Here is a 71,822-nt window from a genome sequence, read left to right as displayed (position 1 = left end):
TCTCCTCTGGAGATCTTCCTTCCACAGCTTCCAACCTCATAGTCTCCCAACCTCGGACGGCCCGCTTCTACCTCCTACCCAAAATCCACAAACAAGACTGTCCCGGCAGACCGATCGTGTCAGCCTGTTCCTGCCCCACGGAACTCATTTCTTGCTATCTTGACTCCATTCTCCCTCCCCTTGTCCAGTCCCTTCCCACCCACATCCGTGATTCCTCTCACACCCTCCATCATATCAACAATTTCCAGTTCCCTGGCCCCAACCGCCTCCTCTTCACCATGGAAGTCCGATCCCTCTACACCTCCATCCCCCACCAGGATGGTCTGAGGGCCCTTAGCTTCTTCCGTGAACAGAGGCCCGAACAATCCCCATCCACCACTACTCTCCTCCGTCTTCCTGAACTTTTCTCACTCTGAACAATTTCTGCTTAAAGTCCTCTCACTTCCTCCAAATAATAGGTGTGGCTATGGGTACCCGCATGGGCCCCAGTTATGCCTGTCTCTTTATGGGGTATGTGGAACATTCCTTGTTCCAGTCCTACTCCGGCCCCCTCCCACACATCTTTCTCCGGTACATCGATGATTACTTCGGTGCTGCTTCATGCTCTCGTCGGGACCTGGAAAAATAATGTATTAATTTTGCTTCCAATTTCCACCCCTCCATCATTTTCACATGGTCCATCTCTGACACTTCTCTTCCCTTCCTTGACCTCTCTGTCTCAATTTCTGGTGTTAGAATGTCCACCAATATCCATTACAAGCCTACCGACTCCCACAGCTACCTCGACTACAGCTCCTCACACCCCGCTTCCTGTAAGGACTCCATCCCATTCTCTCAGTTCCTTCTCCTCCATCGCATCTGTTCTGATGATGCCGCTTTCAAAAACCGTTCCTCTGACATGTCTTCCTTCTTCCTTAACCGAGGTTTTCCACCCACGGTGGTTGACAGGGCCCTCAACCGTGTCCGGCCCATCTCACAAGCATCCACCCTCACACCTTCCTCTCCCTCCCAGAAACATGATAGGGTCACCCTTGTACTCACTTATCACCCCACCAGCCTCCGCATTCAAAGGATCATCCTCCACTTTTTCCGTCAACTCCAACATGATGCCACCACCAAACACATCTTCCCTTCACCGCCCCCGGCAGCATTCCGCAGGGATCGTTCCTTCCGGGACACCCTGCTCCACTCCTCCATCACCCCCTACACCTCAACCCCCTCCCATGGCACCTTCTCATGCAAACGCAGAAGGTGCAACACCTGCCCCTTTACTACCCCTCACCTCATCGTCCAAGGCCCAAACCCTCCTTTCAATTGAAGCAGCATTTCACTTGCACGTCCCTCAATTTAGTCTACTGCATTCGTTGCTCCCAATGCGGTTTCCTCTACATTGGAGAGACCAAACGCAGACTGGGTGACTGCTTTGCAGAACACCTTCGGTCTGTCCGCAAGCATTAGCCAGACCTCCCTGTCGCTTGCCATTTCAACACTCCAACCTGCTCTCATGCCCACATGTCCGTCCTTGGCCTGCTGCATTGTTCCAGGGAAGATCAACACAAACTGGAGGAACAGCACCTCATCTTCCGACTCGGCACTTTACAGCCTTCCGGACTGAATATTGAGTTCAACAGTTTTAGATCATGAATTCTCTGCTCCATCCCCACCCCCTTTCTGATCCCCCTTTTTTCCAATAATTTATATAGATTTTTCTTTTCCCACCTATTTCCATTATTTTTACATGTATTTCCATCGATTGGTCTATCCCTAACTTTTAGTGTATTTCGATCCCTTCCCCCGACCCCACCCCCACTAGGGCTATCTGTACCTTGCTCGTCCTGCTTTCTACCCTTAATGTCACCTATTATCACATTCCTTAAATAATATCACCACCTTCAACACCTCTTTGGCCTTTTGTCTATGACATTTTTTGGTTATCTCCACCTATCACTGGCCCTCTATCCAGCTCTACCTGTCCCACCCCCCCTTAAACCAGCTTATATTTCACCTCTCTTCTATTTTTACTTAGTTCTGTTGAAGAGTCATATGGACTCGAAACGTTAACTGTTTTCCTCTCCGCAGATGCTGTCAGACCTGATGAGTATTTCCAGGTATTTGTGTTTTAGTTGAGGATTCATAGGTCTTGATAAAAACAAAGAACTGCGGATGCTGGAAATCCAAAACATAAACAGAAACAGAAATAGCTGGAAAAACTCAGCAGGTCTGGCAGATTTCATAGGTCTTGGGCTGTTTGACCAATCGAGAACATTCTCACTCATCAACCATCTCAGCAAATAAAGGTTTCAGATTCACATGAAACACTTACCTGGTAAGTGCGAAGGCTTTAAGCAGACCAGGCTGATGGGTCAGATTTCACTAACCTGCTCTATGTACTCAGTTTGTGATAATAATGATCTCCAATTGAATGTGAAGGTACAAAGGGAGGAACACCTAACCCCAGAAAGTGTGAAATAATCCTCCACTAGGCTTCTCAATCACAGAGAGTCAGGAACTGCTGTTCACAGAGAGCTTCATTCAACTTTAATCATCACTCTCCGTTAAGTACAATTCTCCAGAGTCCGCTCTCAGAGCAGGAAACACCAACACCCATATCAGATTGTGGACAAGGGTCATTAAATATTTTGAAAAGTTCCAGAGGGTGATACCCTCACCTCTGAGACAGTCGGGCATGTGAACGAATCACACTCCTGAAATGGACAAATATAATCCAGGTAAACATTGGCAGTGCAAGAACTGAGGGAGTGCTGCACTGTCAGAGGGTCAGTACTGAGGGAGTGCAGCACTGTCGGAGGGTCAGTACTGAGGGAGCGTTGCACTGTCGGAGGGTCAGTACTGAGGGAGTGCAGCACTGTCAGAGGGTCAGTACTGAGGGAGTGCTGCACTGTCGGAGGGTCAGTACTGAGGGATTGCTGCACTGTCAGAGGCTCAGTACTGAGGGAGTGCTGCACTGTCGGAGGGTCAGTACTGAGGGAGCGCTGCACTGTCGGAGAGTCAATATTGAGGGAGTGCTGCACTGTCGGAGGGTCAGTACTGAGGGAGTGCTGCACTGTCAGAGGGTCATTACTGAGGGAGCCCTGCACTGTCGGATGGTCAACACTGAGGAAGTGCTGCACTGTCGGAGGGTCAGCACTGAGGGAGCGCTGCACTGTCGGAGGGTCAGTATTCAGGGAGTGCTGCACTGTCGGAGGGTCAGTACTGAGGGAGTGCTGCACTGTCAGAGGGACAGTACTGAGGGAGCCCTGCACTGTCGGATGGTCAACACTGAGGGAGTGCTGCACTGTCGGAGGGTCAGCACTGAGGGAGCGCTGCACTGTCGGAGGGTCAGTAGTCAGGGAGTGCTGCATTGTCAGAGGGTCAGTACTGAGGAATCGCTGCACTATCAGAGGGAAGGCACTGATGGAGCGCTGCACTGTCAGAGGATCAGTACTGAGGGCGTGCAGCACTGTCGGAGGGGCAGTACTGAGGGAGTGCTGCACTGTCAGAGGGTCAGTACTGAGGGAGTGCTGCACTGTCAGAGGGTCAGTACTGAGGGAGTGCTGCACTGTCAGAGGGTCAGTACTGAGGGAGTGCTGCACTGTCAGAGGGTAAGTACTGAGGGAGTGCTGCACTGTCAGAGGGTTAGTACTGAGGGAGTGCTGCACTGTCAGAGGGTCAGTACTGAGGGAGTGCTGCACTGTCGGGTGGTCAGTACTGAGGGGATGCTGCATTGTCGGAGGGGCAGTACTGAGGGAGTGCTGCACTTTCAGAGGTTCAGTACTGAGGGAGTGCTGCACTGTCAGAGGGTTAGTACTGAGGGAGTGCTGCACTGTCGGAGGGTCAGTACTGAGGGAGTGCTGACCTGTCGGAGGGTCAGTATTGAGGTAGTGCTGACCTGTCGGAGGGTCAGTACTGAGGGAGTGCTGCACTGTCGGACGGTCAGTAGTGAGGTAGTAAAATAAACAGATGGTCCGTGTTATTATTACGATGCAGCTTGTGGGAGATTGCTGTGTGTAAATTGAATGCCACGGTTGCTACCTTGCAACAAGGGCTACACTTCAAAAGTGCTTCGTTGGGTGATCCTGAGGTGGGGAAAGGGGTTATGGAAATGGAAATTCTCTCTTTCTCAATCCACATTGGGTTTGCTTGTTTGGTAATTGCTTCAAGCAGAATCCTCAGATTGACCCAGGGTCGAGGTAATATTTCTGTAGTTAGCACAAGGCACAAGGGGCAGTATAACTACAGTCTGAGTTACATCTGCGCTGTGCTCTTTCTCTTCCTGAAGGGAGCACAAACAGTAAATGACCGGATAGGAGGAGGCTGATATTTCTTTTTTCCATATCACAGTTTGGTTACAACACAGAAGGAGGCCATTCGGTCCCTCGTTTTTGTGCTGACTCTCTGATGGGGCAATTTACCTAGTTCCTCTCTCCGGCTTTCTCCCCGTAACCCTGCACATTTTCCCTCTTCAGATAATGATCCAATTCCTTTGTGAAAGGCTCTATTGAACCTGCATCCCCCACACTCTCGGGCAGCGCCTTCCACATCCCAGTAACTCGCTGAGTGAAAAAGTTTCTCCTCATGTCGCCATTGCTTCTTCTGGCCAATCACCTTCAATCTGTGCCCCTCTCCCTCTCTGCCCTTCCACTCTGTCCGGACCCCTCATGATTTTGAACGTCTCTATCAAATCTCCTCTCAACCTTCCCTGCTCCAAGGGGAACAGTCCCACCTTCTCCAAACCATCAACAGAACTGAAATTCCTCATCTCTGGAAACATTCTCGTGCATCTTTTCTGCTCCCTCTCCAAAGCTTTCACATCCCCCCTAAAATGCGATGCCCAGAACCGGACACAATGCTCGAATCTAATTTGGAGATTCTGCACCTTTCGGAGTTTTGAACCAACACTGAATATAAAGAATACGCTGACAGAAAATGCAAGTGAAAGAAGTTTAATAATTCGCCTCCATCTTCTTCATGATACAAAGAGGCTGTTTGACAAAACACACTCAATCCGACAGTCAATCAACCAACGAAGCATCGCAGTGATTACAAATCTATAAACGCATCTGGGACACAGACTGAGATCAGGAATGCTGTTCCAAAAGCAGGGCTCATTTTGAAATGATTCACTGTAGCTCTTCAGGTCTAGAAAATACTGCTCAGCCGGTGAGCGATTTGCTTGTAGAAATGCCTGGAATTAAATATATTCATATCAGTCAGTTTACTTTCCATATGGATCAATATCGTGTTAGATTGTCCAATAGAGAGAGTCACAGGGAGAGCTGACCAGCTCCCAGGGGTGAGTAAGGCTCAAAGTTAAGGGGGTTCCGGGTACATTTTGGACAATGGATAACAAATTGGTTGGGAGCCGGACAATATATGTTGGGGTTGGAGGAGTTAGATCAGTGAAGTGGGAAGGAGTCACCCAGGAACAGGACGGGAATATTTGCCTTTTCAAAATGACATCAATTACTTGAATTTCCGGCATTCAACACAAGTTGATTAACTTATCGGTGGATAGTCGGGCCTCAAACTGCTCCCTCTACACTGTCCCCATCAAACACTCCCAGGACAGGTACAGCACGGGGTTAGATACAGAGTAAAGCTCACTCTACACTGTCCCCATCAAACACTCCCAGGACAGGTACAGCACGGGGTTAGATACAGAGTAAAGCTCCCTCTACACTATCCCCATCAAACGCTACCAGTACAGGTACAGCATGGGGTTTGATACAGAGTAAACCTCCCTCTACACTGTCCCCATCAAACACTCCCAGAACAGGTACAGCACGGGGTTAGATACACAGTAAAGCTCCCTCTACACCGTCCCCATCAAACACTCCCAGGACAGGTACAGCACGGGGTTAGATACAGAGTAAAGCACCCTCCACACCGTCCCCATCAAACACTCCCAGGGCAGGTACAGCACGGGGTTAGATACAGAGTAAAGCTCACTCTACACTGTCCCCATCAAACACTCCCAGGGCAGGTACAGCACGGGGTTAGATACAGAGTAAATCTCATTCTAGTCTGAGTGCAGTTTAGATTCACCAGAATGAGACCAGGACTCCGAGGGTTAAATTACGAGGAGAGGTTTCACAAACTCGGGTTTGTGTTCCCTGGAATTTAGAAGGTAAAGAGGGGATTTGATCAAAGTATTGAAGATATTAAGGGGAACAGATCGAGGTCGATAGAGAGAAACTATTTCCCCTGGTTGGGGTGGAGTCTGGGATTTGGGGGCAGATTCTGAAAATGAGAGGCTGACATTTCAGGAGTGAAATTAGGAAACATTTCTACACACAAAGGGTGGGGGAAGTTTGGAATTCTCTTCCCCAAATGGCAATAGATCAATTGTTAATTTTATATCTGAGAGATTGATGGATTTTTGTTATCCAAAGGGATTAAGGGATATGGGGTAAAGGTGGGTGTGTGGAGTTAGGTCACAGATCAGCCAGGATTTCACTGAACAGAGGAACAGACTCGTTGGGCTGAATGGCCTCCTCCTGTTCCTGTGTTCTGTGATTTGTAGAAAACTGGACTGATTTTTCTTGAACATACAATTCACAAAGAGAGCTTCGGACAAACTAAACAACAATCCTACATACTCCATATTCCTCTGGAAATTCGGATCATTCAGCATGGATCAAATGAGCCTCTTTATTCTGCTGAATGTGTCCTGAGCTCCACCTCGCAGAATATCCAGATTAAAATCAGCCGGAGCATTTTCCCGTTGGTAATAGGCCGATGCTTGTACTGGAGGGAGAAAATAACACTTAATTCAACTACAAAACACCCAACTGCTCAATGGCTCACAGAGCAATAATTTGAACTCATGTGGTCACCTGTACCATCCTTCCTCCTTCTCCATCTCTCACTCTCTCTCTCTCTCTCACTCCCGACCCTAACTCACGCTCGCTCTCCCTCTCCATCCTCCCTCTATCTCTCTCTCTTCATCCCTCTCACAATCCCTCTCCATCTCCCCTCACTCTCTGTCACTCTCCATCCCGCCTTACTCTCTCTCTCTCTCTCTCTCTCGATCCTACCTCAATCTCTCTCTCCATCCCCATCCTCCCACTATCTCTCTCTCTGTCTTCATCTCACCTCACACTCTCTCTCCCACTCCATCTCCATATTCTCTCTCTCTCTCCATCCCACCTCACTCTCTCTGTCCATAGTTCACCTCACTCTGTCTCTTCATCCCCCTCACACTCTCTCTGCCTCTTCATCCCTCTCACTGTCTCTCTCCATCCCCATCCTGCCTCACACTCCCTCTCCATCTCCCCTCACGCTTTCTCCTCTCTTCCTCTCCATCTACCCTTGCTATCCCGCCTCTCTCCCTCCCCATCGCCACTCACTCTACCCTCCCTCTCTCTCCATCCTTCCTCTCTCTCCATCCTCTCTCTCACTCCATCCTCACGCATCATGCTCAATGTTCTCCCTGCGATCTCTCTGTTTTCTCTATCCCTCTATTCCCTTCGCTCTGTCCCTCTCGATGTTTAGTTACTGCACAGCCTGAGGCCTGTGACCTTCACCACTTTCCCCTCCCATTGCAAAATGGATTCGAGACAACCTGAGGGACACAGCAATCGAACAGGCTCCAAATAATCTTCATCCCTTCCCCATCTTTCCAAAGACTTACCCACAAGGACAGCCAGGGATAGGCTGAGGATGGCTAGTGTCACCATGGAGACACGCATTTTCACCATGTAGATGAGCTTTTACCTGAAAGAATACAGACGAGAGTAACGCTCTGACACATTTCCGCCCATGTTCAATTCTTTTTAACACCCCACTCCCGCTCCCCCAGTCCGCACCCCAGGAAAAGCCAGCTGAGACCAGCGGGCAGCCTTTCTGAGGCAGGAGCTTGTGGGTGAGAGACACACTCCAGGGACTTGAGCCCACATTGGAAGCTGAGCTTCTAGTGCAGTTACTGAGGGGGTGCTGCACTGTCAGAGGTGCAGTAAGTCAGGGGACAGGGTCGCAACCTTAACTGAGGAAGACAGAGAATCTGATGCTGAGATTTCCGGGTTACAATCCCATGTTTTATAAACCAAATTATACAGACATCAAAAAGTGGGTTATTTTCAACCATTGTCCAAATAAATTCCATTCATTTATATAGCGCCTCTAACAGAATAAAACACCCCAAGATACTTCATATGGGTGATTATCACCTAAATGTGATAGCGAGACACATAAGGAGATATTAGGGAGAGGTGACCAAAAGCTTTGTCAGAGAGAGAGGTTTTAAAGGAACGTCTTAAAGGAGGAGAGAGAGAGAGAGCGAGAGAGCGAGAGAGAGAGAGAATGTCGGAAAGGTTTAGGGAGGGAATTCCAGAGCTTAGAGCCCCAGGCAGCTGAAAGCACGGTGGCAATGGTGGTGCGATGGGAATTGGGGCGTGTCCAAGAGGCTAGAATTGGAGGAGCGCAGAGACCTTAGATGCTTGTAGGGCCTGGAGGAGGTTACAGAGGTAGGGAGGGTTGTAGGAGCTGGAGGAGGTTACCGAGATAGGGAGGGTTGTAGGGCCTGGAGGAGGTTACAGAGATAGGTTGGGTTATAGGGGCTGGAGGAGGTTACAGAGATAGGGAGGGTTGTAGGGACTGGAGGAGGTTACAGAGATAGGGAGAGTTGTAGGGGCTGGAGGAGGTTACAGGGATAGGGAGGGTTGTAGGTGCCGGAGGAGGTTACAGAGATAGGGAGTGTTGTAGGGGCTGGAGGAGGTTACAGAGATAGGGAGGGTTGTAGGGGCTGGAGTAGGTTACAGAGATAGGGAGGGTTGTGGGGGCTGGAGGAGGTTACAGAGATAGGGAGAGTTATAGGGGCTGGAGGAGGTTACAGACGGGGATTAGAAGGTAAGAATGAACATTTTTAAATCTAGGTGTTGTTGGACCAGGAGACAATTGAGTTCAGTGAGTAACACGGGGTGAGGGATGATGGGTGATGGGTGAATGGTATTTGGAACAGGTGGGACACCTGCAGGGGGCAGAGTTTTGGATGATCCCCAGTTTACGGAGAGCGGAAGAGGGGAGCACGTTGTTAAGTGCCAATCCTTTCAAATTAGGAAAAATAGCTGGACAATTGGAATAACCTGTGGCCCCCTTAACACCGTCCAAAGGACACTTACCAGGAGCAGAGATGAACACTTTGAGGAATCCTGTCTTTACTGAGTGTCTATGAAGCAGTTCCCTCTTTTTATTCAGGTTTACGGTGCTCAGTGAATCACAGTCTGACGTAGTAATTGTTTCTTTAATTGGAGCGATTCCAATGCAGCTCGAGTCTGACTAAACGCCCTGTGGGTTTCCCCACACTACACAGCATCTGCTTGGCAGGAGGGAGGAGCGTGGAGTTCCAGTGTCTGGAGCTAAGGTCTCCAGGATCGAGCTGCCCTTCCACACAGAGACAACCTGAGCTCTGGGATTGGCCCAGCTTCCAGATTGGAAACCGCTGGAGCGGGTTTGGGGAAATCCGGCATCTTTCCCACAATTCCTGCAATCAAGACGGTGCCAAACCTTCCACTTCCTGTTCCTCTGGGCCCGGCCCGGAGCTCGAGGGGGAGACCCTGATGTTGAGGCAGCCCAGGGTCTCCATAAATTGGGCCTAGTCTTGCGCTCAGGGGAGGAGCCTCCAGTTTGGCTGAACACAGAGTTGACAAGGCGCAAACCATTGTCTCAAGGGGCAGATGGGCTGCCAGAGGCTCTTTTTGAGATATATTCATGGGCTCCTCCTGTGCTGTGGGGGTGGAAGGTCGCAGTTCACTCAGGGAGTCCCAGTTGCCGTGGTAATGTACACTCTTCCATGCATGTTGTATCCTGGAGCTATGGATAGTGATGGTGGAGGCTCCAATGTTCTTTCCATCAAGTGTCTGGCCAGGAATCTCCCCCGCACGGACTGTCTGCCATTGGTGTGTTCCCGAAGGATTTGCAGGCTGATATTCAACCTGTTTGGCCGCATGATGAACGCATCTCCCTTGGGCATCAAGTCCTGGGGTGGGTCTCGAACCTGGACCCTCTGGCTCAGAGGCAGGGAAGCTGCCCCCTTCACCCCCACGACCCCCTAGAATTAGGGACACAGGACACAATTTCAAAGTTTGCAGATGACATGAACCCCAGAAATGGAGCAGATAATGTGGGAGAGAGTGCGAGGAGGAGACAGATGCACTGGTGAGATGGGCAGGCACAGGGCGCATACAGTTTAATACAGGAGCAGAAAAGGAAGGAAGTTATCGATAAATCCTTGTAAATCACTGCTTAGACCTCAGCTGGAGGATCGAGTCCAATTCTGGGCCCCGCACTGTAGGAAGGAAGTCGAGGCCTTGGGGAGGGTGTGGGGGAGATTTACTCGAATGGTCCCAGGGATAAGGGACTTCAGTTCATGTGCACAGCAAACTCCAAGGAGCCAAATTATCTGGTTGTTTAGTGATGCTGGTAGAGGGATAAATATTGGACCCAGGGAACCAGGGAGAAACCCCCCTGCTCTTCTTCCAATGGGGGGAAATGTGATCATTTACACCCACCTGAGAAGGCACATGGAGCCTTAATTTAACATGTCCTCCCAAAAGACCACACCTCCGACAGTGCAGCACTCCCTCAGTACTGTCCCTCCGACAGTGCAGCACTCCCTCAGTACTGACCCTCCGACAGTGCAGCACTCCCTCAGTACTGACCCTCTGACAGTGCAGCACTCCCTCAGCACTGGCACGGCAGGAGTGGGTCTGGATGAGTTGTCCAGGATGTTGTTCTGGGACCTGAACCCAGGAATGTTGTGAATCAGCGGGTGTGCACTGCAGACAGGAGATGCCCTGTGGCAACATCGAGTGTTTTTATTAAACTGCTGGTGGGTTGGGTTAATGATGTTTAATTTAAAATGAAGAGGGGGTGTCATGGTGGATATGTTGCAATGGCTTTTTCACTGAGATTAACAGTGAGATATTTCTAAAGTGAGATTGGGAAATAACGTGGGGAAGACTGGGCTTGTATTCATTGGATTATCGAAGATTAACGGGTGATCTAATCGGGGAGTTTCAGATGGTTGAAGGATTCTATGGGGATGATGGAGAGAAACTATTTCCTGTGAGGGGTGGGGGTGGGTGGGGGGAGTGGGGGAGTCCAGAACAAGGGAGCAGAACCTTCAAATTGGAGCCAGGCCGTCCAGGGGGTGATGTCAGGAAGCACATTCTTCACACAAAGGGGGAGTAGGAAATCTGGAACTCTCTCCCCACTCCCACACTCCCCCCCACCCAAAATAAACTGTGGAGGCTGGAAGGGGTCAATTGGATATTTCAGAACTGAGAGTGATAGATTTATGTGAGGGATCAAGGGTTACAGATGGAGTTCAATGGAGTTAAGATGCTGATCATCCAGGATCGAATTGAATGGGACATCAGACTCAAGGGGCTGAATGGCCTCCTCCTCGTCCTATCACGAGGGGTGAAGTCAACTGAGTTGGTGTGAGTGTGAGTGCCCCCCTGTGGCAAACTGCTGTCATCTCAAGTGATGACCATGGAGATGATGGAACATTTCATCTTGAATAAATCATCAAACATTTAACCGTGTATTTCAATTTACCCTTGGCCGATAGGCAGAGGAATGTCGCCTTCTATCCATTCAGGAACAATTCGTCCACTTGCTCTCAGCTTTACTCTCCAGACATTACAAAATAGTCTCGACCAATGGTTCTCTCCCAAACCTCTTTCCATTCCTCCAGAATCCCCAAAGGATCTCTCCGGGGCCCCATCATCAACAACAACTTACATTTCAATAGCATCTTTCAAATTTAGTACAACAGCCAAAGAGGCTTCACATGGGTGATTGTCAAACAAAATCTGACCCCTGATATTCGGGTCAGGTGACGAAAATAACTGTCAAAAAGGTTGGTTTCTAATGGGGTATCTTAAAGGGGCAGAGAGAGAGACGGAGGGAGAGACGGAGAGAGAGACGGAGAGAGGGATGGAGAGAGAGAGACGGAGAGGTTAAGAGAAGGAATTCCAGAGCTAAGGGTCCGAGGCAGCTGGAGGCACGGCCGCCAATGGTGGAGCGATGGGAAACCGTGGGCGGGGGGAGCGTCATAGAGACAGAATTTGAGGAGCTAACAGAGATAGGGAGGGTTGTAGGGGCTGGAGGAGGTTACAGAGATAGGGAGGGTTGTAGGGGCTGGAGAAGGTTACAGAGATAGGGAGGGTTGTAGTAACTGGAGGAGGTTACAGAGATAGGGAGGCTGTAGGGACTCGAGGAGGTTGCAGAGATAGGGAGGGTTGCAGAGGCTGGAGGAGGTTATAGAGATAGGGAGGGTTGTAGGAGCCGGAGTAAGTTACAGAGATAGGAGGGTTGTAGGGGCTGGAGCAGGTTATAGAGATAGGGAAGTTTGTAGGGGCTGGAGGAGGTTACAGAGATAGGGAGGGTTGTAAGGGCTGGGGGGGTTTTACCGAGATAGGGAGAGTTGTAGGGACTGGAGGAGTTTACAGGGATAGGGAGGGTTGAAGATACTGGAGGAGGTTATAGAGATAGGGAAGTTTGTTGGGGCTGGAGAAGGTAAGAGAGATAGGGAGGGATGTAAGGACTGGAGGAGGTTATAGAGATAGGGAAGGTTGTAGGGGCTGGAGGAGGTTACAGAGATAGGGAGGGTTGTAAGGGCTGGGGGGGTTTTACCGAGATAGGGAGAGTTGTAGGGACTGGAGGAGTTTACAGGGATAGGGAGGGTTGAAGATACTGGAGGAGGTTATAGAGATAGGGAAGTTTGTGGGGGCTGGAGAAGGTAAGAGAGATAGGGACGGATGCAAGGACTGGAGGAGGTTATAGAGATAGGGAAGGTTGTAGGGGCTGGAGGAGGTTACAGAGATAGGGAGGCTTGTAGGGGCTGGAGGGGGTTACAGTGATAGGGAGGGTTGTAGGGGTTGGAGTACGTTACAGAGATATGGTGGCTTGTAGGGGCTGGAGGTTTTACAGTGATAGGGAGTTTTATAGGGTGTGGAGGAGTTTACAGAGATAGGGAGGGTTGTAGGGGCTGGAGGTGCTTACAGAGATAGGGAGGGTTGTCGGGGTTGGAGGAGGTTACAGAGATAGGGAGGGTTGTTGGAGGCGAGTGGAGGTTAGAGAGATAGGGAAGGTTGTCGGGGCTGGAGGAGGTTAAAGAGATAGGGAGGGTTTTTGGCGGCTTGAGGAGGTTACAGAGATAGGGAGGGTTGTTGGAGGCTGGAGGATGTTACAGAGATAGGGAGGACTGTTGGAGGCGGGAGGAGGTTCCTAACATGCCCTTCACCTACAAGTAAATTCAAGTCACAATGGTTTGAGTCAAATAGATTTTATTTAAAGATTCAGCCAATGAGTCACTGACACGTATTCAGAGCTGAATTTCAGACTGGTACAGATGAGAAGTAACACACCTTCTCCAGCACGTGAGGGATCAGGAAGCTACCATTCCATCTGTGTGTGGGGCGAGCTTACATTACAGAACAGAAGGGAGCCTAGAAGTTACAGGCCAACCAGAATAACATGTGGCCTCTTGCTGTGCGATGGGAGAGGACAAAACTCTTTGAAAGCTTTGAGGGTTAATAGCTCCTCATAAAAACTTCCTTTGTCCACCTGTAGTGTCCATTTCTTCTGTGTTTGATTTTGTGAGTCTGGTAACTGATCTCCGCTCACTGTGATTGTCTGATTAAGCTGGTGTGAACTCACAGGGAAGCAAACAGACATCACAGAAGCTACTAGAAGCTGAGCTGTAAGCACGAGTGGAGACATTCTGTGATTGCAGAGATATTTTCAAACTCTTGTCAGTAAGCTTGTTGATCACTGGGAAAGTGGTGTCATCTCTGCATATCTCTGAGTCAAATTAAACATATAAAATATATAACACCGCCATTTTGAACAGAGGTGTCAGTGCATTCACTTGGGATGTTGTGGTTGAAAGTCACATGGGTGGGTGTTCTAGCGCCTGGTGTAATTTTGTGGTTCCCTGCTAAACGTGATTATGCATTGCCAGGCTTTGAAGGGTCAAAGGTGAGGGGCTGGCAATTCTCAGGCAGGTCCTTGCACTGGTTCATTCCTCGAGCACATCTTTGAGGGTTTTTGCTGCTTTATTCCACAGGTCCCTGAATTAAAGGAACGAGAATCTGGTTAGCACATTGTTGCAAATCTCCCCTGTAAACTATTTTAGAGGTGTGTTTCAGGACACTACAGCCCCACCCAGAATGGAGATCATTGGTTAATTCGCCTGTCAATCACTCTTGGAATTTGTACTAATGCCAGTGACCAGCAAATTATTTTAAACACATTTTGTTTTGTGCAGCTATCCTCCACTGACTGTATATTCTAGAGGAATTGCCCTGCTTTTGTCAAGGGACTTTGTTGTAATTTCAACCATGAGTTCCTATTGCTGTAGTTCCTAAAAACTCATAATAAATAGACTGTGTAGAGGGAGGGTGAGAGTGTCAGTAAGAGAGGGAGAGAGAGACTTAGAGTGTGTGAGAAATGGAAGAGTGAGAGAGAGGGGAGAGAGAGAGAGAGACTGTGACAGGGAGAGGGAGTACTAGAGAAACAGTGAGTGGTAGTGTTGAGAGACATTAAAAGACAGGGAGATTGAGAGGAAGTGAAAGATGTTCTAAGGGGTTGTTCAGTATCTCACTAAGAGGTCTGGAGTCTTGTGTGATTGAACATTTAAGTGTTTATTCACAATTCAGAACTATGGACATCTCCAAGGTACAGCCCTGACTAGGTACTATCTCCATGCTGGCTTCTACTAGACTACTATGCTCAGTCCACTATCATGTGACTCTATACATCATACAGTGGGTGGTACTGTTCTCCTGTCCCACATTAACCCTTGGCCTGCCAAAAGCCCTTATACTACAAGAGAAAGCGGAAGTCAGAGAGACTTTGAGAGAAATAATGGCAGAGCCTAAGAGAGAGAGATAGAGAGAGAGACAGTAAAGAAAACAGTGAGAAGGAATTAGTGCGAGAGATGGACGGGAGAGTGACAGAGAGAGACAGTGTGTGAGTTTGTGTCAGCAGGAGAGACAGAGACAGAGCAGGGGAGAGAGGGAGTGTGTGAGAGAGGGGGAGGAAAAGGCAACTGGAAAACAATGAAAGCAGGAGAGAGAGAGAAAAAGAGACAGGGAGTGAGAGGAGGATAAATTAGAGAGACAGTAAGGGGGGAGAGAGGGAGAATGCGAAAGGGAGAGAGAGGGTTTGAGAGTGAGTGACAGTGGAAGAGAGAGTGTGAGACGGGGGGAGAGAGAGAAAGGGCCCATTTCCATTCTAAGCTCTCTGCTTGTCTACCTAAGATCTGTTGAGTCTGTGTGTCCCTCACACTCTCCCATCCACCTGTTAAAGGTGCTATATAAATGTAGGCTTCTGTTGGCCATTGTCCTTACTTGGCGGCGTGTTTAATCTTCTGCTTGTTGCTGTCGGTCAGTAACTCCAGTACTGTGCCCAGCGCCTGATCTGCTAATCTCTTCCCATTCTCTGCCATCTTCTCCAAGAAGATCAGTGTTGCATCATCCTCAGGAGAAGGGCCCTCACTCTCTGATTCTTGATGGTAGGAGACAGTTTCTGCAGGAACACACATACACACACACACACACAGTCAGTCAGCCTCTGTAACAGTCCAGCTAACTACACCATCAGCTTCCTGTAATCGTTCCATTTCACACTGTGAGATCCTGCAATTATCCCATTCCTGTAACAAGAGCCTGTTACACCCAACCCCTCAAACCTGCTCCACCATTCGATTAGATCGTGGCTGATCTGTAACTTAACTCCATCTACCCGGCTCAGCTCCCTAACCCTGAATCCCCCTCACCCAACAAAACTCCATCAATCTCAGTTTTGAAATGTTCAACTGACCCCCTCCCAGCCTCGACAGCTTTCGTGGAGGCGGGGAGTGAGTTCCAGGTTTCCCCTCCCCTTTGTGTGAAGAAGTGCGTCCTGACATCAGCCCATGAACGGCCTGGCTCCAATTTGAAGGCTCTGTCCCTTTGTTCAGGACTCACCCCCACCAGAGATTTCATTTTCTCTCTATCGATCCTATTGAATCCTTTAATCACCTTAAACCCCTTGATTAGGCCACCCCTTAATCTTATAGACTCAAGGCAATACAAGCCTAGGATGTGCGACCTGTCCTTGGAATTTAACTCTTTCAACCCCGGGTATCATTTTGGTGAATATGTGCTGCACCCCCTCTAAGGCCAGTCTTTCCTTCCTGAGGTGCGGTGCCCAAAACAGAACACAGTTACTCCAGATGGAGGTGTAACCAGAGCTTTGTCTATCCTTCTCTCTCTCTCTCTCTATCTGTCTAGCAGTCCCTCGGAGTGAGGAGGACATTTGTCACGGAGCCTGTGGCAAGAGATTGTGCGTGGAGTGCAAACCTCAATCCAATCAGGCAGAGTCAACATGGTTTAGTGAAAGGAAAATCATATTTGGCTAATTTATTAGAGTTCTTTGGGGACATAACTAGCAATGTGGATAAAGGGGAACCTGTGGCTGTGGTGTACTTAGATTCCCAGAAGCATTTGATAACGTGCCACATCAAAGGTTATTGCACAATGTAAGGGCTCATGGTGTAGGGGGGGTAATATATTAACATGGATAGAGGATTGGTTAGCTAACAGGAAACAGAGAGTAGGCATAAATGAGTCTTTTTTGGGTTGACAGGGTGTGAGGAGTGGAGTGTCTCAGGGATCAGTGCTGGGGCCTCAGCTACTTACAATTTATAACAATAATCTGGATGAAGGGACCAAATGTATCATTGCTAAATTTGCTGATGACACAAAGATTGTGAGGAATGTAAGTTTTGAAGAGGACCGAAGGAGTCTGCTAAGGGATATAGACAGGGTAAGTGGGTGGGAAAAAAATTTATCAGATGGAGGACAGCGTGGGAAAATGTGAAAGTGTCCACTTTGGCAGGAAGAATAGAAAAACAGCAAATTATTGAAATAGAGAGAGATTGCAGAACTCTGAGGTACAGAGGGATCTGGGTGTCCTGGTGTATGAATGACAGAATGTTAGTCTGCAGGTACAGCAGTTGATTGGGAAGGTAAATGAAATGTTGTTGTTTATTGCAAGGGGAATGGGATATAAAAGTCGGATGTTTTGTTCCAGTTCTACAGGGTGTTGGTGAGACCACGCCTCGAGTACTATTTACAGTTTTGGTCTCCTGATTTAAGGAAGGAGTCAAGGGGAGGCAGCCTCTCAGCATCCAGCCTGTCAGGTCCCCTCAGGATCTTATATGTTTCAATAAGATCACCTCTCATTCTTCTAAACTCCAATGGATACAGGCCCAGCCTGTCCAACCTTTCCTCATAGGATAACTCCCTCATCCCAGGAATCACTCAAGTGAACCTTCTCTGAATTCCTAATGCAATTATGTCCTTTCTTAAGCAGATCTCAATTCAGTCCTCCAATTGTGGTCTAACTAAGGCCCTGTCAAACTGTAGAAAAACCTCCCGACTTTAATACTTTATTCCCCGTGCAGTAAACACCATCGTTCCATCAGCTTCCTAATGACTTGCTGTCCCGGAATACTAACGTTTTGCTTCATGTACCAGGGCTCCCAGATCCCCCTGAGCCCATCACACTCTGTTACCCCCTGAACGACATTGGCTCCCACTCCTACAGCACCTCGATTTTAAAATTCTTAACATTCATATTTTCAAATCACCCTGTGGAGTCTGCCACTCCCCATCTCTGTAACCTCCTCCAGCCCCTACAACACTCCCTATCTCTGTAACCTCCTCCAGCCCCTACAAACCTCCCTATATCTGTAACCTCCTCCAGCCCCTACAACACTCCCTATCTCTGTAACCTCCTCCAGCCCCTACAACACTCCCTATCTCTGTAACCTCCTCCAGCCCCTACAACCCTCCCTATCTCTGCACATCATCCAGCCCCTACAACACTCCCCATCTCTGTAACCTCCTAAATCCCCTACAACCATCCCTATCTCTGTAACCTCCTCAAGCCCCTACAACCTTCCCTATCTCTGCACATCCTCCAGCCCCCACAACACTCCCCATCTCTGTAACCTCCTACATCCCCTACAACCATCCCTATCACTGTATCCTCCTCCAGCCCCTACAACCCTCCCTATCTCTGCACATCCTCCAGCCCCTACAACACTCCCCATCTCTGTAACCTCCTACAGCCCCTACAACCCTCCTTATCTCTGTAACCTCCTCCAGCCCCTACAACACTACCTATCTCTGTAACCTCCTCCAGCCCATACAACACTCCCTATCTCTGTAACCTCCTACAGCCCCTACTACCCTCCCTATCTCTGTAAAACCCTCCAGCCCCTACAACTCTCCCTATCTCTGTAAACTCCTCCAGTCCCTACAACAGTTCCTATCTCTGTAACCTCCTCCAGCACCTACAACCCTCCCTATCTCTGTAACCTCCTCCAGCCCCTACTACCCTCCCTATCTCTGTATCCTCCTCCAGCCCCTACAACAATCCCTTTCTCTGTAAACTCCTCCAGCCCCAACTACCCTCCCTATCTCTGTAACCTCATTCAGCCTCTACAACCCTTCCATTCTATATAACCTTCTCCAGCCCCTTGAACACTCCGAGATCTCTGCGCTCCTCCAATTCCGGCCTCATGACCATCCCCTGATTCCCATCGCTCCACCATTGACGGCCGTGCCTTCAGCTGCCTGGGGCACAAAGCTCTGGAATTCCCTCCCCTAACCTATCCACACCCCCTCTCTCTTTCTCAATCTGTCTCTCTCTCTCTCTCAGTCCTTCCTCAGTTATTCCCAGCAGTAATTTCTATCGCTTGATGGTCATTAATAATGAGGAACATTACGTGAAAGTTACTGATGGAGGTTCCCTGACTTTCGGTCTTTTACCTTTGGAGACTAACCTGTGACAACCAAGAGGGTGAGAAGGAGCATGGAGATTCCATAGACTCGGAATTTCATTACTGATGGTGTTCAGCTGCTATTGATCTGGACATTAAAGCATAAGAATATAAGAAATAGGAGCTGAAGGAGGCCATTCAGCCCCTCGTGCCTCCTCCCCCATTCAATACCAACATGGCTGATCTTCTACCTCATCTCCACTTTCCCGCCCTATCACTTTATGCCCAAAAATCTATCGACCTGAGTCTTGAGTAAACTCAATGACGGAGCGTCCACAGCTCTCTGGGGTAGAGAATTCCAAAGATTCACAACCCTCCGAGTGAAGACATTTCTCCTCATCTCAATCCAAAATGGCCGAACCCTTATCCTGAGACTGTGACCCCCGACCCCTCACCCTAGATTTGGACTCTCCGGCTGGGAAAACAGAAGTGGGAGGGGAAGGGGGAACAGACTCTCAGCGTCAAATCACTCCGAAAGAAAAACAAATTCACACAATACGGAGATGATTGAAGATGAAATGCTCCAGCACTTCTTTTCGCTTCAGTCAGGTCAGAGGCTGGGAATCCTGCGGGGAGTAACTCACCTCCTGACTCCCCAAAGCCTGTCCACCATCTACAAGGCACAAGTCAGGAGTGTGATGGGATACTCCCCACTTGCCTGCATCAGCGCAGCTCCCACAACAATCGCTGTGGGTCTGGAGTCACGTGTAGGCCAGAACGGGTAAGGAGGGCAGATTTCCTTCCCTAAAGGGGCATTAGTGAACCAGATGGGTTTTTACGACAATCGATGATAGTTTCAGGGTCACTGTCACTGAGACTGGTTTTCAATTCCTGATTTATTCATTGAATTTAAATTCCACCTGCTGCCCTGGTGGGATTTGAACCCCTGTCCCCAGAGCGTGAGCCTGGGCCTCTGGATTACTGGCCCAGTGACATCACCACTGCACCACTGTCACCCCCTCACCCAGAGGTTTCTGCAGAAAGAGGGAGATCCGCGAAGCAGAGGTGTCGGAAAGCAACCCCGCTTGTCCTAGTGTGTCACCCGCTTCGGACTGGGGGGGGCGGTACTGAGCGAGAGAAGGAAGGAGCTGATAGAGAGCGAAGAGAGAGGGAAAGGTAAAGAGAAAGGAAAGAATGAAAGGGCAAAAAGAGAGAAGGAAAATAAGAAAGGGAGTGAGTGGGAAATTTAGAGAGAAGAGGGAGAAAGAGAGATAGAAAGACAGAGACAGGAAGAGAAAGAGAGAAAGACAAAGGGAGAAAGGGACAAAGACAGGGAGAGGTATAGAAAAGGAGAGGGAGAGAGAAATAGAGGTAAAGAAGTAAAGAGGAAAAGAGAGGGATAGACAAAGAGAAAAAGCAAAAGAGATGGAAAGACAGTATAAGGTAAAGAGAGATAAAGAGAGAAAGGAGTGGGGAAGAGAGGAAGAGAAAGAGGAAGACAGAGAGGAAGAGAGACAAAGGAAGATAGAAAAATGGAATGAGAAAATGAAAGAGAAGTGGAGAGAGAAAACAAAGTGAATTCAGTCAGTGAGCGGTTACATGGACAACAATAAACCATGGCTGCCACCTACTGTCTGTAAATTAATGATCATTATCAACAAGTCTCAATTTCTCTGCTCCTCTCACCCGCTCTAACTTGTCTCTCTCTGAACTTGCTGCACTCCGTTCTCTCAGGTCCAACCCTGACATTGTCATCAAACCTGCTGACAAGGGTGGTGCTGTTGTTGTCTGGCGCACTGACCTCTACCTCGCAGAGGCTGAGCGTCAACTCGCAGACACTCCCTCCTACCTCCCCCTGGACCATGACCCCACCACTGAACATCAAGCCATTGTTTCCAGGACTGTTACTGACTTCATCTCCTCTGGAGATCTTCCTTCCACAGCTTCCAACCTCATAGTCTCCCAACCTCGGACGGCCCGCTTCTTCCTCCTACCCAAAATCCACAAACAGGACTGTCCCGGCAGACCGACCGTGTCAGCCTGTTCCTGACCCACGGAACTCAGTTCTTGCTATCTTGACTCCATTCTCCAGTCCCCATCCACCACTACTCTCCTCCGTCTGGCTGAACTTGTTCTCACACTGAACAATTTCTCCTTTACCTCCTCTCACTTCCTCCAAATAAAAGGTGAGGCTATGGGTACCCGCATGGGTCCCAGTTATGCCTGTCTCTTTATGGGGGTATGTGGAACATTTCTTGTTCCAGTCCTACTCCGGCCCCCTCCCACAACTCTTTCTCCGGTACATCGATGATTACTTCGGTGCTGCTTCATGCTCTCGTCGGGACCTGGAAAAATTTATTCATTTTGCTTCCAATTTCCACCCCTCCATCATTTTCACATGGTCCATCTCTGACACTTCCCTTCCCTTCCTTGACCTCTCTGTCTCAATTTGTGGTGATAGACTGTCCACCAATATCCATTACAAGCCTACCGACTCCCGCAGCTAACTCGACTACAGCTCCTCACAATCCGCTTCCTGTAGGGACTCCATCCCATTCTCTCAGTTCCCTCGCCTCCGTCGCATCTGTTCTGATGATGCCACTTTCAAAAACAGTTCCTCTGACATGTCCTCCTTCTTCCTTAACCGAGGATTTCCAGCCACGGTGGTTGACAGGGCCCTCAACCGTGTCAGGCCCATCTCCCACGCATCCGCCCTCACACCTTCCTCTCCCTCCCAGAAACATGATAGGGTCCCCCTAGTCCTCACTTATCACCCCACCAGCCTCCGCATTCAATGGATCATCCTCCGCCATTTCTGCCAACTCCAGCATGATGCCACCACCAAACACATCTTCCCTTTACCCACCTCTGGCAGCATTCCGCAGGGATCATTCCCTCCGGGACACCGTGGTCCACTCCTTCATCACCCCCTACAACTCAACCCCCTACCATTGCACCTTCCCATGCAACCACAGAAGGTGCATCACCTGCCCCTTTACTTCCCCTCTCCTCACTGTCCAAGGGCCCAATCACTCCTTTCAAGTGAAGCAGCATTTCACTTGCACTTCCCTCAATTTAGTCTACTGCATTCGTTGTTCCCAATGCGGTTTCCTCTACATTGGAGAGACCAAACGCAGACAGGGTGACCGCTTTGCGGAACACCTTCGGTCTTTTCGCAAGCATCACCCAGACCTCCCTGTCGCTTGCCATTTCAACACTCCACCCTGCTCTCATGCCCACATGTCCTTCCTTGGCTTGCTGCATTGTTCCAGGGAAGCTCAACACAAACTGGAGGAACAGCACCTCATCTTCCGGCTAGGCACTTTACAGCCTTCCGGACTGAATATTGAATTTAACAATTTTAGATCATGAACTCTCTCCTCCATCCCCACCCCCTTTCCGATCCCCCTTTTTCCAATAATTTATATAGATTTTTCTTTTCCCACCTATTTCCATTATTTTTAAATATATTTCCATCCATTGTTCTATCCCTACCTTTTAGCCTATTTCGATCCCTTCCCCCCACCCCACCCCCACTAGGGCTATCTGTACCTTGCTCGTCCTGCTTTCTACCCTTAATGTCACCTCTTATCACATTCCTTAGATAATATCACCACCTTCAACACCTCATTGTCCTTTTGTCTGTGACATCTTTTGGTTATCTCCACCTATCACTGGCCCTCTATCCAGCTCTACCTGTCCCAACCCCCTTAAACCACCTTATATTTCACCTCTTTTCTATTTTTCCTTAGTTCTGTTGAAGAGTCATACGGACTCGAAACGTAAACTGTTTTCCTCTCCGCAGATGCTGTCAGACCTGATGAGTATTTCCAGGTATTTTTGCTTAAGTTGAGGATTCATAGGTCTTGATAAAAACAAAGAACTGCGGATGCTGGAAATCCAAAACAAAAACAGAAACAGAAATAGCTGGAAAAACTCAGCAGGTCTGGCAGATTTCATAGGTCTTGGGCTGTTTGACCAATCGAGAACATTCTCACTCATCAACCATCTCAGCAAATAAAGGTTTCAGATTCTCATCAAACACTTACCTGGTAAGTGCGAAGGCTTTAAGCAGACCAGGCTGATGGGTCAGATTTCACTAACCTGCTCTATGTACTCAGTTTGTGATAATAATTATCTCCAATTCAATGCAGAGGTATAAAGGGAGGAACGCCTAACCCCGGAAAATGTGAAATAATCCTCCACTAGGCTTCTCAACCACAGAGAGTCAAGAACTGCTGTTCACAGAGAGCTTCATTCAACTTTAATCATCACTCTCCGTTAAGTGCAATTCTCCAGAGTCCACTCTAAGAGCAGGAAACACCAACACCCATGTCAGACTGTGGACAATGGTCATTAAACATTTTGAAAAGTTCCAGAGGGTGATACCCTCACCTCTGAGACAGTCGGGCATGTGAACGAATAACACTCCTGAAATGAACAACTATAATCCAATTAAACATTGGCAGTGCAAGGACTGAGGGGTTGCAGCACTGTCAGAGGGTCAGTACTGAGGCAGTGCTGCACTGTCGGGGGGTCAGCACTGAGGGAGGCTGTGCTGTTAGAGGCTCAGTACTGTGGGAGTGCAGCACTGTCAGAGGGTCAGTACTGAGGGAATGCTGCACTGTCAGAGGGTCAGTACTGAGGGAGTGCAGCACTGTCAGAGGGTCAGTACTGAGGGAGTGCTGCACTGTCGGAGAGTCAGTATTGAGGGAGTGCAGCACTGTCAGGGGGTCAGTACTGAGGGAGCGCTGCGCTGTCAGAGGGTCAGTACTGAGGGAGTGCTGCACTGTCAGAGGGTCAGTACTGAAGGAGTGCTGACCTGTCGGAGGGTCAGTACTGAGGTAGTTAAATAAACAGATGGTCCGTGTTATTATTACGATGCAGCTTGTGGGATCTTGCTGTGTGTAAATTGACTGCCACGGTTGCTACCTTACAACAGGGGCTACACTTCAAAAGTGCTTTCTTGGGTCATCCTGAGGTGGGGAAAGGGGTTATGGAAATGGAAATTCTCTCTTTCTCAATCCACATTGGGTTTTCTAATTTGGTAATTGCTTCAAGCAGAATCCTCAGATTGACCCAGGGTCGAGGTAATATTTCTGTAGTTAGCACAAGGCACAAGCGGCAGTATAACTCCAGCCTGAGTTACATCTGCGCTGTGCTCTTTCTCTTCCTGAAGGGAGCACAAACAGTAAATGACCGGACAGGAGGAGGCTGATATTTCTTTTTCCATATCACAGTTTGGTTACAACACAGAAGGAGGCCATTCGGTCCCTCGTTTTTGTGCTGAGTCCCTGAAGGAACAATTTACCTAGTTCCACTCGCCGGCTTTCTCCCCGTATCCCTGCACATTCTCCCTCTTCAGATAATAATCCAATTCATTTGTGAAAAGCTCTATTGAACCTGCCTCCCCCACACTCTCGGCCAGCGCCTTCCACATCCCAGTAACTCGCTGGGTGAAAAAGTTTCACCTCATGACGCCATTGCTTCTTCTGGCCAATCACCTTCAATCTGTGTCCCTCTCCCTCTCAGCCCTTCCACTCTGTCAGGACCCCTCGTGATTTTGAACGCCTCTATCAAATCTCCTCTCAACCTTCCCTGCTCCAAGGGGAACAGTCCCAGCTTCTCCAATCTATCAACAGAACTGAATTTCCTCATCCATGGAAACATTCTCATGCATCTTTTCTGCTCCCTCTCCAAAGCTTTCACATCCCCCCTAAAGTGCGATGCCCAGAACCGGACACAATACTCGAATCTAATTTGGAGATTCTGCACCTTTCGGAGTTTTGAACCAACACTGAATATAAAGAATACGCTGACAGAAAATGCAAGTGAAAGAAGTTTAATAATTCGCCTCCATCTTCTTCATGATACAAAGAGACTGTTTGACAAAACACACTCAATCCGACAGTCAATCAACCAACGAAGCATCACAGTGATTACAAATCTATAAAAGCGTCTGGGACACAGACTGAGATCAGGAAAGCTGTTCCAAAAGCAGGGCTCATTTTGAAATGATTCACTGTAGCTCTTCAGGACTAGAAAATACTGCTCAGCCGGTGAGTGATTTGCTTGTAGAAATGCCTGGAATTAAATATATTCATATCAGTCAGTTTACTTTCCATATGGATCCCTATCGTGTTAGATTGTCCAATAGAGAGAGTCACAGGGAGAGCTGACCAGCTCCCAGGGGTGAGTAAGGCTCAAAGTTAAGGGGGTTCTGGGGACATTTTGGACAATGGATAACAAATTGCTTGGAATCTGGACAATATATGTTGGGGTTGGAGGAGTTAGACCAGTGAAGTGGGAAGGAGTCACCCAGGAACAGGACTGGAATATTTGCCTTTTCTAAATGACATCAATTTCTTGAATTCCGGCATTCAACTTAAGTTGATTAACTTTTCGGTTGATAGTCGGGCCTCAAACTGCTACTTCTACACTGTCCCCATCAAACACTCCCAGGACAGGTACAGAACGGGGTTAGATACAGAGTAAAGCTCCCTTTATACTGTTCCCATCAAACACTCCCAGGACAGGTACAGCACGGTGTTAGATACCGTGTAAAGCTCCCTCTACACTGTCCCCATCAAACACTCCCAGGACAGGTACACCACGGGGTTAGATACAGTGTAAAGCTCCCTCTACACTGTCTCCATCAAACACTCCCAGGACAGGTACAGCACGGGGTTAGATACAGAGTAAAGCTCCCTCTACACTGTCCCCATCAAACTCTCACAGGACAGTTACAGCACGGGGTTAGATACAGAGTAAAGCTGCCTCTACACTGTCCCCATCAAACACTCCCAGGACAGGTACAGCACGGGGTTAAATACAGAGTATAGCTCCCTCTACACTGTCCCCATCAAACACTCCCTGGACAGGTACAGCACGGAGTTAGATGCAGGGTAATGCTCCCTCTACACTGTCCCCATCAAACACTCCCAGGACAGGTACAGCATGGGGTTATATACAGAGTAAAGCTCCCTCTACACTGTCCCCATCAAACACTCCCAGGACAGGTACAGCACGGGGTTAGATACAGAGTAAAGCTCCCTCTAGTCTCAGTGCAGTATAGATTCACCAGAATGAGACCATGACTCCCAGGGTTAAATTACAAGGAGAATTTACACAAACTCGGGATTGTGTTCCCTGGAATTTTGAAGGTTGAGAGGGGATTTGATCAAAGCTTTGAAGATATTAAGGGGAACAGATCGAGGTCGATAGAGAGAAACTATTTCCCCTGGTTGGGGTGGAGTCTGGGATTTGGGGGCAGATTCTGAAAATGAGAGGCTGACATTTCAGGAGTGAAATTAGGAAACATTTCTACACACAAAGGGTGGGGGAAGTTTGGAATTCTCTTCCCCAAATGACAATAGATCAATTGTTCATTTTATATCTGAGAGATTGATAGATTTTTGTTATCCAAAGGGATTAAGTGATACAGGGTAAAGGTGGGTGTGTGGAGTTAGGTCACAGATCAGCCAGGATTTCACTGAACAGAGGAACAGACTCGAGGGGCTGAATGGCCTCCTCCTGTACCTGTGTTCTGTGATTTGTAGAAAACTGGACTGATTTTTCTTGAACATACAATTCACAAAGAGAGCTTCGGACAAACTAAACAACAATCCTACATACTCCATATTCCTCTGGAAATTCGGATCATTCAGCATGGATGAAATGAGCCTCTTTATTCTGCTGAATATGTCCTGAGCTCCACCTCGCAGAATATCCAGATTAAATTCATCCGGAGCATTTTCCCCTTGGTAATAGGCTGATGCTTCTACTGGAGGGAGAAAATAACACTTAATTCAACTACAAAACACCCAACTGCTCAATGGGTCACATAGCAATAATTTGAATTCACGTGGTCACCAGTACCATCGTTCCCCCTTCTCCATCTCTCACTCTCTCTCTCTCTCACTCCCCATCCTGCCTTTCCCTCTCCATTCACCTCACAATCTCTCTCTCCCTCTCCATCTCCCCCCTCACCCTCTCTCCTTCTCCATCCCACTCATTTTCTTGCTCCTTCCCCAACCTACCTCAGTCTCACCCATTCCACCTCCCCTACTCTCTGTCACTCTCCATCCCACCTTACTCTCTCTCTCTCTCCCCCGATCCTACCTCATGCTCTCTCTCCCTCTCCATCCTCCCACTATCTCTCTCTCTGTCTCCAACAAACCTCACTCTCTCTCTCCCACTACATCTCTCCATTCTCTCACTCTCTCTCCCTCTCCAACCCGCCTCACTCTCTCTGTCCTCATGTTGCCTCACTCTCTCTCTCCCCCTCCCTTTTCAATACCTTCACTCACTCTCTCTCTGTCCCCATTTCACATCACTCTCTCTCTCCATCCCCCTCACACTCTCTCTCCCTCTCCATCCCACCTCACTCTCTCTGTCCTCATCTCGCCTCACTCTCTCTCTCTCCCTCCCTTTTCAATCACCTCACTCTCTCTCACAATCCCACTTCATCTCCGCATTATCTCTCTCTCTCCATCCCCATCCTGCCTCACATTCTCTCCCTCTAAATCCTGCCTCACACTCCCTCTCCACCTCCCCTCACTCTTTCTCCTCTCTTCCTCTCCATCTACCCTCACTATCCCGCCTCTCTCCCTCCCCATCGCCACTCAGTCTACCCTCCCTCTCTCTCCATCCTTCCTCTCTCTCCATCCACTCTCTCACTCCATCCTCACGCACCATGCTCAATGTTCTCCCTGTGATCTCTCTGTTTTCTCTATCCCTCTATTCCCTTCGCTCGGTCCCTCTTGATGTTTAGTTACTGCACAGCCTGAGGCATGTGACCTTCACCACTTTCCCCTCCCATTGCAAAATGGATTCCAGACAACCTGAGGAACACAGCAATCGAACAGGCTCCAAATAATCTTCATCCCTTCCCCATCTTTCCAAAGACTTACCCACAAGGACAGCCATGGATAGGCTGAGGATGGCTAGTGTCACCATGGAGACACGCATTTTCACCGTGTAGATGAGCTTTTGCCTGAAAGAATACAGATGAGAGTAACGCTCTGACACATTTCCGCCCATGTTCAATTCTTTTTAACACCACACTCCCGCTCCCCCAGTCCGCTCCTCAGGAAACGCCAGCTGAGACCAGCGGGCAGCCTTTCTGAGGCAAGAGCTTGTGGGTGAGAGACACACTCCAGGGACTTGAGCCCACATTCGAAGCTGAGCTTCCAGTGCAGTTACTGAGGGGGTGCTGCACTGTCAGAGGTGCAGTAAGTCAGGGGACAGGTTCGCAACCTTAACTGAGGAAGACAGAGAATCTGATGCTGAGATTTCCGGGTTACAATCCCATGTTTTATAAACTAAATTATACAGACATCAAAAAGAGGGTTATTTTTAACCATTGACCCAATAAATTCCATTCATTTATATAGCGCCTCTAACAGAATAAAACAGCCCAAGATGCTTCATATGGGTGATTATCACCTAAATGTGATAGCGAGACACATATGGAGATATTAGGGACAGGTGAACAAAGGCTCTGTCAGCGAGAGAGGTTTTAAAGGAATGTCTCAAAGGAGGAGAGAGAGAGGGAGAGAGAGAGCGAGAGAGAGTGTCGGAAAGGTTTAGGGAGGGAATTCCAGTGCTTAGAGTCCCAGGCAGCTGAAAGCACGGCGGCAATGGTGGTGCAATGGGATTTGGGGCATGTCCAAGACGCTAGAATTGGAGGAGCGCAGAGACCTTAGATGCTTGTAGGAGCTGGAGGAGGTTACAGAGATAGGGAGGGTTATAGGAGCTGGAGGAGGTTACAGAGATAGGAAGGGTTGTAGGAGCTGGAGGAGGTTACAGAGATAGGGAGGGTTGTAGGGGCTGGAGGAGGTTCAGAGATAGGTAGGGTTATAGGAGCTGTAGGAGGTTACAGAGATAGGAAGGGTTGTAGGGACTGGAGGAGGTTACAGAGATAGGTAGGGTTATAGAGGCTGGAGGAGGTTACAGAGATAGGGAGGTTTGTAGGGGCTGGAGGATGTTACAGAGATAGGGAGTGTTATAGGGGCTGGAGGAGGTTACAGAGATAGGGAGGGTTATAGGGGCTGGAGGAGGTTACAGAGATAGGGAGGGCTGTAGGGGCTGGAGGAAGTTACAGAGATAGGGAGGGTTGTAGGGGCTGGAGGAGGTTACAGAGATAGGGAGGGCTGTAGGGGCTGGAGGAAGTTACAGAGATAGGGAGAGTTATAGGGGCTGGAGGAGGTTACAGACGGGGATTAGAAGGCAACAATGAACATTTGAAAATCTAGGTGTTGTTGGACAAGGAGACAATAAGGTTCAGTGAGTAACACGGGGTGTGGGATGTTTGGTGATGGGTGAATGGGATTTGGAACAGGTGGGACACTTGCAGGGGGCAGAGTTTTGGAGAGCCCCAGTTTACGGAGAGCGGAAGAGGGGAGCACGTTGTGAAGTGCCAATCCTTTCAAATTAGGAAAAATAGCTGGACAATTGGAATAACCTGCGGCCCCCTTAACACCGTCCAAAGGACACTTACCAGGAGCAGAGATGAACACTTTGAGGAATCCTGTCTTTACTGAGTGTCTATGAAGCAGTTCCCTCTTTTTATTCAGGTTTACGGTGCTCAGTGAATCACAGTCTGACGTAGTAATTGTTTCTTTAATTGGAGCGATTCCAATGCAGCTCGAGTCTGACTAAACGCCCTGTGGGTTTCCCCACACTACACAGCATCTGCTTGGCAGGAGGGAGGAGCGTGGAGTTCCAGTGTCTGGGCGCTAAGGTCTCCAGGATAGAGCCCGCTTCACACCCACGACCCCCTAGAATTAGGGACACAGGACACAATTTCAAAGTTTGTGGATGACATGAACCCCAGAAATGGAGCAGATAATGTGGGAGAGAGTGCGAGGAGGAGACAGATGCACTGGTGAGATGGGCAGGCACAGGGCGCATACAGTTTAACACAGGGAAGTGTGAAGTGGGACATGTCGGAGACAAGTTAAATGTAATTTAAAAAAAGAGGGAGCAGAAACAGAGAGAAGAGTGGGTGTGTGTTTACATCAATCTGAAAGAGACAGGGCAATGCTGCTAAAAGGCCAGTCGCAATCCTGGGCCTTAGAGCAGAAAAGGAAGGAAGTTATCGATAAATCCTTGTAAATCACTGCTCAGACCTCAGCTGGAGGATTGGGTCCAATTCTGGGCCCCGCACTTTAGGAAGGAAGTCGAGGCCTTGGGGAGGGTGAGGGGGAGATTTACTCGAATGGTCCCAGTGATGAGGGACTTCAGTTCATGTGCACAGCAAACTCCAAGGAGCCAAATTATCTGGTTGTTTAGTGATGTTGGTTGAGGGATAAATATTGGACCCAGGGAACCAGGGAGAACCCCCCCCTGCTCTTCTTCCAAAGGGGGGAAATGTGATCATTTACACCCACCTGAGAAGGCACATGGAGCCTTTATTTAACATGTGCTCCCAAAAGACTGCATCTCCGACAGTGCAGCACTCCCTCAGTACTGACCCTCCGACAGTGCAGCACTCCCTCAGTACTGACCCTCCGACAGTGCAGCACTCCCTCAGTACTGACCCTCCGACAGTGCAGCACTCCCTCAGTACTGACACTCCAACAGTGCAGCAATCCCTCAGTACTGACCCTCCGACAGTGCAGCACTCCCTCAGTACTGACCCTCTGACAGTGCAGCACTCCCTCAGCACTGTCACGGCAGGAGTTGGTCTGGATGAGTTGTCCAGGATGTTGTTCTGGGACCTGAACCCAGGAATGTTGTGAATCAGCGGGTGTGCACTGCAGACAGGAGATGCCCTGTGGCAACATCAAGTGTTTTTATTAAACTGCTGGTGGGGTCGGTTAATGATCTTTAATTTAAAATGAAGAGGGAGTGTCATGGTGGATATGTTGCAATGGCTTTTTCACTGAGATTAACAGTGAGATATTTCTAAAGTGAGATTGGGAAATAACGTGGTGAAGACTGGGCTTGTATTCATTGGATTATCGAAGATTAACGGGTGATCTAATCGGGGAGTTTAAGATGGTTGGAGGATTCTATGGGGATGATGGAGAGAAACTATTTCCTGTGGTGGGTGGGGCTGTGTGGGGTGGTGGGAGGGGGGAGTCCAGAACAAGGGAGCAGAACCTTCAAATTGCAGCCAGGCCATCCAGGGGGTGGTGTCAGGAAGCACATTCTTCACACAAAGGGGGAGTTGGAAATCTGGAATTCTCTCCCCACTCCCACACTCCCCCCCCACAAAATAAACTGTGGAGGCTGGAAGGGGTCAATTGGATATTTCAGAACTGAGAGTGATAGATTTATGTGAGGGATCAAGGGTTACGGATGGAGTTCAATGGAGTTAAGATGCAGATCAGCCAGGATCGAATTGAATGGGACATCAGACTCAAGGGGCTGAATGGCCTCCTCCTCGTCCTATCACGAGGGGTGAAGTCAACTGAGTTGGTGTGAGTGTGAGTGCCCCCCTGTGGCAAACTGCTGTCATCTCAAGTGATGACCATGGAGACGATGGAACATTTCATCTTGAATAAATCATCAAACATTTAACCGTGTATTTTAATTGACCCTTGGCCGATAGGCAGAGGAATGTCGCCTTCTATCCATTCAGGAACAATTCGTCCACTTGCTCTCAGTTTAACCGGACGAGGTTACAGATATAGGGAGGGGTGTCGGGGCTGGAGGAGGTTACAGAGATAGGGAGGGTTGTAGGGGATGGAGGAGGTTACAGAGATAGGGAGGGTTGTTGAGTCTGGAGGTGGTTATAGAGATAGGGAGGGTTGTAGGGGTTGGAGGAGTTTACTGAGATAGGGAGGGTTGTAGGGGATGGAGGAGTTTACAGGGATAGGGAGGTTTGTCGGGGCTGGAGGACGTTACAGAGATAGGGAGGGTTGTTGGGGCTGGAGGCGGTTACAGAGATAAGGGAGGGTTGTAGGGGCTGGAGGAGGTTACAGAGATAGGGATTTTTGAAGGGTTTGGAGGAGGTTACAGAGATAGAGAGGTTTGTTGGTGCTGCGGGAGGTTACAGAGATAGGGAGGGTTGTTGGGGCTGCGGGAGTTTACAAAAATATGAGAGCTGGAGGAGGTTACAGAAATAGATAGGGCTGTTGGGGGCTGGAGTAGGTTCCTAACATGTCATTCACCGGAAGTAAATTCAAGTCACAATGGTTTGAATCAAATAGATTTTATTTAAAGATTCAGCCAATGTGTCCCTGACATGTATTCAGAGCTGAATTTCAGACTGGTACAGATGAGAAGTATCGCACCTTCTCCAGCAGGTGAGACATCAGGAAGCTACCATTCCATATGTGTGTGGGGCGAGCTTACATTACAGACCAGAAGGGAGCCTAGAAGTTACAGGCCAACCAGAATAACATGTGGCCTCTTGCTGTGCGATGGGAGAGGACAAAACTCTTTGAAAGCTTTGAGGGTTAATAGCTCCCAATAACAACTTCCTAAGTCCACCTGTAGTGTCCATTTCTTCTGTGTTTGATTTTGTGAGTCTGGTAACTGATCTCCGCTCACTGTGTTTGACTGATTAAGCTGGTGTGAACTCACAGGGAAGCAAACAGACATCACAGAAGCTACTAGAAGCTGAGCTGTAAGCACGAGTGGAGACATTCTGTGATTGCAGAGATATTTTCAAACTCTTGTCAGTAAGCTTGTTGATCACTGGGAAAGTGTGTCATCTCTGCATAGCTCTGAGGCAAATTAAACATATAAAATATATAACACGGCCATTTTGAACAGAGGTGTCAGTGCATTCACTTGGGATGTTGTGGTTGAAAGTCACATGGGTGGGTGTTCTAGCGCCTGGTGTAATTTTGTGGTTCCCTGCTAAACGTGATTTTGCATTGCCAGGATTTGCAGGGTCAAAGGTGAGGGGCTGGCAATTCTCAGGCAGGTACTGGCACTGGTTCATCCCTCGAGCACATCTTTGAGGGTTTTTGCTGCTTTATTCCATAGGTCCCTGAATTAAAGGAACGAGAAGCTGCTTAGCACATTGTTGCAAATCTCCCCTGTAAACTATTTTAGAGGTGTGTTTCAGGACACCACAGCCCCACCCAGAATGGTGATCATTGGTTAATTCCCTTGTCAATCACACTTGGAATCTCTATCACTGCCAGTGAGTGGCAAATTATTTTACACACATTTTGTGTTGTGCAAATATCCTCCACTCACTGTATTTTTTGGAGAAATTGCCCTGCTTTTGTCAAGGGACTTTTTTGTAATTTCAACCATGAGTTCCTTGTGCTGTAGTTCCTAAAAACTCATAATAAATAGATTCTGTAGACTGAGAGAGGGAGGGTGAGAGAGTCAGTATGAGAAGGAGAGAGGGACTTAGAGTGTGTGAGAAATGGAAGAGTGAGAGAGAGGGGAGAGAGAGAGAGAGAGACAGTGACAGGGAAGGCGAGAGATAGAGAAACAGTGAGTGGTAGTGTAGAGTGGCAGTAAAAGAGAGAGAGAATGAGAGGCAGTGAAAGATGTTGTAAGGGGTTGTTCAGTGTCTCACTAAGAGGTCTGGAGTCTTGTGGGATTGAACATTTAAGTGTTTATTCAAAACTCAGAACTATGGACATCTCCAAGGTACAGCCCTGAGTAGGTACTATCTCCATGTTGGCTTCTACTAGACTACTATGCTCAGTCCACTATCATGTGACTCTATACATCATACAGTGTTTGATACTGTTCTCCTGTCCCACATTAACCCTTGGCCTGCCAAAAGCCCTTATGCTACAAGAGAAAGCGGAAGACAGAGAGACTATGAGAGAAATAGTGGCAGAGCCTGAGAGAGAGAGGGAGAGAGAGTGAAACAGTAAAGGAAACAGTGAGAAAGAATGAGTGAGAGAGATGGAAGGGAGAGTGACAGAGAGAGAGAGAGAGAGAGACACTTTGTGAGTTTGTGTGAACAGGAGAGACAGAGACAGAGCAGGGGAGAGAGGGAGTGTGAGAGAGAGGAGGAGAAAAAGACAACTGAAAAACAATGAAAGCAGGAGAGAGAGAGAGAGAAAAAGAGACAGGGAGAGAGAGGAGGATAAATTAGAGAGACAGTAAGGGGGGAGAGTGGGAGAATGCGAAAGGGAGAGAGAGGGTTTGAGAGTGAGTGACAGTGGAAGAGAGAGTGTGAGACAGTGGGGGAGAGAGAGAAAGGGCCCATCTCCATTCTAAGCTCTCTGCTTGTCTATCTAAGATCTATTGAGTCTGTGTGTCCCTCACACTCTCCCATCCCCCTGTTAAAGGTGCTATATAAATGTAGGCTTCTGTTGGCCATTGTCCTTACTTGGCGACGTGTTTAATCTTCTGCTTGTTGCTGTCGGTCAGTAACTCCAGTACTGTGCCCATCGCCTGATCTGCTAATCTCTTCCCATTCTCTGCCATCTTCTCCAAGAAGATCAGTGTAGCATCATCCTCAGGAGAAGGCCCCTCAATCTCTGATTCTTGATGGTTGGAGACAGTTTCTGCAGGAACACACATACACACACACACACACACAGTCAGTCAGCCTCTGTAACAGTCCAGCTAACTACACCATCAGCTTCCTGTAATCGTTCCATTTCACACTGTGAGATCCTGCAATTATCCCATTCCTGTAACAAGAGCCTGTTACACCCAACCCCTCAAACCTGCTCCACCATTCGATTAGATCGTGGCTGATCTGTAACTTAACTCCATCTACCCGGCTCAGCTCCCTAACCCTGAATCCCCCTCACCCAACAGAACTCCATCAATCTCAGTTTCGAAATGTTCAACTGACCCCCTCCCAGCCTCGACAGCTTTCGTGGAGGGGGAGAGTGAGTTCCAGGTTTCCCCACCACTTTGTGTGAAGAAGTGCTTCCTGACATCGCCCCATGAACGGCCTGGCTCCAATTTGAAGGCTCTGTCCCTTTGTTCAGGACTCACACCCACCAGAGATTTCATTTTCTCTCTATCGATCCTATTGAATCCTTTAATCACCTTAAACCCCTTGATTAGGCCATCCCTTAATCTTTTAAACTCAAGGCAATACAAGCCTAGGATGTGCGACCTGTCCTTGGAATTTAACTCCTTCAGCCCTGGGTATCATTTTGGTCAATCTGTGCTGCACCCCCTCTAAGGCCTGTCTCTTCTTCCTGAGGTGCGGGGCCCAAAATTGAACACAGTTACTCCAGAGGGAGGTGTAACCAGAGCTTTGTCTCTCCTTCTCTCTCTCTCTCTCTCTCTCTGTCTGTCTAGCAGTCCCTCGGAGTGAGGAGGACATTTGTCACGGAGCCAGTGGCAAGAAATTGTGCGTGGAGTCAAAACCTGAATCCAATCAGGCAGAGTCAACATGGTTTTGTGAAATGGAAATCATATTTGGCTAATTTATTAGAGTTCTTTAGGGACGTAACTAGCAATTTTTATAAAGGAGAACCTGTGGATGTGGTGTACTTAGATTCCCAGAAGCATTTGATAATGTGCCACATCAAAGGTTATTTCACAATGTAAGGGCTCATGGTGTAGGGGGTGGGGGTAACATATTAGCACGGACAGAGGATTGGTTAGCTAACAGGAAACAGAGGGTAGGCATAAATGAGTCTTTTTCAGGTTGGCAGGGTGTGATGAGTGGAGTGCCTCAGGGATCAGTGCTGGGGCCTCAGCTACTTACAATTTATAACAATCATCTGGATGAAGGGACCAAATGTATCATTGCTACATTTGCTGATGACACAAAGATTGTGAGGAATGTAAGTTTTGAAGGGGAGCGAAGGAGTCTGCTAAGGGATACAGACAGGGTAAGTGGGTGGGTAAAAAATTTATCAGATGGAGGACAGCGTGGGAAAATGTGAAAGTGTCCACTTTGGCAGGAAGAGTAGTAAAACAGCAAATTATTGAAATAGACAGAGATTGCAGAACTCTGAGGTACAGAGGGATCTGGGTGTCCTGGTACATGAATCACAAAATGTTAGTCTGCAGGTACAGCAGGTGATTGGGAAGGTGAATGAAATGTTGTTGTTTATTGCAAGGGGAATGGGAGATAAAGTAGGATGTTTTGTTTCAGTTCTACAGGGTGTTGGTGAGACCACGCCTCGAGTACTATTTACAGTTTTGGTCTCCTGATTTAAGGAAGGAGACAAGGGGAGGCAGCCTCTCAGCATCCAGCCTGTCAGGTCCCCTCAGGATCTTATATGTTTCAATAAGATCACCTCTCATTCTTCTAAACTCCAATGGATACAGGCCCAGCCTGTCCAACCTTTCCTCATAGGATAACCCCCTCATCCCAGGAATCAGTCAAGTCAACCTTCTCTGAATTCCTAATGCAATTATGTCCTTTCTTAAGAAGATCACAATTCAGTCCTCCAATTGTGGTCTAACTAAGGCCCTGTCAAACTGTAGAAAAACCTCCCGACTTTAATACTTTATTCCCCGTGCAGTAAACACCATCGTTCCATCGGCTTCCAAATCACTTGCTGTCCCGGAATACTAACGTTTTGCTTCATGTACCAGGATTCCCGGATCACCCTGAGCCCATCACGCTCTGTTACCCCCTGAACGACATTGGCTCCCACTCCTACAGCACCTCGATTTTAAAATTCTTACATTCTTATTTTCAAATTTCCCTGTGGAGTCTGCCACTCCCCATCTCTGTAACCTCCTCCAGCCCCTACAACACTCCCTATCTCTGTAACCTCCTCCAGCCCCTACAACCCCCCCTATCTCTGTAACCTCCTCTAGCCCCTACAACCCTCCCTATCTCTGTAAACTCCGCCAGCACATACACCACTCCCTATCTCTGTAACCTCCTCCAGCCGTTACAACACTCCCTATCTCTGTAACCTCCTCCGGCCCCTACAACACTCCCCATCTCTGTAACCTCCTCCGGCCCCCTACAACACTCCCTATCTCTGTAAACTCCTCCAGCACCAACACTCCTCCCTATATCTGTACCCTCCTCCAGCCCCTACAATCCTCCCTATCTCTGTACCCTACACCATCCCTACTACCCTCCCTATATCTGTACCCTCATCCAGCCCCTACTACCCTCCCTTTCTCTGTTAAACCCACCAGGCACTACAACCATCCCTACTTCTGTACCCTCCTCCAGTACCTACAATACTCCCTATCTCTGTAACCTCCTCCAGCCCCTACAATACCCCCTATCTCTGTAACCTCCTCCACCCCTACAACACCCCTTTTCTCTGTAGACTCCTCCAGGCCCTATTACCCTCCCTATCTCTGTAAGATCCTCCAGCCCCAACAGCTCTCCCTATCTCTGTAAACTCCTCCCACACCAACTACCCTCCCTATCTCTGTAACCTCCTTCAGCCCCTACAACCCTTCTTTTCTCTGTAACCTCCTCCAGCCCCTACAACACTCCGAGATCTCTGCGCTCCTCCATTTCCCGCCTCTTTACCATCCCCCGATACCCATCCCTCCACCATTGGCGGCCGTGCCTTCAGCTGCCTGGGACCCTAAGCTCTGGAATTCCCTCCCTAAACCTCTCCCTACCCCCTCTCTCTTTCTCAATCTGTCTCTCTCTCTCTCCCTCAGTCCTTCCTCAGTTATTTCCAGCAGTAATTTCTACCGCTTGATGGTCATTAAAAATGAGGAACATTATGTGAAAGTTGCTGATGAAGGTTCCCTGACTTTCGGTCTTTTACCTTTGGAGACTAACCTGTGACAACCAAGAGGGTGAGAAGGAGCATGGAGATTCCATAGACTCGGAATTTCATTACTGATGGTGTTCAGCTGCTGTTGATCTGGACATAAAAGTATAAGAATATAAGAAATAGGAGCTGAAGGATGCCATTCAGCCCCTCGTGCCTGCTCCCCCATTCAATACCAACATGGCTGATCTTCTACCTCAATTCCACTTTCCCGCCCTATCCCTTTATGCCCAAAAATCTATCGACCTGAGTCTTGAGTAAACTCAATGACGGAGCGTCCACAGCTCTCTGGGGTAGAGAATTCCAAAGGTTCACAACCCTCCGAGTGAAGACATTTCTCCTCATCTCAATCCAAAATGGCCGACCCCTTATCCTGAGACTGTGACCCCCAACCCCTCACCCTAGATTTGGACTCTCCAGCTGGGAAAACAGAAGTGGGAGGGGAAGGGGGAACAGACTCTCAGCGTCAAATCACTCCGAAAGAAAAACAAATTCACACAATACGGAGATGTTTGATGATGAAATGCTCCAGCACTTCTTTTCTCTTCAGTCAGGTCAGAGGCTGGGAATCCTGCGGGGAGTAACTCACCTCCTGACTCCCCAAAGCCTGTCCACCATCTACAAGGCACAAGTCAGGAGTGTGATGGGATACTCCCCACTTGCCTGGATCAGCGCAGCTCCCACAACAATCGCTGTGGGTCTGGAGTCATGTGTAGGCCAGACCGGGTAAGGAGGGCAGATTTCCTTCCCTAAAGGGGCATTAGTGAACCAGATGGGTTTGTACAACAATCGATGATAGTTTCAGGGTCTCTGTCACTGAGACTGGTTTTCAATTCCTGATTTATTCATTGAATTTAAATTCCACCGGTTGCCCTGGTGGGATTTGAACCCCTGACCCCAGAGCGTGAGCCTGGGCCTCTGGATTACTGGCCCAGTGACATCACCACTGCACCACTGTCACCCCATCACCCAGAGGTTTCTGCAGAAAGAGGGAGATCTGCGAAGCAGGGGTGTCGGAAAGCAACCCCGCTTGTCCTAGTGTGTCACCCGCATCGGACTGGGGGGGGCGGTACTGAGCGAGAGAAGGAAGGAGCTGAGAGAGAGCGAAGAGAGAGGGAAAGATAAAGAGAAAGGAAAGAATGAAAGGGAAAAAAGAGAGAAAGAAAATAAGAAAGGGAGTGAGTGGGAAAGTTGGAGAGAAGAGGGAGAAAGAGAGATAGAAAGACAGAGACGGGAAGAGAAAGAGAGAAAGACAAAGGGAGAAAGGGACAAAGACAGAGAGAGGTACAAAAAAGGAGAGGGAAAGAGAAATAGAGGTAAAGAAGTAAAGAGGAAAAGAGAGGGAACGAGAAAGAGAAAAAGCAAAAGAGATGGAAAGACAGTATGAGGTAAAGAGAGATAAAGAGAGAAAGGAGAGGGGAAGAGAGGAAGAGAAAGAGGAAGACGGAGAGGAAGAGAGACAAAAGGAGATAGAAAAATGGAATGAGAAAAAGAAAGAGAAATGGAGAGAGAAAACAAAGTGAATTCAGTCAGTGAGCGTTTACATGGACAACAATAAACCATGGCTGCCACCGACTGTCTGTAAATTAATGATCATTATCAACAAGTCTCAATTTCTCTGCTCCTCTCACCCGCTCTAACTTGTCTCTCTCTGAACTTGCTGCACTCTGTTCCCTCAGGTCCAACCCTGTCATTGTCATCAAACCTGCTGACAAGGGTGGTGCTGTTGTTGTCTGGCGCACTGACCTCTACCTCGCAGAGGCTGAGCGTCAACTCACAGACACTCCCTCCTACCTCCCCCTGGACCATGACCCCACCACTGAACATCAAGCCATTGTTTCCAGGACTGTCACTGACCTCATCTCCTCTGGAGATCTAACTCCCACAGCTTCCAACCTCATAGTCTAACAACATCAGACGGCCGGCTTCTACCTCCTACCCAAAATCCACAAACAGGACTGTCCCGGCAGACCGATCGTGTCAGCCTGTTCCTGCCCCACGGAACTCATTTCTTGCTATCTTGACTCCATTCTCCCTCCCCTTGTCCAGTCGCTTCCCACCCACGTCCGTGATTCCTCTCACGCCCTCCATCATATCAACAATTTCCAGTTCCCTGGCCCCAACCGCCTCCTCTTCACCATGGATGTCCGATCCCTCAACACCTCCATCCCCCACCAGGATGGTCTGAGGGCCCTTAGCTTCTTCCTTGAACAGAGGCCCGAACAATCCCCATCCACCACTACTCTCCTCCGTCTGGCTGAACTTGTTCTCACACTGAACAATTTCTCCTTTAACTCCTCTCACTTCCTCCAAATAATAGGTGTGGCTATGGGTGCCCGCATGGGCCCCAGTTATGCCTGTCTCTTTATGGGGTATGTGGAACATTCCTTGTTCCAGTCCTACTCCGCCCCCGTCCCACAACTCTTTCTCCGGTACATCGATGATTACTTCGGTGCTGCTTCATGCTCTCGTCGGGACCTGGAAAAAAAATGTATTAATTTTGCTTCCAATTTCCACCCCTCCATCATTTTCACATGGTCCATCTCTGACACTTCTCTTCCCTTCCTTGACCTCTCTGTCTGAATTTCTGGTGTTAGAATGTCCACCAATATCCATTACAAGCCTACCGACTCCCACAGCTACCTCGACTACAGCTCCTCACACCCCGCTTCCTGTAAGGACTCCATCCCATTCTCTCAGTTCCATCTCCTCGATCGCATGTGTTCTGATGATGCCACTTTCAAAAACAGCTCCTCTGACATGTCCTCCTTCTTCCTTAACCGAGGTTTTCCACCCACGGAGGTTGACAGGGCCCTCAACCGTGTCCGGCCCATCTCAAATGCATCCGCCCTCACACCTTCCTCTCCCTCCCAGAAACATGATAGGGTCACCCTTGTCCTCACTTATCACCCCACCAGCCTCCGCATTCAAAGGATCATCCTCCACCATTTCCGTCAACTCCAACATGATGCCACCACCAAACACATCTTCCCTTCACCCCCCCCGCCATCATTCCTCAGGGATCGTTCCCTCCGGGACACCCTGGTCCACTCCTCCATCACCCCCTACACCTCAACCCCCTCCCATGGCACCTTCCCATGCAAACGCAGAAGGTGCAACACCTGCACCTTTACTACCCCTCACCTCACCGTCCAAGGCCCAAACCCTCCTTTCAAGTGAAGCAGCATTTCACTTGCACGTCCCTCAATTTAGTCTACTGCATTCGTTGCTCCCAATGCGGTTTCCTCTACATTGGAAAGACCAAACGCAGACTGGGTGACTGCTTTGCAGAACACCTTCGGTCTGTCCGCAAGCATTAGCCAGACCTCCCTGTCGCTTGCCATTTCAACACTCCACCCTACTCTCATGCCCACATGTCCGTCCTTGGCCTGCTGCATTGTTCCAGGGAAGCTCAACACAAACTGGAGGAACAGCACCTCATCTTCAGACTAGGCACTTTACAGCCTTCCGGACTGAATATTGAGTTCAACAGTTTTAGATCATGAATTCTCTCCTCCATCCCCACCCCCTTTCTGATCCCCCTTTTTTCCAATAATTTATATGGATTTTTCTTTCCCCACCTATTTCCATTATTTTTACATGTATTTCCATCGATTGTTCTGTCCCTAACTTTTAGCCTATTTCGATCCCATCCCCCGACCCCACCCCCACTAGGGCTATCTGTACCTTGCTCGTCCTGCTTTCTACCCTTAATGTCACCTATTATCACATTCCTTAAATAATATCACTACCTTCAACACCTCTTTGGCCTTTTGTCTATGACATTTTTTGGTTATCTGCTCCTATCACTGGCCCTCTATCCAGCTCTACCTGTCCCACCCCCCCTTAAACCAGTTTATATTCACCTCTTTTCTATTTTTCCTTAGTTCTGTTGAAGAGTCATACGGACTCGAAACGTTAACTGTTTTCCTCTCCGCAGATGCTGTCAGACCTGATGAGTTTTTCCAGGTATTTTTGTTTTAGTTGAGGATTCATAGGTCTTGATAAAAACAAAGAACTGCGGATGCTGGAAATCCAAAACAAAAACAGAAACAGAAATAGCTGGAAAAGCTCAGCAGGTCTGGCAGATTTCATAGGTCTTGGGCTGTTTGACCAATCTAGAACATTCTCAATCGTCAACCATCTCAGCAAATAAAGGTTTCAGATTCACATCAAACACTTACCTGGTAAGTGCGAAGGCTTTAAGCAGCCCAGGCAGATGGGTCAGATTTCACTAACCTGCTCTATGTACTCAGTTTGTGATAATAATTATCTCCAATTGAATGTGAAGGTACAAAGGGAGGAACGCCTAACCCCAGACAGTGTGAAATAATCCTCCACTAGGCTTCTCAACCACAGAGAGTCAGTAACTGCTGTTCACAGAGAGCTTCATTCAACTTTAATCATCACTCCCCGTTAAGTACAATTCTCCAGAGTCCGCTCTCAGAGCAGGAAACACCAACACCCATGTCAGATTGTGGACAAGGGTCATTAAACATTTTGAAAAGTTCCAGAGGGTGATACCCTCCCCTCTGAGACAGTCGGGCATGTGAACGAATCTCACTCCTGAAATGGACAACTATAATTCAGGTAAACTTTGGCAGTGCAAGGACTGAGGGAGTGCAGCACTGTCAGAGGGTCAGTACTGAGGGAGTGCAGCACTGTCAGAGGGTAAGTACTGAGGGAGTGCTGCACTGTCGGATGGTCAGTACTGAGGGATTGCAGCACTGTCAGAGGGTTAGTACTGAGGGAGTGTTGCAGTGTCAGATGGTCAGTACTGAGTGAGAGCTGCATGTCGGGGGGTCAGTACTTAGGGAGCTCTGCACTGTCGGAGGGTCAGTATTGAAGTAGTGCTGTACTGTCAGAGGGTCAACCCTCCCTATCTCTGTAACCTCCTCCAGCCCCTACAACCCTCCCTATCTCTGTAACCTCCTCCAGCCCATACAACCCTCCCTATCTCCGTAACCACCTCCAGCTCCTACAACCCTCCCCATCTCTGTAACCTCCTCCAGTCCCCTACAACCCTCCCTATCTCTGTAACCGCCTCCAGTCCCCTACAACCCTCCGCGATCTCTGCGCTCCTCCAATTCCGGCCCCTTGACCATCCCCCGATTCCCATCGCTCCACCATTGGCGGCCGTGCCTTCAGCTGCCTGTCGGGCCCCGAGCTCTGGAATTCCCTTCCCAAACCTCTCTGCCTCTCTCCTTCTTTCTCTCTCCTCCTTAAAGCCGACCTACTTGACCAATCTTTTGGTCACCTGTCCCTAACGTCCCCTTGAGTGGCCCAGTGTCAAATTATATTTGGTAACTTGCCTGTGAAACACCTTGGGATGTGTTGCTATCTCAGAGGTGTTGTGTAGCTGCAAGTTGTTGTTGGGGTGAATTGCCTGTACGCATTTAATAGAATCCAGATCAGAATATGAGGGAGGAAGGTAGTGGGGGTAATGCTGATAGAGTTGGATGAGGCTAAATGTGAGGATACTCAAGGGGACCAGAAACACCAGCAGGGCCTGGTTGGGCTGATTGGCCTGTTTCTCTGCCGTATATCCTATACAATTTATGCAGTTTGCTTTCAACTGAAAATTTACTCAACTTGTGTTGAATGCTGGAATTCAAGCCACTGATGTCATTTAGAAAAGACAAATATTCCAGTCCTGTTCCTGTTTGATTCCGTCCCACTTCACTGATCTAACTCCTCCAACCCCAACATATATTGTTCGGCTCCCAACCAATTTGTTATCCATTGCCCAAGATGTACCCAGAATGCCCTTAACTTTGAGACTCACTCACAGTCTTTCATGTGGGACTTTGTCCTGTGCCTTCTGGAAGTCCAGTTATGTATGCATTCCCAAATTCCGCTTGGGCAGACTTATGAACAGGAGTTTGGTTAGACAGGGTCCTCACTGAGCTGTCAGCCCTGGCTAAGTGGGCAAGACCGTGGGTTCAAGTCCTACTCCAGAGCCTTGAGCCCAAAATCCAGGCGGGCAATAATACTGAGGGAGTGCTGCACTGTTGGAGGGTCAGTACTGAGGGAGTGCCACACTATCAGAGGGTCAGTACTGAGGGAGTGCTGCAGGGTGAGTGCTGCACTGTCAGAGGGTCAGTAGTGAGGGACTGCTGCACTGTTGAAGGATCAGTACTGACGGAGTGCCACACTATCAGAGGGTCAGTACTGAGGGAGTGCTGCACTGTCAAAGGGTCAGTACTGAGGGACTGCTGCACTGTCAGAGGGACAGTACTGAGGGAGTGCTGCAATGTCGGAGGGTCAGTACTGAGGGAGTGCTGCACTGTCAGAGGGCCAGCACTGCTAGAAGGACAGTACTGAGGGAGTGCTGCAATGTCGGAAGGTCAGTACTGAGGGAGTGCTGCACTGTCAGAGGGTCAGTACTGAGGGAGAGCTGCACTGTCGGAAGGACAGTACTGAGGGAGTGCTGCACTGTCGGAGGGTCAGTACCGAGGGAGTGCTGCACTGTCAGAGGGTCAGTACTGAGGGAGTGCTGACCTGTCGGAGGGTCAGTACTGAGGGAATGCTGACCTGTCGGAGAGTCAGTACTGCGGTAGTAAAATAAACAGATGGTCCGTGTTATTATTACGATGCAGCTTGTGGTATCTTGCTGTGTGTAAATTGACTGCCATGGTTGCTACCTTACAACAGGGGCTACACTTCAAAAGTGCTTCCTTGGGTCATCCTGAGGTGGGGAAAGGGGTTATGGAAATGGAAATTCTCTCTTTCTCAATCCACATTGGGTTTTCTGACTTTGTAATTGCTTCAAGCAGAATCCTCAGATTGACCCAGGGTCGAGGTAATATTTCTGTAGTTAGCACAAGGCACAAGCGGCAGTATAACTACAGCCTGAGTTACATCTGCGCTGTGCTCTTTCTCTTCCTGAAGGAAGCATAAACAGTAAATGACCGGACAGGAGGAGGCTGATATTTGTTTTTTCCATATCACAGTTTGGTTACAACACAGAAGGAGGCCATTCGGTCCCTCGTTTTTGCGCTGACTCCCTGAAGGAACAATTTACCTAGTTCCACTCCCCGGCTTAATCCCCGTAACCCTGCACATTCTCCCTCTTCAGATAATAATCCAATTCATTTGTGAAAAGCTCTATTGAACCTGCCTCCCCCACACTCTCGGGCAGCGCCTTCCACATCCCAGTAACTCGCTGGGTGAAAAAGTTTCACCTCATGTCGCCATTGCTTCATCTGGCCAATCACCTTCAATCTGTGCCCCTCTCCCTCTCTGCCCTTCCACTCTGTCCGGACCCCTCATGATTTTGAACGCCTCTATCAAATCTCCTCTCAACCTTCCCTGCTCCAAGGGGAACAGTCCCAGCTTCTCCAAACCATCAACAGAACTGAATTTCCTCATCTCTGGAAACATTCTCATGCATCTTTTCTGCTCCCTCTCCAAAGCTTTCACATCCCCCCTAAAGTGCGATGCCCAGATCCGAAAACAATACTCGAATCTAATTTGGAGATTCTGCACCTTTCGGAGTTTTGAACCAACACTGAATATAAAGAATACGCTGACAGAAAATGCAAGTGAAAGAAGTTTAATAATTCGCCTCCATCTTCTTCATGATACAAAGAGGCTGTTTGACAAAACACACTCAATCCGACAGTCAATCAACCAACGAAGCATCGCAGTGATTACAAATCTATAAACGCGTCTGGGACACAGACTGAGATCAGGAAAGCTGTTCCAAAAGCAGTGCTCATTTTGAAATGATTCACTGTAGCTCTTCAGGACTAGAAAATACTGCTCATCCGGTGAGCGATTTGCTTGTAGAAATGCCTGGAATTAAATATATTCATATCAGTCAGTTTACTTTCCATATGGATCCCTATCGTGTTAGATTGTCCAATAGAGAGAGTCACAGGGAGAGCTGACCAGCTCCCAGGGGTGAGTAAGGCTCAAAGTTAAGGGGGTTCTGGGTACATTTTGGACAATGGATAACAAATTGGTTGGGAGCCGGACAATATATGTTGGGGTTGGAGGAGTTAGATCAGTGAAGTGGGAAGGAGTCACCCAGGAACAGGACTGGAATATTTGCCTTTTCAAAATGACATCCATTACTTCAATTCCGACATTCAACACAAGTTGATTAACTTTTCGGTGGATAGTCGGGCCTCAAACTTCTACTTCTACACTGTCCCCATCAAACACTCCCAGGACAGGTACAGCATGGGGTTAGATACAGAGTAAAGCTCCCTCTACACTGTCCCCATCAAACACTCCCAGGACAGGTACAGCACGGGGTTATATACAGAGTAAAGCTCCCTCTACACCATCCCCATCAAACACTCCCAGGGCAGGTACAGCACGGGGTTAGATACAGAGTAAAGCTCCGTCTACACTGTCCCCATCAAACACTCCCAGGACAGGTACAGCACAGGGTTAGATACAGAGTAAAGCTCCCTCTACACTGTCCCCATCAAACACTCCCAGGACAGGTACAGCACGGGGTTAGATACAGAGTGAAGCTCCCTCTAGTCTGAGTGCAGTATAGATTCAGCAGAATGAGACCAGGACTCCGAGGGTTAAATTACGAGGAGAGGTTACACAAACTCGGGATTGTGTTCCCTGGAATTTAGAAGGTTGAGAGGGGATTTGATCAAAGTTTTGAAGATATTAAGGTGGAACAGATTGAGGTCGATAGAGAGAAACTATTTCCCCTGGTTGGGAGGGAGCCTGGGACTTGGGGGCAGATTCTGAAAATGAGAGGCTGACATTTCAGGAGTGAAATTAGGAAACATTTCTACACACAAAGGGTGGGGAAGTTTGGAATTCTCTTCCCCAAATGGCAATAGATCAATTGTTAATTTTATATCTGAGAGATTGATAGATTTTTGTTATCCAAAGGGATTAAGGGATATGGGGTAAAGGCGGGTGTGTGGAGTTAGGTCACAGATCAGCCAGGATTTCACTGAACAGAGGAACAGACTCGAGGGGCTGAATAGTCTCCTCCTGTTCCTGTGTTCTGTGATTGGTAGAAAACGGGACTGATTTTTCTTGAACATACAATTCACAAAGAGAGCTTCGGACAAACTGAACAACAATCCTACATACTCCATATTCCTCTGGAAATTCGGATCATTCAGCATGGATGAAATGAGCCTCTTTATTCTGCTGAATATGTCCTGAGCTCCACCTCGCAGAATATCCAGATTAAACTCAGCCGGAGCATTTTCCCGTTGGTAATAGGCCGATGCTTGTACTGGAGGGAGAAAATAACATTTAATTCAACTACAAAACACCCAACTGCTCAATGGCTCACAGAGCAATAATTTGAACTCACGTGGTCACCTGTACCATCCTTCCTCCTTCTCCATCTCTCACTCTCTCTCTCTCTCACTCCCCATCCTGCCTTTCACTCTCCATTCACCTCTCAATCTCTCTCTCCCTCTCCATCCCCACTCACCCTCTCTCCTTCTCCATCCCACTCATTTTCTTGCTCCCTCCCCATCCTTCCTCATCTCTCCCATTCCACCTCCCCTATTCTCTGTCACTCTCCATCCCGCCTTACTCTCTTTCTCTCTCTCTCTCTCAATCCCGATCCTATCTCATGCTCTCTCTCCCTCTCCATCCTCCCACTATCTCTCTCTCTGTCTCCAACAAACCTCACACTCTCTCTCCCACTACATCTCTCCATTCTCACACTCTCTCTCCCTCTCCAACCCACCTCATTCTCTCTGTCCTCATCTCGCCTCAATCTCTCTCTCTCCCCCCCCACCCTTTTCAATACCCACACTCTCTCTCCCCACCCCTCCATTTCAATACCTTCACTCTCTCTCTGTCCCCATTTCACCTCACTCTCTCACTCCATCCCCCTCACACTCTCTCTCTCACTCCATCCCACCTCACTCTCTCTGTCCTCATCTCGCCTCACTCTCTCTCCCTCCCTTTTCAATCACCTCACTCTCTCTCTCTCCCACTTCATCTCCGCATTATCTCTCTCTCACCATCCCCATCATGGCTCACAATCTCTCCCTCTTCATCCTGCGTCACACTCCCTCTCCACCTCCCCTCACTCTTTCTCCTCTCTTCCTCTCCATCTACCCTCACTATCCCGCCACTCTCCCTCCCCATCGCCACTCACTCTACCCTCCCTCTCTCTCCATCCTTCCTCTCTCTCCATCCAATCTCTCACTCCATCCTCACGCACCATGCTCAATGTTCTCCCTGCGATCTCTCTGTTTTCTCTATCCCTCTATTCCCTTCGCTCTGTCCCTCTCGATGTTTAGTTACTGCACAGCCTGAGGCCTGTGACCTTCACCACTTTCCCCTCCCATTGCAAAATGGATTCCAGACAACCTGAGGGACACAGCAATCGAACAGGCTCCAAATAATCTTCATCCCTTCCCCATCTTTCCAAAGACTTACCCACAAGGACAGCCAGGGATAGGCTGAGGATGGCTAGTGTCACCATGGAGACACGCATTTTCACAGTGTAGATGAGCTTTTACCTGAAAGAATACAGACGAGAGTAACGCTCTGACACATTTCCGCCCATGTTCAATTCTTTTTAACACCCCACTCCCGCTCCCCCAGTCCGCACCCCAGGAAAAGCCAGCTGAGACCAGCGGGCAGCCTTTCTGAGGCAGGAGCTTGTGGGTGAGAGACACACTCCAGGGACTTGAGCCCACATTCGAAGCTGAGCTTCCAGTGCAGTTACTGAGGGGGTGCTGCACTGTCAGAGGTGCAGTAAGTCAGGGGACAGGGTCGCAACCTTAACTGAGGAAGACAGAGAATCTGATGCTGAGATTTCCGGGTTACAATCCCATGTCTTATAAACCAAATTATACAGACATCAAAAAGAGGGTTATTTTTAACCATTGACCAAATAAATTCCATTCATTTATATAGCGCCTCTAACAGAATAAAACACCCCAAGATGCTTCATATGGGTGATTATCACCTAAATGTGATAGCGAGACACATAAGGAGATATTACGGACAGGTGACCAAAAGCTCTGTCAGAGAGAGAGGTTTTAAAGGAAAGTCTTAAAGGAGGAGAGGGAGAGAGAGAGAGAATGTCGGAAAGGTTTAGGGAGGGAATTCCAGAGCTTAGGGCCCCAGGCAGCTGAAAGCAAGGCCGCCAATGGTGGTGCGATGGGAATCGGGGCATGTCCAAGAGGCTAGAATTGGAGGAGCGCAGAGACCTTAAATGCTTGTAGGGCCTGGAGGAGGTTACAGAGATAGGGAGGGTTATAGGGGCTGGAGGAGGTTACAGAGATAGGGAGGGTTGTCGGGGCTGGAGGAGGTTACAGAGATAGGGAGGGTTATAGGGGCTGGAGGAGGTTGCAGAGATAGGGAGAGTTATAGGGGCTGGAGGAGGTTACAGACGGGGATTAGAAGGCAAGAATGAACATTTTACAATCTAGGTGTTGTTGGACCAGGAGTCAATCGAGTTCAGTGAGTAACACGGGGTGAGGGATGATGGGTGATGGGTGAATGGGATTTGGAACAGGTGGGACACTTGCAGGGGGCAGAGTTTTGGATGATCCCCAGTTTACGGAGAGTGGAAGAGGGGAGCACGTTGTGAAGTGCCAATCCTTTCAAATTAGGAAAAATAGCTGGAGAATTGGAATAACCTGCGGCCCCCTTAACACCGTCCAAAGGACACTTACCAGGAGCAGAGGTGAACACTTTGAGGAATCCTGTCTTTACTGAGTGTCTATGAAGCAGTTCCCTCTTTTTATTCAGGTTGACGGTGCTCAGTGAATCACAGTCTGACGTAGTAATTGTTTCTTTAATTGGAGCGATTCCAATGCAGCTCGAGTCTGACTAAACGCCCTGTGGGTTTCCCCACACTACACAGCATCTGCTTGGCAGGAGGGAGGAGCGTGGAGTTCCAGTGTCTGGAGCTAAGGTCTCCAGGATAGAGCCCGCTTCACACCCACGACCCCTTAGAATTAGGGACACAGGTCACAATTTCAAAGTTTGCAGATGACATGAACCCCAGAAATGGAGCAGATAATGTGGGAGAGAGTGCGAGGAGGAGACAGATGCACTGGTGAGATGGGCAGGCACAGGGCGCATACAGTTTAACACAGGGAAGTGTGAAGTGGGACATGTCGGAGACAAGTTAAATGTAATTTTAAAAAAAGAGGGAGCAGAAACAGAGAGAAGAGTGGGTGTGTGTTTACATCAATCTGACAGAGAGAGGGCAATGCTGCTAAAAGGCCAGTCGCAATCCTGGGCCTTAGAGCAGAAAAGGAAGGAAGTTATCGATAAATCCTTGCAAATCACTGCTCAGACCTCAGCTGGAGGATTGGGTCCAATTCTGGGCCCCGCACTTTAGGAAGGAAGTCGAGGCCTTGGGGAGGGTGAGGGGGAGATTTACTCAAATGGTCCCAGGGACGAGGGACTTCAGTTCATGTGCACAGCAAACTCCAAGGAGCCAAATTATCTCTTTGTTTAGTGATGTTGTTTGAGGGATAAACATTGGCCCCAGGGAACCAGGGAGAAACCCCCCCTGCTCTTCTTCCAAAGGGGGGGCCATGAGATCATTTACACCCACCTGAGAACGCACATGGAGCGTTAATTTAACATGTCCTCCCAAAAGACTGCAACTCCGACAGTGAAGGACTCCCTCAGTACTGACCCTCCGACAGTGCAGCACTCCCTCAGTACTGACCCTCCGACAGGCCAGCGCTCCCTCAGTACTGACCCTCCGACAGGGCAGCACTCCCTCAGTACTGACCCTCCGACAGTGCAGCACTCCCTCAGTACTGACCCTCTGACAGTGCTGCACTCCCTCAGTACTGACCCTCAAACAGGGCACCGCTCCCTCAGTACTGACCCTCTGACAGTGCAGCACTCCCTCAGTACTGACCCTCCGACAGTGCAGCACTCCCTCAGTACTGACCCTCTGACAGTGCAGCACTCCCTCAGTACTGACCCTCCGACAGTGCAGCACTCCCTCAGTACTGACCCTCTGACAGTGCAGCACTCCCTCAGTACTGACCCTCCGACAGTGCAGCACTCCCTCAGTACTGACCCTCTGACAGTGCAGCGCTCCCTCAGTACTGACCCTCTGACAGTGCAGCGCTCCCTCAGTACTGACCCTCTGACAGTGCAGCACTCCCTCAGTACTGACCCTCTGACAGTGCAGCACTCCCTCAGTACTGACCCTCCGACAGTGCAGCACTCCCTCAGTACTGACCCTCTGACAGTGCAGCACTCCCTCAGTACTGACCCTCCGACAGTGCAGCGCTCCCTCAGTACTGACCCTCTGACAGTGCAGCACTCCCTCAGTACTGACCCTCTGACAGTGCTGCACTCCCTCAGCACTGGCACGGCAGGAGTTGGTCTGGATGAGTTGTCCAGAATGTTGTTCTGGGACCTGAACCCAGGAATGTTGTGAATCAGCGGGTGTGCACTGCAGACAGGAGATGCCCTGTGGCAACATCGAGTGTTTTTATGAAACTGCTGGTGGGTTGGGTTAATGATCTTTAATTTAAAATGAAGAGGGAGTGTCATGGTGGATATGTTGCAATGGCTTTTTCACTGAGATTAACAGTGAGATATTTCTAAAGTGAGATTGGGAAATAACGTGGGGAAGACTGGGCTTGTATTCATTGGATTATCGAAGATTAACGGGTGATCTCTTCGGGGAGTTTAAGATGGTTGAAGGATTCTATGGGGATGATGGAGAGAAACTATTTCCTGTGGGGGGATGGGGAGGGGTGTGGGGGGAGGGGGGAGTCCAGAACAAGGGAGCAGGTTACAGAGGTAGGGAGGGTTGTAGAGGCTGGAGGAGGTTATAGAGATAGGGAGGGTTGTAGGTGCTGGAGGAGTTTACAGAGATAGGGAGGGTTGTAGGGGCTGGAGGAGGTTACAGAGATAGGGAGGGTTGTAGGTGCTGGAGGAGTTTACAGAGATAGGGAGGGTTGTAGAAGCTGGCGGAGGTTACAGAGATAGGAGGGTTGTAGGGGCTGGAGGAATTTGTAGAGATAGGGAGGCTTATGGGGACTGGAGTAGGTGACAGAGATATGGAGGGTTATAGGGGCTGCAGGAGTTTACAGAGATAGGGAGTGTTGTAGGGGCTAGAGGAGGTTACAGAGATAGGGAGGGCTGTCGGGGATGGAGGAGGTTACAGAGATAGAGAGGGTTGTAGGGGTTGGAGGAGGTTACAGAGATAGGGAGGGTTGTAGTGGCTGGAGGAGGTTACAGAAATAGGGAGGGCTGTCGGAGATGGAGGAAGTTACAGAAATAGGGAGAGTTGAAGGGGCTGGAGGAGATTACAGAGATAGGGAGGATTGTCGAGGCTGGAGGAGGTTACAGAGATAAGGACGGCTGTTGGAGGCTGGAGAAGGTTCCTAACATGCCATTCACCTACAAGTATATTCGAGTCACATTGGTTTGCGTCAAATAGATTTTATTTAAAGATTCAGCCAATGTGTCAGTGACACGTATTCAGAGCTGAATTTCAGACTGGTACAGATGAGAAGTATCGCACCTTCTCCAGCACGTGAGGCATCAGGAAGCTACCATTCCATCTGTATGTGGGGCGAGCTTACATTACAGAACAGAAGGGAGCCTAGAAGTTACAGGCCAACCAGAATAACATGTGGCCTCTTGCTGTGCGATGGGAGAGGACTAAACTCGTTGAAAGCTTTGAGGGTTAATAGCTCCCCATAAAAACTTCCTTTGTCCACCTGTAGTGTCCATTTCTTCTGTGTTTGATTTTGTGAGTCTGGTAACTGACCTCCGCTCACTGTGATTGGCTGATTAAGCTGGTGTGAACTCACAGGGAAGCAAACAGACGTCACAGAAGCTACTAGAAGCTGAGCTGTAAGCACGAGCGGAGACATTCTGTGATTGCAGAGATATTTTCAAACTCTTGTCAGTAAGCTTGTTGATCACTGTGAAAGTGGTGTCATCTCTGCATAGCTCTGAGGCAAATTAAACATATAAAATATATAACCCCGCCATTTTGAACAGAGGTGTCCGTGCATTCACTTGGGATGTTGTGGTTGAAAGTCACATGGGTGGGTGTTCTAGCGCCTGGTGTAATTTTGTGGTTCCCTGCTAAACGTGATTATGCATTGCCAGGCTTTGCAGGGTCAAAGGTGAGGGGCTGGCAATTCTCAGGCAGGTCCTTGCACTGGTTCATCCCTCGAGCACATCTTTGAGGGTTTTTGCTGCTTTATTCCATAGGTCCCTGAATTAAAGGAACAAGAAGCTGGTTAGCACATTGTTGCAAATCACACCTGTAAACTATTTTAGAGGTGTGTTTCAGGAAACTACAGCTCAACCCAGAATGGAGATCATTGGTTAATTCCCTTGTCAATCACACTTGGAATCTCTATCACTGCCAGTGACCGGCAAATTATTTTAGACACATTTTGTGTTGTGCAACTATCCTCCACTCACTGTATTTTCTGGAGAAATTGCCCTGCTTTTGTCAAGGGACTTTGTTGTAATTTCAACCATGAGTTCCTTTTGCTGTAGTTCCAAAAAACTCATAATAAATAGACTCTGTAGAGTGAGAGATGGAGGGCGAGAGAGTCAGTATGAGAGGGAGAGAGACTTAGAGTGTGAGAGACAGTGTGTAAGTTTGTGTGAGCAGGAGAGACAGAGACAGAGCAGGGGAGAGAGGGAGTGTGAGAGAGAGGAGGTGAAAAAGACAACTGAAAAACAATGAAAGCAGGAGAGAGAGAGAGAGAAAAAGAGACAGGGAGAGAGAGGAGGATAAATTAGAGAGACAGTGAGGGGGGAGAGAGGGAGAATGCGAAAGGGAGAGAGAGGGTTTGAGAGTGAGTGTCAGTGGAAGAGAGAGTGTGAGACAGGGGGGGGAGAGAGAGAAAGGGCCCATCTCCATTCTAAGCTCTCTGCTTGTCTATCTAAGATCTGTTGAGTCTGTGTGTCCCTCACACTCTCCCATCCACCTGTTAAAGGTGCTATATAAATGTAGGCTTCTGTTGGCCATTGTCCTTACTTGGCGACGTGTTTAATCTTCTACTTGTTGCTGTCGGTCAGTAACTCCAGTACTGTGCCCATCGCCTGATCTGCTAATCTCTTCCCATTCTCTGCCATCTTCTCCAAGAAGATCAGTGTAGCATCATCCTCAGGAGAAGGGCCCTCACTCTCTGATTCTTGATGGTTGGAGACAGTTTCTGCAGGAACACACACACACACACACACACACAGTCAGTCAGCCTCTGTAACAGTCCAGCTAACTACACCATCAGCTTCCTGTAATCGTTCCATTTCACACTGTGAGATCCTGCAATTATCCCATTCCTGTAACAAGAGCCTGTTACACCCAACCCCTCAAACCTGCTCCACCATTCGATTAGATCGTGGTTGATCTGTAACTTAACTCCATCTACCCGGCTCAGCTCCCTAACCCTGAATCCCCCTCACCCAACAAAACTCCATCAATCTCAGTTTTGAAATGTTCAACTGACCCCCTCCCAGCCTCGACAACTTTTGTGGAGGCGGGGAGTGAGTTCCAGGTTTCCCCTCCCCTTTGTGTGAAGAAGTGCTTCCTGACATCATCCCATGAACGGCCTGGCTCCAATTTGAAGGCTCTGTCCTTTTGTTCAGGACTCACCCCCACCAGAGAAAACATTTTCTCTCTATCGATCCTATTGAATCCTTTAATCACCTTAAACCCCTTGATTAGGCCACCCCTTAATCTTATAGACTCAAGGCAATACAAGCCTAGGATGTGCGACCTGTCCTTGGAATTTAACTCTTTCAACCCCGGGTATCATTTTGGTGGATCTGTGCTGCACCCCCTCTAAGGCCAATCTCTCCTTCCTGAGGTGCGGTGCCCAAAACAGAACACAGTTACTCCAGAGGGAGGTGTAACCAGAGCTTTGTCTATACTTCTCTTTCTCTCTCTCTCTCTCTCTCTCTATCTGTCTAGCAGTCCCTCAGAGTGAGGAGGACATTTGTCACGGAGCCTGTGACAAGAGATTGTGCGTGGAGTCAAAACCTCAATCCAATCAGGCAGAGTCAACATGGTTTTGTGAAAGGAAAATCATATTTGGCTAATTTATTAGAGTTCTTTGGGGACATAACTAGCAATTTGTATAAAGGGGAACCTGTGGATGTGTTGTACTTAGATTCCCAGAAGCATTTGATAACGTGCCACATCAAAGGCTATTGCACAATGTAAGGGCTCATGGTGTAGGGGGGGTAATATATTAACATGGATAGAGGATTGGTTAGCTAACAGGAAACAGAGAGTAGGCATAAATGAGTCTTTTTCGGGATGACAGGGTGTGAGGAGTGGAGTGCCTCAGGGATCAGTGCTGGGGCCTCAGCTACTTACAATTTATAACAAGAATCTGGATGAAGGGACCAAATGTATCATTGCTAAATTTGCTGATGACACAAAGATTGTGAGGAATGTAAATTTTGAAGAGGACCGAAGGAGTCTGCTAAGGGATACAGACAGGGTAAGTGGGTGGGTAAAACATTTAGCAGATGGAGGACAGCGTGGGAAAATGTGAAAGTGTCCACTTTGGCTGGAAGAGTAGAAAAACAGCAAATTATTGAAATAGAGAGAGATTGCAGAACTCTGAGGTACAGAGGGATCTGGGTGTCCTGGTGTATGAATGACAGAATGTTAGTCTGCAGGTACAGCAGGTGATTGGGAAGGTAAATGAAATGTTGTTGTTTATTGCAAGGGGAATGGGATATAAAAGTAGGATGTTTTGTTTCAGTTCTACAGGGTGTTGGTGAGACCACGCCTTGAGTACTATTTACAGTTTTGGTCTCCTGATTTAAGGAAGGAGTCAAGGGGAGGCAGCCTCTCAGCATCCAGCCTGTCAGGTCCCCTCAGGATCTTATATGTTTCAATAAGATCACCTCTCATTCTTCTAAACTCCAATGGATACAGGCCCAGCCTCTCCAACCTTTCCTCATAGGATAACTCCCTCATCCCAGGAATCACTCAAGTGAACCTTCTCTGAATTCCTAATGCAATTATGTCCTTTCTTAAGCAGATCACAATTCAGTCCTCCAATTGTGGTCAAACTAAGGCCCTGTCAAACTGTAGAAAAACCTCCCGACTTTAATACTTTATTCCCCGTGCAGTAAACACCATCGTTCCATTGGCTTCCTAATCACTTGCTGTCCCGCAATACTAACGTTTTGCTTCATGTACCAGGGCTCCCAGATCCCCCTGAGCCCATCACACTCTGTTACCCCCTGAACGACATTGGCTCCCACTCCTACAGCACCTCGATTTTAAAATTCTTACATTCTTATTTTCAAATCACCCTGTGGCTTCTGCCACTCCCCATCCCTGTGACCTCCTCCAGCCCCTACAACACTCCCTATCTCTGTAACCTCCTCCAGCCCCTACAACACTCCCTATCTCCGTAACCTCCTCCAGCCCCTACAACCCTCCCTATCTCTGTAACCTCCTCCAGCCCCTACAACACTCCCCATCTCTGTAACCTCCTCCAGCCCCTACAACACTCTCTATCTCTGTAACCTCCTCCAGCCCCTACAACACTCCCTATCTCTGTAACCTCCTCCAGCCCCTACAACACTCCCCATCTCTGTAACCTCCTCCAGCCCCTACAACCCCCCTATCTCTGTAACCTCCTCCAGCCCCTACAACACTCCACATCTCTGTAACCTCCTCCAGCCCCAACAACCCTCCCTATCTCTGTAACCTCCTCCAGCCCCTACAACACTCCCCATCTCTTTAACCTCCTCCAGCCCCTACAACCCTCCCTATCTCTGTAACGTCCTACAGCCCCTACAACACTCCCCATCTCTGTAACCTCCTCCAGCCCCAACAACACTCCCTATCTCTGTAACCTCCTCCAGCCCCTACAACACTCCCCATCTCTGTAACCTCCTCCAGCCCCTACAACCCTCCATATCTCTGTAACATCCTCCAGCCCCTACAACGCTCCCTATCACTGTAACCTCCTCCGGCCCCTACAACACTCCCTATCTCTGTAACCTCCAACACCGTCTACTACCCTCCCTATCACTGTAACCTCCTCCAGCACCAACACCCTTCCCTATCTCTGTAACCTCCTCCAGCCCCTACAATCCTCCGTATCTCGGTACCCTACACCATCCCTACTACCCTCCCTATATCTGTACCCTCATCCAGCCCCTACTACCCTCCATAACTCTGTAAAACCCTCCAGCCCCTACAACCATCCCGACTTCTGTACCCTCCTCCAGTGCCTACAATACACCCTATCTCTGTAAACTCCTCCAGGCCCTATTACCCTCCCTATCTCTGTAAGATCCTCCAGCCCCAACAACTCTCCCTATCTCTGTATCCTCCTCGAGCCCCTACAACACTCCTGACTCTGTAACCTCCTCCAGCACCTACAACCCTCCCTATCTCTGTAAACTCCTCCAGCACCTACAACCCTCCCTATCCCTGTAAGCTCCTTGAGCCACTACAACCCTTCCTTTCTCTGTGAACTCCTCCAGCCCCTTGAACACTCCGAGATCTCTGCGCTCCTCCATTTCCCGCCTCTTGACAATCCCCTGATTTCCATCGCTCCACCATTGACGGCAGTGCCTTCAGCTGCCTGGGACCCTGAGATCTGGAATTCCCTCCCTAAACCTCTCCACACCCCCTCTCTCTTTCTCAATCGTGCTCTCTCTCTCTCTCTCTCTCAGTCCTTCCTCAGTTATTCCCAGCAGTAATTCCTACCATTTGATGGTCATTAATAGTGAGGAACATTACGTGAAAGTTGCTGATGAAGGTTCCCTGTCTTTCGGTCTTTTACCTTTGGAAACTAACCTGTGACAACCAAGACGGTGAGAAGGAGCATGGAGATTCCATAGACTCGGAATTTCATCTCTGATGGTGTTCAGCTGCTGTTGATCTGGACATAAAAGCATAAGAATATAAGAAATAGGAGCTGAAGGAGGCCATTCAGCCCCTCGTACCTGCTCCCCCATTCAATACCAACATGGTTGATCTTCTACCACAACTCCACTTTCCCGCCCTATCCCCTTGTGCCCAAACATCTATCGACCTGAGTCTTGAGTAAACTCAATGACGGAGCGTCCACAGCTCTCTGGGGTAGAGAATTCCAAAGGTTCACAACCCTCCGAGTGAAGACATTTCTCCTCATCTCAATCCAAAATGGCCGACCCCTTATCCTGAGACTGTGACCCCCGACCCCTCACCCTAGATTTGGACTCTCCGGCTGGGAAAACAGAAGTGGGAGGGGAAGTGGGAACAGACTCTCAGCGTCAAATCACTCCGAAATAAAAACAAATTCACACAATACGGAGATGTTTGATGATGAAATGCTCCAGCACTTCTTTTCTCTTCAGTCAGGTCAGAGGCTGGGAATCCTGCGGGGAGTAACTCACCTCCTGACTCCCCAAAGCCTGTCCACCATCTACAAGGCACAAGTCAGGAGTGTGATGGGATACTCCCCACTTGCCTGGATCAGCGCAGCTCCCGCAACAATCGCTGTGGGCCTGGAGTCACGTGTAGGCCAGAACGGGTAAGGAGGGCAGATTTCCTTCCCTAAAGGGGCATTAGTGACCCAGATGGGTTTGTACAACAATCGATGATAGTTTCAGGGTCTCTGTCACTGAGACTGGTTTTCAATTCCTGATTTATTCATTGAATTTAAATTCCACCGGTTGCCCTGGTGGGATTTGAACCCCTGTCCCCAGAGCGTGAGCCTGGGCCTCTGGATTACTGGCCCAGTGACATCACCACTGCACCACTGTCACCCCATCACCCAGAGGTTTCTGCAGAAAGAGGGAGATCGGCGAAGCAGGGGTGTCGGAAAGCAACCCCGCTTGTCCTTGTGTGTCACCCGCTTCGGACTGGGGGGGGCGGTACTGAGCGAGAGAAGGAACGAGCTGAGAGAGAGCGAAGAGAGAGGGAAAGGTAAAGAGAAAGGAAAGAATGAAAGGAAACAAGAGAGAATAAAATAAGAAAGGGAGTGAGTGGGAAAGTTGGAGAGAAGAGGGAGAAAGAGAGATAGAAAGACAGAGACGGGAAGAGAAAGAGAGAAAGACAAAGGTAGAAAGGGACAAAGACAGGGAGAGGTAGAAAAAAGGAGAGGGAGAGAGAAATAGAGGTAAAGAAGTAAAGAGGAAAAGAGAGGGATCGAGAAAGAGACAAAGCAAAAGAGATGGAAAGACAGTATGAGGTAAAGAGAGATAAAGAGAGAAAGGAGAGGGGAAGAGAGGAAGAGAAAGAGGAAGACGGAGAGGAAGAGAGACAAAAGGAGATAGAAAAATGGAATGAGAAACAGAAAGAGAAATGGAGAGAGAAAACAAAGTGAATTCAGTCAGTGAGCGGTTACATGGACAACAATAAACCATGGCTGCCACCTACTGTCTGTAAATTAATGATCATTATCAACAAGTCTCAATTTCTCTGCTCCTCTCACCCGCTCTAACTTGTCTCTCTCTGAACTTGCTGCACTCCGTTCTCTCAGGTCCAACCCTTACATTGTCATCAAACCTGCTGACAAGGGTGGTGCTGTTGTTGTCTGGCGCACTGACCTCTACCTCGCAGAGGCTGAGCGTCAACTCACAGACACTCCCTCCTACCTCCCCCTGGACCATGACCCCACCACTGAACATCAAGCCATTGTTTCCAGGACTGTTACTGACCTCATCTCCTCTGGAGATCTTCCTTCCACAGCTGCCAACCTCATAGTCTCCCAACCTCGGACGGCCCGCTTCTACCTCCTACCCAAAATCCACAAACAGGACTGTCCCGGCAGACCGATCGTGTCAGCCTGTTCCTGACCCACGGAACTCATTTGTTGCTATCTTGACTCCATTCTCGCTCCCCTTGTCCAGTCCCTTCCCACCTACATCCGTGATTCCTCCGACACCCTCCATCATATTAACAATTTCCAGTTCCCTGGCCCCAACCGCCTCCTCTTCACCATGGACGTCCGATCCCTCTACACCTCCATCCCCCACCGGGATGGTCTGATGGCTCTCAGCTTCTTCCTCGAACAGAGGCCCGAACAATCCCCATCCACCACTACTCTCCTCCGTCTGGCTGAACTTGTTCTCTCACTGAACAATTTCTCCTTAAACTCCTCTCACTTCCTCCAAATAAAAGGTGTGGCTATGGGTACCCGCATGGGCCCCAGCTATGCCTGTCTCTTTATGGGGTATGTGGAACATTCCTTGTTCCAGTCCTACTCCGGCCCCCTCCCACAACTCTTTCTCCAGTATATCAATGATTACTTCGGTGCTGCTTCATGCTCTCATCTGGACCCTGAAAAATTTATTAATTTTGCTTCCAATTTCCACCCCTCCATCATTTTCACATGGTCCATCTCTGACACTTCCCTGCCCTTCCTTGACCTCTCTGTCTCAGTTTCTGGTGATAGACTGTCCACCAATATCCATTACAAGCCTACCGATTCCCACAGTTACCTCGACTACAGTTCCTCACACCCCGCTTCCTGTAAGGACTCCATCCCATTCTCTCAGTTCCTTCACCTCCGTCGCATCTGTTCTGATGATGCTACTTTCAAAAACAGTTCCTCTGACATGTCCTCCTTCTTCTTTAACCGAGGTTTTCCACCCACTTTGGTTGACAGGGCCCTCAACCGTGTCCGGCCCATCTCCCGCACATCCGCCCTCACACCTTCCTCTCCCTCCCAGAACCATGATAGGGTCCCCCTTGCAATCACTAATCACCCCACCAGCCTCCGCATTCAAAGGATCATCCTCCGTCATTTCTGCCAACTCCAACATGATGCCACCACCAAACACATCTTCCCTTCACCCCCCCGGCAGCATTCCACAGGGATCGTTCCCTCCGGGACACCCTGCTCCACTCCTCCATCACCCCCTACACCTCAACCCCCTCCCACGGCACCTTCCCATGCAACCGCAGAAGGTGCAACACCTGCCCCTTTACTTCCCCTCTCCTCACTGTCCAAGGGCCCAAACACTCCTTTCAAGTGAAGCAGCATTTCACTTGCACTTCCCTCAATTTAGTCTACTGCATTCGTTGCTCCCAATGCGGTTTCCTCTACATTGGAGAGACCAAACGCAGACTGAGTGACCACTTTGCAGAACACCTTCGGTCTGTCCGCAAGCATCACCCAGACTTCCCTGTCGCTTGCCATTTCAACACTCCACCCTGCTCTCATGCCCACATGTCCGTCCTTGGCCTGCTGCACTGTTCCAGTGAAGCTCAACTCAAACTGGAGGAACAGCACCTCATCTTCCGACTAGGCACTTTACAGCCTTCCGGACTGAATATTGAGTTCAACAATTTTAGATCATGAACTCTCTCCTCCATCCCCACCCCCTTTCTGATCCCCCTTTTTTCCAATAATTTATATAGATTTTTCTTTTCCCACCTATTTCCATTATTTTTAAATGTATTTCCATCCATTGTTCTATCCCTACCTTTTAGCCTATTTCGATTCCTTCACCCCACCCCACCCCACTAGGGCTATCTGTACCTTGCTTATTCTGATTTCTACCATTAATGTCACCTATTGGCACATTCCTTCGATAATATCACCACCTTCAACACCTCTTTGTCCTTTTGTCTATGACATCTTTTGGTTATCTGCTCCTATCACTGGCCCTCTATCCAGCTCTACCTGTCCCACCCCCCCTTAAACCAGCTTATATTTCACCTCTTTTCTATTTTTACTTAGTTCTGTTGAAGAGTCATATGGACTCGAAACGTTAACTGTTTTCCTCTCCGCAGATGCTGTCAGACCTGATGAGTTTTTCCAGGTATTTTTGTTTTAGTTGAGGATTCATAGGTCTTGATAAAAGCAAAGAACTGCGGATGCTGGAAATCCAAAACAAAAACAGAAACAGAAATAGCTGGAAAAACTCAGCAGGTCTGGCAGATTTCATAGGTCTTGGGCTGTTTGACCAATCGAGAACATTCTCACTCATCAACTATCTCAGCAAATAAAGGTTTCAGATTCACATGAAACACTTACCTGGTAAGTGCGAAGGCTTTAAGCAGCCCAGGCTGATGGGTCAGATTTCACTAACCTGCTCTATGTACTCAGTTTGTGATAATAATTATCTCCAATTGAATGTGAAGGTACAAAGGGAGGAACGCCTAACCCCAGACAGTGTGAAATAATCCTCCACTAGGCTTCCCAACCACAGAGAGTCAGGAACTGCTGTTCACAGAGAGCTTCATTCAACTTTAATCATCGCTCTCCGTTAAGTAAAATTCTCCAGAGTCCGGTCTCAGAGCAGGAAACACCAACACCCATGTCAGATTGTGGACAAGGGTCATTAAACATTTTGAAAAGTTCCAGAGGGTGATACCCTCACCTGTGAGACAGTCGGGCATGTGAACGAATCACACTCCTGAAATGGACAACTATAATCCAGGTAAACATTGGCAGTGCAAGGACTGAGGGAGTGCAGCACTGTCAGAGGGTCAGTACTGAGGGAGCGCTGCACTATCAGAGGCTCATTACTGAGGGAACGCTGCACTGTCAGAGAGTCAGGACTGAGGGAGTGCTGCACTGTCGCATGGTCAGTACTGTTAGAGGGTCAGTACTGAAGGAGTGCTGCACTGTCAGAGGGTCAGTACTGAGGGAGCGCTGCACTGTCAGAGGGTCAGTACTGAAGGAGTGCAGCACTGTCAGAGGGTCAGTACTGAGGGAGCGCTGCGCTGTCGGAGATTCAGTGCTGAGTGAGTCCAGCACTGTTAAAAGTTCAGTACTGAGGGTGTGCTGCACTGTCAGAGGGTCAGTACTGAGGGAGTGCTGCACTGTCATAGGGTCAGTAATGAGCGAGTCCAGCACTGTCAGAGGGTCAGTACTGAGAGAGTGCTGCACTGTCAGAGGGTCAGTACTGAGGGAGTGCTGCACTGTCAGAGGGTCAGTGCTGAGGGAGTGCTGCACTGTCGGAGGGTCAGTACTGAGGGAGTGCTGCACTGTCGGAGGGTCAGTACTGAGGGCGTGCTGCACTGACAGAGGGTCAGTGCTGAGCGAGTGCTGCACTGTCAGAGGGTCAGTACTGAGGGAGTGCTGCACTGTCAGAGGGTCAGTGCTGAGGGTTTGCTGCACTGTCAGATGGTCAGTGCTGAAGGTGCTCCTTTTCTGTTTCTAACGCATTTATATCTTTCTTTAAATAAGGAGACCAGTACTGTATGCAATGCCCCAGATGTGGTCTCACCAGTGTCCTGTACAACTGAAGCATAACCTCTCTTCTTCTGTAATCAATTCCCCTCACAATAAATTATTACATTCTATTAGCTTCCTAATTACTGCTGTATCTGCAAACTAACCTTTTGTCATTCAAGCACTAGGACACCCAGATCCCTCTGAATCTCAGAGCTCTGCGATCTCTCACCATTTAGATAATAAGCTTCTTTTTTATTCTCCCTGCCACAATGAACGATTTCATATTTGTCCACATTATACTCCATTTGCCAGATCTTTTCCCAAACACTTAACCCATCCATGTCACTTTGTAACCTCCTTACGCCCTCTTGACAATTTACTTTCCTACTTATATTTATGTTGTCAGCAAATTTAGCTACCATTCCTTCCATCCCTTCATCCAAGTCATTTATATGAATTGTAAAACGTTTAGGCCCCAGCACTGATCCCTGTCGCACACCACTCGTCACATCCTGCCAACCAGAAAAGACCCATTTATGTCAACTCTCTGCTTCCTGTTAGTTAGCCAATCTTCTATCCACGCCAATATGTTACCCCCTAAACCATGAGCTTTTATCTTCCACAATAACCTTTGATGTGGCACTTTATCAAATGTCTTCTGGAAATCTAAGTGCAGTACACCCACCTGTCCTTATCCACAGCACATGTGACTCCTTCAAAGAACGCCAATAAATTGGTTAAACATGATTTCCTTTTTACAAAACCATGTTGACTCTGCCCAATTGCCTTGAATTTTTCTAAGTGCCCTGCAATAACACCTTTAATAATAGCTTCTAACATTTTCCCTATGGCAGATGTTAGGCTAACTGGTCTATAGTTTCCTGCTTCCTGTCTCCCTCCCTTTTTGAATAATGGAGTTAGATTTGCTATTTTCCAATCTAATGGAACCTTCCCTGAATCTAGGGAATTTTGGAAAATTAAAACCAGTGCATCACCTATCTCACTAGCCACTTCTTTCAAGACCTTAGGGTGAAGTCCATCAGACCTGGGGATTTGTCAGCGTGCAGCTCCAACAGTTTGCTCAATACCACTTCCTTGGTGATTGTAATTTTCCCGACTTCCTCTCTCCTTCCCATTTCCTGATTTGCAGCTATTTCCGGGATATTACTTGTGTCCTCTATAGTGAAGACCAAAGCAAAATACCTGTTAATTCATCCTCCGTCTCCATACTTTCCATCATCAATCCCCCAGACTCACTCTCTATAGGACCAATTCTCGCTTTGTTAACTCTTTTCTAATTTAAATGTCTATAGAAACTCTTACTATCCATCTTTATATTACTAGCTAGCTTTCTCCCACACTCTAATTTTTCTCTTATTAATCTTATTGTCATTCTTTGCTGTTCTTTATATTCTTTCCCATCTTCTGATGAGCCAGCTGTCTTTGCGTAATTATATGCTTTTTCTTTAAGTTTGACACTGTCTTTAACTTTTTTAGTTAACTACAGATGGTGGGCCATTCCCTTGGAATTTTTCTTTCTCATATATACCCTGTGTATTCTGAAATATGCCTTTAAGTGTCTGCCACAGAACTTCTATTGACCTATCCTTTCACATTAGGCAAATTCACATTAGCCAGCTCCGCTTTCATGTCCTCACAGTTGCCCTTGTCTAAGTTTAAAACACTAGTTTTAGATGCACTCATCTCTCCCTCAAAATGAATGTAAAATTCAATCATGTTATGATCGCTGAATGTGGGCACTGCATCGAGACACTGGCTGGGTTATTCAGGATGTGGACACTGCATCGCGACACTGGCTGGGTTATTCAGGATGTGGACACTGCATCGAGACACTGGCTGGGTTATTCAGGATGTGGACACTGCATCGAGACACTGGCTGAGTTATTCAGGATGTGGACACTGCATCGCGACACTGGCTGAGTTATTCAGAATGTGGACACTGCATTGAGACACTGGCTGGGTTATTCAGGATGTGGACGCTGCATCGAGACACTGGCTGGGTTATTCGGGATGTGGACACTGCATCGCGACACTGGCTGAGACTGGATTGTGAGTTATTCAGAATGTGCAATGTGTGAATAACAGGGGACTGGCAACAAACAGCATTCAAAAAGAATTCTTTATTGAGTTAGTTAAGTGAGCATAAACAATATTGTGGTCCCGCTATCACCTAAGCAGCAATGTTACAGCAAGGTTTCAGCAAATTGATAAATAGGAAGCACCCAGAACAAGATAAATTCACCCCAGTTAATCAATTTGATCTTAAAGTGAAGGGTTCGAGAATGGAGAGCATAGCCCATCTACTCTGTTCAGTCCTTGCTCTGTTAATACTGAGGAGAGACCTGCACAGAAGACAGCATATACTCATAGTACTCAGTTACTCATAGTAACAACATCGTAAACACATTCAACCAGAAATCACTGAAAATAAGTGAGGGGGAAATCTCCCCGTTGGATTTACATTGCTGTTAACTCAGAGCGAGCAAGGGAAAACAGCTTGTTGTGGTTATGGTGTTGTTAACACGGAACGAGCGAGGGAGATTGTCCCTCCCCTCAGGGGTGGCTCAATACTTTTGTTCTAAGCTTGTATCTGCATTTGTCTTAAAGTGGAATGATCAGGCTGTAAATATTCATCAGCGGGAACCCACAACCAAAAGACTCTAAGCTTAAACCTTGGCGAGACCACATGCTTATCAATTCAATACAAGTGTGACCATTGAAGGGTGCAAACAAGTGTGTCTGAACAGGGAGAGCTATGTGTATTCCCACCGGGCACTGCACTGGGAAAACCATGAGCGTAGTCTAAGCGGGGGAGGGGGGATGAAAGGGAAGACGAGGATGCTGGGATTGTCACTCAGTGGCTGAGGGAGAGGTGAGAGGTTAAAGGTTTAAGGTTCGGCGGGCTCTTGCTGAGTAGCCTCAGCGCTCTCGCCCACTTGCCGCTGGAGGTAATCGAGGAGGTCACTGAAACGCTGCGAGATCTGCTGGGCCTCGGCCTCGAACCAGGTGCCGAGTTCTTCCATCTTTTGGCGGAGGGAGGCTCGGAGGTCCTCGGTGTTATCCGCGAGGTGCTCCTGCAGCGCCTCAGCCTTGGACCTCACCTCCTCCGCCTTCTGGGCCAGGGACTCCTGGATGTCCTGGAAGTGCTCTTGGACCTTTTCTCCCATCGAGGTGGCAAAGGGTGCGGCCAGGGCATGGAGCTGGCTCAGCGTGCGCTCCCTCTTGTTCTGGAGCATTTCGGAGTACTCGTGGAACTTGCTCCTGATCGTGGCCTGGTCCCGGTTCAGCCGCTTGCGGTACTTGCGCAGGTAGAGGGCCAGGGTCCGATGCACATCGTCCACGTTCTGCTTGACCATCAGGTTGACTTCCTCGTTATAGGTCACCAGCATGGAACGCATCGAGGCGAGGTCACGGTTGAGACGCTCCCTGACTTCGTCCATGTCCGAGCTGAAGCGGTCAGCGTAGGGTCCCAGTTGGGATTGCAGGCCGGACGTGGATTTGTTCAGCTCGGTCAAACAGTCCGAGATCAGGTTCCTGGGAAGGGGTGGAGAGACAAACTCGTTGGTAAACACCGTTCATTCGGTCAGGCGAAAAATATCTCCCAAGGCGCCTCACAGCAAAGACCAATCCAGAATTCAACCAGGGCGAACAGGCAGATTCGGAGTGTCAGTACTGAGGGAGTGCTGCACTGTCAGAGGGTCAGTACTGAGAGAGTGCTGCACTGTCAGAGGGTCAGTACTGAGGGAGTGCTGCACTGTCGGAGGGTCAGTACTGAGGGAACGCTGCACTGTCAGAGGGTCAGTACTGAGGGAGTGCTGCACTGTCGCTGGGTCAATACTGAGGGAGTGCTGCACTGTGGGAGGGTCAGTACTGAGGGAGTGCGGCACTGTCGGAGAGTCAGTACTGAGGGAGTGCGGCACTGTTAGAGGGTCAGTACTGAGGGAGTGCTGCACTGTTAGAGGGTCAGTACTGAGGGAGTGCGGCACTGTTAGAGGGTCAGTACTGAGGGAGTGCTGCACTGTTAGAGGGTCAGTACTGAGGGAGTGCTGCACTGTCAGAGGGTCAGTACTGAGGGAGTGCTGCACTGTCAGAGGGTCAGTACTGAGGGAGTGCCGCACTGTCGCTGGGTCAGTACTGAGGGAGTGCTGCACTGTCGCTGGGTCAGTACTGAGGGAGTGCTGCACTGTCGCTGGGTCAGTACTGAGGGAGTGCTGCACTGTTGGAAGGTCTGTACTGAGGGAGTGCCGCACTGTCGCTGGGTCAGTACTGAGGGAGCGCTACACGGCTGGATGTGCCATCATTTGGATGAGACATTAAACTGAGGTTACTTCTGCCCTGTCAGGTAAAACACGTCACAGCCACTACTTGGAAGAAGACCAGGTGGAAGTTCTCCCCAGTGCCTTGGGGCCAATATTTATCCCTCAACCACGATTATTAATAAAAGGGATAAGCTGGGCCATTGCTGAATGCGGGAGCTTGCTGTGCACAAATTGGTTGCCATGTTTCGCCCATAACAACAACAGCTTCACTTCAGTCAAAGCACCTCATTGGCTGTGAAGCAGTTTGGAACGGCCTGAGGTGGTGTAAGGCCCCGGGGAAATGCAAGTCTTTCTCTTGGCGCCCGCCTGTCGCCCGGCCACAGCGCCTCCCCACGAGGCCGTGGGTCCAGCCCTGTCGACCGTGCGCGATATGTACTCACTCGAGTCGCTTGTCCAGATCGGCGCTTCGGATTTGCTTCATGAAGCCCTGTGTCGACTGGGCCAGCTCGGTGCTGAATGTCCAAAACTTCTCGATGGCCGCCTCCCATTTTGTCCTGGGTGAGGCCTGCTCCAGCGAGGAGGTGGCCTGAGAGCCTGAGGGAACGGGGAACAGAGGCAGGTTAAGCGAGTGGGCGCCCGTCGGCGGGAGGTGTGAGGGGAGGGCTTTCCCGCCTGCAGATACCCACGGAGGTGACCCCTCCCTGTGCCATCGCCAGTGACCTCAGGCCTACCGATGAGCGGCACCCCCCCCACCCCCACCCCCACAAGGGTGCAATGTGATCGTAATGCTCATGGGGGCACCACCGTGGACAAAGGGGGGGAGACTTTGCTGTTGGCCCTGTGGAGACTTCTGACCAACAAAGCCTAGCCCATGAGTCACCATTGGCGATCATCACCCGGTCTCCAGCGCTTAAATGGCCATCGCTGGCAAATGGGGAGGGGGCTTTTGTGGACGGACACATCTCAGGGAGGGTGAGTCACAATGAACGGAAAACAATGAGGAGGCAGCAACAATTGCATTTATATAGCACCGCTAATGTCGTTAATTGTCCTGATGCACTTCACACGAGTGCACATTTGACTCCGGGCCAGGTCAGGAGATATCAAGGGGCAAGTGACCAACAGCTCAGTCAAAGAGGGAGCTTTTATGGAGTGTCTTAAAGGAGGAGAGAGAGAAGAGTAGGGGGGACAGGGCGGAGAGGTTTAGGGAGGGAATTCCAGAGCTCAGGGCCCCCCAGGCAGCTGAAGGCACGGCCGCCAATGGTGGAGCGATGGGAATCGGAGGATGCTCAAGAGGCCGGAATTGGAGGAGCGCAGAGATCTCGGAGGGTTGTAGGGGCTGGAGGAGGTTACAGAGAAAGGGAGGGTTGTAGGGGCTGGAGGAGGTTACAGAGAAAGGGAGGGTTGTAGGGACTGGAGGAGGTTACAGGGATAGGGAGGGTTGTAGGGGCTGGAGGAGGTTACAGAGAAAGAGAGGGTTGTAGGGGCTGGAGGAGGTCAGAGATAGGGAGGGTTGTAGGGGCTGGAGGAGGTTACAGAGAAAGGGAGGGTTGTAGGGGCTGGAGGAAGTTGCAGAGATAGGGAGGGTTGTAGGGGCTGGAGGAGGTTACAGAGATAGGGAGGGTTGTAGGGGCTGGAGGAAGTTGCAGAGATAGGGAGGGTTGTAGGGGCTGGAGGAGGTTACAGAGATAGGGAGGGTTGTAGGGGCTGGAGGAAGTTGCAGAGATAGGGAGGGTTGTAGGGGCTGGAGGAGGTTACAGAGATAGGGAGGGTTGTAGGGGCTGGAGGAGGTTACAGAGATAGGGAGGGTTGTAGGGGCTGGAGGAAGTTGCAGAGATAGGGAGGGTTGTAGGGGCTGGAGGAGGTTACAGAGATAGGGAGGGGGTGAGTCCATGGAGGGATTTGAAAACAAAGATGAGAGTTTTAAAACCGGGACATTGCCAAGCTGGGAGCCAGTGTTAGTCAGTGAGCAACGGGAGGTGATAGTGGAACAGATAAGGTCATAGAATCACAGAGCACAGAACGAGGCCATTCCGCCAATCGTGAAATCTTTGAAAGAGCAATCCAATTATTCGTACTCCCCTTTACTGCCCTCTCCCCACATCCCTGCAAATTTTCCCCCTTCAAGTATTTCTCCAATTCCCCCTTTTGAAAGTTCCTATTGAATCTGCTTCCACCGCCCTTTCAGGCAGCGCCTTCCAGATCACAACAACTCGCTGTGTAAAAACTGGGGACCGGTAGGGAATACTGGGAGAGGGGGGTGTCTGAGGGCATGTAGAGGCTGAGGGAGAGGGAGAGTGAGGGAGGGGGAAGGATGAGGAAGAGGAAAGTGAGGTAGGGAGGAGGCTGCGGGAGGGAAGACAGAGGGAGGCGCAGACTAAGGGAAGGGGAGACTGAAGGAGGGGGAGACTGAAGGAGGTGGGGAATGAGGGGCAGAGTGAGGGAGGTTGAGTGTGTGGGAGCTGGTCTGAGGGAGACAGGGAGGTGCCAGAGACCTGGTGATATTGCAGGTGGGAGTTGAGTCTATGGGCAGCAATCCTGGGGTTGGGGGTGGAGGTACTTTTGGGGGAACGGTAGGGTGGGGGAGGGTCCTTTGGACTGGAATCTGGGTGGGTAGGGGTGGGGTAAGTGCATTGGGATAGGGAAGGGTTGGGGGTTTGGAGAATGGTGGAGAGGAGAGGTGGGAGGAGGAGGAAAGACTTGGAGTGGAGAGGGTTGGCAGGGATGGGGAGGGGAGACCGGAGGATGGGGGATGGGAGATTGGGAATGGTTGGAGAGATCGGGAGGGGAATGGGAGCTAGAAAATGGGGAAGTGGGAGTGCCGGGTGAGGCTTGATAGGGATGGGTGTAGGAGGCTGGAGGAGGGAGAAAAAGAGGTTCGGGAGAGGGGAGACAGGAGGGTGTTTGAGTGGAGAGGAGTGGTAGAGACAGGGAGCGGTGGGGGTGACATGGAGGGGGAGGGGGAGAAAGCAAGGGTGAGACAAGGAGTGGTGAGTCTGGGAAGGGTGGAGGGATGGAGGGAGGGGAGACCGGGATGGGTAGGGGAAAAGCGGTGTTGACTGGAGGGAGTGGGGAGGGTATACCGAGAGGGGCGGGGAGACTGCTGTGAGGGAGCAGGGGAGACAGGGAGGATGAAACAGGCAGCGGGGGGAGACTGGAAGGTGCGTTCTGGGGGAGGATGAAGAGGGGCAGGTGACCTGGGCTTTGTATTCAGACCCTGGGTTTTGCCAAATCACAGTAAAACCAATGTTAGAGGCCGGGGAGAGTTAACCAGGAGCCAGGAGGGTTCATTGAGAAGCAGAGGCAGCGGGTTAGGCCCAAAGCCTGTGCTTGAGTTTGGAATGACGGGAGCGTGTGTGGGCAACACAAGGCCAAATATATTGTCAAGGAATAAAAATAGGTGAAAGGGGAGGGAGAAAGAAGCCGTGAGTTGCAGAGCCGCAAACTGGACAGGTTAGATTAAAATACCAAGTGTGGGATTTTTTCAAAATTCAACAATAACAATTTAAATCTGTATAGCGCCTTTAACATGGTAAAGTGTCCCGAGAAGCTTCACAGGAGCAATGATCAAACCAAATTTGACCCCGAGCCACATAAGGAGATATTCGGTATAAGTTGGTCAAAGATGTCGGTTTATAGGAGTGTTTTAAAGGAGAGAGAGAGAGAAGTGCAGAGGGGGGAGTTTCAGAGCTCAGGGCCCCAGGCAGCTGAAGGCACGGCCGCCAATGGTGGAGCGATGGGAATCGGGGGAGGGGAATGTTGTCTGGGCAAGTGAGTGACACTCCCACAGAAAGCAGCCTCTGTCCTAGATCTTTTCAATGGGATTCATTCCACTGTCTTTCATCTCTTATCTCCTATATCAGGGATCTTGAGCATTGTAAATACCTGCTTAGATTTTCTCAATGCAAGAACTGCATACATTGTGCCTGGAATGTTCACTTCACTTCTGCCCAGGAGTTACCTCAAAATCCTCGGCAGGCTGTGCTACTAACTTCACAATATTTAATGCATCCAGCTCTCTGCTTCCCCATATCCTAATGCTTACCGAGCCCCCGTTCACCCATCACCCCTGTGCTGACTGTTAGCACCCAGTCAAGCAATGCCTGGATTTTAACATTCTCATCATTGTGTTCAAATCTCTCCTCACCTACTCCCTATCTCTGTAACCTCCTCCAGCTCCTACAACCCTCCCTCTCTCTGTAACCTCCTCCAGCCCCTACAACCTTCCCTATCTCTGTAACCTCCTCCAACCCCTACAACACTCCCTATCTCTGTAACCTCCTCCAGTCCCTACAACCCTCCCTATCTCTGTAACCTCCTCCAGCCCCTACAACCCTCCCTATCTCTGTAACCTCCTCCAGCCCCTACAACACTCCCCATCTCTGTAACCTCCTCCAGCCCCTACAACTCCCCCTATCTCTGTAACCTCCTCCAGCCTCTACAACCCTCCCAATCTCTGTAACCTCCTCCAGCCCCTACACCCCTCCCTACCTCTGTAACCTTCTCCAGCCTCTACTACTCTCCCTATCTCTGTAACCACCTCCAGCCCCTACAACCCTCCCTGTCTCTGTAACCTCCTCCAGCCCCTACAACCCTCCCTATCTCTGTAACCTCCTCCAGCCCCTACAACCCTCCCTATCTCTGTAACCTCCTCCAGCCCCTACAATCCTCCGAGATCTCTGCACTCCTCCCATTCCAGCCTCTTGACCATCCCCCAATTCCCATCGCTCCACCATTGGCGGCCGCGCCTTCAACTGCCTGGGGGCCCTAAGCTCTGGAATTCCTTCCCTAAACCTCTCCGCCTCTTTCTCCCTCTCTCTCTCGCTCCCTCTCTTTTCTCCTTTAAAACGCTCCCTAGAACCTCTCTGTCTGACCGAGCTTTTGGTCGCCTGTCCCTAATATCCCCTTATGTGCCTCGGGGTCAAATTCGTGTCAATGAAGCATCTTGAAATTCTTGACCATGTTAAGGGTGTCATCTAAATGCAGGTGGTTGTTGGATTAACAGTGAAATGTGCAAGGAGATGGGGTGGTGGGTGGGGGGAGGGTAGATTTCAGCCATCACTGGAGGTGTTAATGTGGGGAGGAGCAAATCATC

The 71,822-nt window shown here is 49.1% G+C and overlaps 1 protein-coding gene and 1 long non-coding RNA gene across 2 annotated transcripts; both read right to left on the bottom strand.

The window, feature by feature from the left end:
* Positions 1–45,127: 45,127 nt before the first annotated feature.
* Positions 45,128–47,847, bottom strand: LOC144671636 (uncharacterized). The gene is made up of 3 exons (XR_013573974.1): positions 47,770–47,847; positions 46,456–46,603; positions 45,128–45,180 (listed from the first exon to the last, which is right to left on the bottom strand). It is a non-coding gene; the product is annotated as an uncharacterized LOC144671636 (long non-coding RNA).
* A 16,721-nt stretch (positions 47,848–64,568) lies between these two features.
* LOC144671650 (uncharacterized) lies at positions 64,569–67,823 on the bottom strand. The gene is made up of 2 exons (XM_078533654.1): positions 67,168–67,823; positions 64,569–66,002 (listed from the first exon to the last, which is right to left on the bottom strand). The coding sequence occupies exons 1-2, from the start codon at positions 67,206–67,208 to the stop codon at positions 65,357–65,359; spliced, it is 687 nt and encodes a 228-aa protein (XP_078389780.1). The 5' UTR covers positions 67,209–67,823; the 3' UTR covers positions 64,569–65,356.
* Between the last annotated feature and the right edge of the window lie 3,999 nt (positions 67,824–71,822).

Source organism: Cetorhinus maximus, chromosome 33 (genome assembly GCF_964194155.1).
Source record: "Cetorhinus maximus chromosome 33, sCetMax3.hap1.1, whole genome shotgun sequence".
NCBI lineage: Eukaryota > Metazoa > Chordata > Chondrichthyes > Lamniformes > Cetorhinidae > Cetorhinus > Cetorhinus maximus.
The sequence above is the reverse complement of the archived record's forward strand: the minus strand, read 5'-3'. Positions and strand labels throughout refer to the sequence as shown.

Coding starts and splice junctions, on each gene's coding strand:
- LOC144671650 (XM_078533654.1), bottom strand. CDS start 67,208: ATGAAGCAAATCCGAAGCGCCGATCTGGACAAGCGACTCGA. Junction 66,003..67,167: donor GATCTGGACAAGCGACTCGA/GTGAGTACATAT, acceptor ACCCCTTCCCAG/GAACCTGATCTCGGACTGTT.